This window comes from Aristolochia californica, unplaced genomic scaffold (assembly GCF_029961685.1).
Source record: "Aristolochia californica isolate CCGP_79_NKW_82.1479 unplaced genomic scaffold, dmAriCali1.0.hap1 SCAF_5, whole genome shotgun sequence".
Lineage (NCBI taxonomy): Eukaryota > Viridiplantae > Streptophyta > Magnoliopsida > Piperales > Aristolochiaceae > Aristolochia > Aristolochia californica.
The window spans coordinates 6,439,249-6,511,337 of NW_027182214.1; the positions used below are offsets into that span (position 1 = coordinate 6,439,249).

At 36.1% G+C, this 72,089-nt stretch overlaps 4 protein-coding genes and 1 pseudogene across 5 annotated transcripts; 2 read left to right on the forward strand and 3 right to left on the reverse strand.

Moving 5' to 3' along the window:
- Window positions 1-4,780: 4,780 nt before the first annotated feature.
- LOC137966117 (uncharacterized protein C24B11.05-like) lies at window positions 4,781-7,506 on the reverse strand. 2 transcript variants are annotated; one of them, XM_068812614.1, is made up of 9 exons: window positions 7,442-7,506; window positions 6,332-6,405; window positions 6,178-6,243; window positions 5,963-6,060; window positions 5,832-5,869; window positions 5,659-5,746; window positions 5,270-5,548; window positions 5,091-5,156; window positions 4,781-4,985 (listed from the first exon to the last, which is right to left on the reverse strand). In XM_068812614.1, exons 2-9 carry the CDS (start codon window positions 6,390-6,392, stop codon window positions 4,842-4,844), a joined length of 840 nt encoding a protein of 279 aa, XP_068668715.1. In that variant the 5' UTR covers window positions 6,393-6,405; window positions 7,442-7,506; the 3' UTR covers window positions 4,781-4,841. The 2 variants fall into 2 exon arrangements, with proteins under 2 accessions (XP_068668715.1, XP_068668714.1); XM_068812613.1 differs by lacking the exon at window positions 7,442-7,506 and adding an exon at window positions 7,320-7,371.
- Window positions 7,507-23,418: 15,912 nt separating this feature from the next.
- LOC137966598 (uncharacterized protein At2g29880-like) lies at window positions 23,419-28,109 on the forward strand. Its single transcript, XM_068813273.1, has 3 exons — window positions 23,419-23,516; window positions 26,466-26,834; window positions 26,918-28,109. The coding sequence occupies exons 2-3, from the start codon at window positions 26,466-26,468 to the stop codon at window positions 27,578-27,580; spliced, it is 1,032 nt and encodes a 343-aa protein (XP_068669374.1). The 5' UTR covers window positions 23,419-23,516; the 3' UTR covers window positions 27,581-28,109.
- A 4,634-nt stretch (window positions 28,110-32,743) lies between these two features.
- Window positions 32,744-35,722, reverse strand: LOC137966611 (transcription factor AS1-like; annotated as a pseudogene).
- Window positions 35,723-50,692: 14,970 nt separating this feature from the next.
- LOC137965851 (triosephosphate isomerase, cytosolic-like) lies at window positions 50,693-56,460 on the reverse strand. Its single transcript, XM_068812219.1, has 9 exons — window positions 56,356-56,460; window positions 55,423-55,498; window positions 54,837-54,960; window positions 53,879-53,963; window positions 53,372-53,504; window positions 52,379-52,473; window positions 52,147-52,225; window positions 51,227-51,309; window positions 50,693-51,032 (listed from the first exon to the last, which is right to left on the reverse strand). The coding sequence occupies exons 1-9, from the start codon at window positions 56,392-56,394 to the stop codon at window positions 50,982-50,984; spliced, it is 765 nt and encodes a 254-aa protein (XP_068668320.1). The 5' UTR covers window positions 56,395-56,460; the 3' UTR covers window positions 50,693-50,981.
- Window positions 56,461-68,495: 12,035 nt separating this feature from the next.
- Window positions 68,496-71,880, forward strand: LOC137965184 (amino acid transporter AVT1E-like). Its single transcript, XM_068811557.1, has 14 exons — window positions 68,496-68,702; window positions 68,798-68,909; window positions 68,999-69,169; window positions 69,228-69,246; window positions 69,359-69,514; window positions 69,557-69,876; window positions 69,990-70,204; window positions 70,306-70,329; window positions 70,422-70,602; window positions 70,705-70,924; window positions 71,103-71,238; window positions 71,330-71,495; window positions 71,580-71,623; window positions 71,716-71,880. Exons 1-14 carry the CDS (start codon window positions 68,496-68,498, stop codon window positions 71,878-71,880), a joined length of 2,136 nt encoding a protein of 711 aa, XP_068667658.1.
- The last annotated feature ends 209 nt before the right edge of the window (window positions 71,881-72,089 follow it).

The window sequence follows — 72,089 nt, forward strand, 5'->3', positions numbered from 1 at the left end:
AGTTACTATCCTGTTTAAAACAGGTACTTAAACAGGAATGAAATACTAATCATGTGTAGCTCATGCCAATTAGAGAGGATTACAATCTTCCTCAATTAAGAGTTTCTCTCAAATCAAATCAAATATTTCAAAGAGGGAAATTTGCCTTCTTTGTCAAATGCGCCACCTAAAAAGTGAAAATATCACAATCTTTGCTTCTTCCTTCCTTAAACTAATTAGGAAACAAATACTACTGAATCTTTTAATACTCCAAATCAACCAAAACAGTGGACACTCTCTTTTCTTAAAAGAGCAAACTCTTGGCTGGCTTCAAGAAGGGTTCTTCCTGAATTTCTGGCATGATATGTTTTAGTTGCTGCAAGAGAACCTTGTAGGATCCAAGGTTCATGGACGTGAAATATAGCTAGTATCTCCTGGAAGTCAGCATCTCTATGTAAACTAAACAATTGGCCTTGGCTAGATGCTAGCATATCTATGTGAGATAAACAGCTAGTATTTCCTAGAAGTTGGTGTATCTATGTGAACCATCCCATTGCTTGGTTACCATATCTCGCAAGTTTTCCATCATTCCTGGTATCATGTGTTGGCTCAACCCTAATTCTTTCCCTCTCTTCTCTCTCTACGTGACCACCTCTCTCTCTTTCTCTCTTAGTCATCCTCACTTCTCTCCTCCTCTTCTTCTCTTCTCCTTTCTTTCTTCTTCTCACCAACACTCTAAATTGAATATCTAATAGTATGGAATCTGAAATCAATATGTATGCAAGCATTGCTGAAAAAACCTTTATGGTCTAGGTAAGTGTACCTAGTTGCTAACGATTGTAAATCTCTATGTGGGTAGGTGTTGTTGAAAATCCTTTTGTGGATATAGGAGAGAATGCCTAGTCAGCTACTAAGAAATCCATTTATGGATCTAGCAAGAGTACCCAATTAGCTGCTACAACATCCATTCGTGAGTTTAGACTAAAGAGCCCAATGTGGTGTAAATCAATGTGAGGGTGTGCATTATAAATTGGTTGTTGTGTTGAATTACATGATGTAAGTCCTTATGTGAGCAACATTGTAATTGGCTTTAGTGATAATTTATTGTAGATGCATTTGGCTTGCGAACATAGTGAATTAACTTTGAGTATTAAAGATCTTGATTGAGTATTAGAACAGAGACCCTATTCTCTTAGAAATTTTGTTATGATCTTGATTCCTAGCATAGCTTCAGAGGCAAGGGCCTTGGAAGGAAGTCCTTCACTTCGACTTTGAGTGGGACAATTAAGGTACCTTGAAGAGGGACGTAGTTGGATGAATTGGGATTGAGTGAGAAGATGAGAAGAATGCAACTCAAGTACTAGGGTGGATTGTGCTCGACTAAGGAAGTGGGACTTGTGGTATACTTGGGCTAGTGGGAACTTGTGGACAACTTAAAGAATGACAAGGGACCTCTTTTGACGGGTTTTTTTTTTGTTGCCCACTTAGTGTTCAAATAAAATATTAAAACAAGTATAATGTAAAATATGCACAACACAAAATTGGAACACAAGGTGTTAACTAAAAGTTTGACTCTCATCCATATTTTGATGGTAACAAAACTTAATTAATCTAACAATTGTAATTTCAGTATTTCAGATGAATTTCTTTCAAGAGACACAAAAATCAATGTCTATGCAAAAGAACCAGCTCAAGCATATCAAGACTTCGAGCTTCACCAAATGTATCAAGTCATCTTGAAGAAGCATCAATGAAAGAAAATTGAATAATTGAAGATTAGAGTTTAAGTAATCCCAAAAAAATCTAAAGATCTCTAACTATGTAAAAGAGTAGCCCCAATTCTTCAAACTTGAAGTACAATTGAAGTTTTTGGAGTTATAGGATATTTTGCATCCATAACATGTTTACGATGCATATCTATTTTTTCAAACATGTTAGAATCACTAAGGATAAAAATCCATTATGCTTTGGAGCCACAATTAGTTATTTGGTTTTGGCATGATCAGTCAATGTTTGCCAATGATCGATCATCCAATATTTGCAATGGATTAAAATATAAAACATAATTGATTTATCAGAATGATTGATCGATCATCCCCATATGTGCAATGGATTAAAATATAAAACATAATTGATTTATCAGAATGATTGATCGATCAATCAGATTTGGCCAAGATGTGGTATGAAGCATGATTGATCTTCCGTTGTGGATAGATCAATCAATCATGTCTTGGCATTGAAAAATTATGAAGTATGATCGATCATAGGTTTGTCATTGATTGATCATACATGCGTTATTCAACTAGTAGGAACATTGCATGATCGATCAGTCTAAGTGCATTAATAGATTCAACTTAACCTATCAGTCCCAACAAAAAATATTGATTGATCATCAGTCAAATGTCTGACAAAAATATAGCCATGACACATGATTGATCGATCCATGTGTTGTCTACTTTTCAAAAGCGGTCAAATAACAGCTAATTTAGCTTGGATATCTTATAAATTCCCCATCAAACGTGTCTTAGAACAGGTAATGAGCATTTATTGGTATACCCATTGTTCAAAGCATTTACTCTTAAAAATTCTTTTCTAAGTTCATTTGAGAGAAAAAATGACACTTTCTTAAAAATTCTTCAAATCCTCTCAAAATTCTCTCCTTGTATTCATTTACACAAACTCCAAATCTTTTCAAATTGTGCATTAAGTTGGAGGCTTGGACGATTCAAAGGAGAAGGTTGTCTCTCCGTTGATTAAAGGGTGTAAGCTTTTCTTTTTCTTGTATTTTACATTCCAAATGATAGAACCTTGAATTCTAGATGGAAGAGTTTGCTAGAACTAGATCTAACCAAAATCTCTAGGGAGATTTTTGTAATCATGTATTTGAGTATGTACATGGCTTAAAAGAGAGCCAGAATCTCTTTTATGTAAATTCTAACTAATAAACTAAATTAGTAGAATTTTCCAAGCAAATGTTCTTGGGTGGTAAATAGGGTTCTAATTTTAAAATAGGAATTGTTCGATATTATTTAAATAATTTTTCTATGAATTTTAAAATTAATAAATTTATCTATTTTTAAGTAAATATGTAAAAATTTAATGTATGATTTTAATAAAATAATTAGTTTTAGTAATATATGTATACAAATAATTAGTGGAAGTATAAGTCTTAGCTGATCGTTTTTTAGTCAACTCTCGGCGGTATTTATTAATATCGATGGTTAAATATAATCAACAGATGGTTTCTGATTAGAAATTTAGAACCATTGGTTCCAATCAGGCAATAGAAACAGGCTGGTTCTGTTCATTCCAGCACGATTGAATCTGGAGTATTTCTTGAGTGTATTCATTAGTGTTTCAGATGTTAGTTTTGTCAGCTTGACAAAAGAGAAGGGTTGAGATTGGAGTTCCATTAGGGGAGCTGCTCCAAGGGATATTGCTTCGCGATCAACTTTCTTAGAAGTATTGAAATGCGAAATTCAGACATTCTGAAAGTCTTGGCAAGTAATACCTGTTTAAACTTTTCAGCAATATATTCTGAAGTGAGACCATGATAAACTCTCTTAATTTATTGATCGATGGTTTTAATCATCTTTATTTACTTATTGGCGACAGTAGCAAAATGTCAGCTATATCTTTGTTTCTATTCGTGAATATGAATTTTTTGGGAGCATTAGTGCACTTTATTACCTGAAAAGAAGGGACATCTTCTTGGAAATCCTTCCTTGAGATTGTTTTTCACGGTTTGATTTCCCTCTCAGACAATTAAAAACTCTCTCTTTCTTTCTCTCTCTCTATTACTTGAAAAGTAGGGACATTTCTCAGAAATCCTTCCTTGAGATATTGTTTTTCATGGTTTGATTTCCTATGAGACAAGTCAAAACTCTCTCTCTCTCTCTCTCTATTACTTGAAAGGTGGGACATCTTCTTGGAAATCCTTCCTTGAGATTGTTTTTCATGGTTTGATTCCCTATGAGACAAGTCAAAACTCTCTCTCTCTCTCTCTCTATTACTTGAAAACGGTGGGACATCTTCTTGGAAATCCTTCCTTGAGATTGTTTTTCATGGTTTGATTTCCCTATGAGAAAGTCAAAACTCTCTCTCTCTCTCTCTCTCTCTCTCTCTCTATTACTTGAAAAGAAGTAAGGACATCTTCTTGGAATCCATCCTTGAGATTGCTTTTCATGGTATGATTTCTCTCTAAGACAAGTCAAAACTCTCTCTCTCTCTCTTTCTCTCTCTCTATTACTTGAAAGTAGGGACATTTTCTTGGAAATCCTTCCTTGAGATATTGTTTTTCATGGTTTGATTTCCCTAGGAGACAAGTCAAAACTCTCTCTCTCTCTATTACTTGAAAAATAGGGACATCTTCCTGGTAATTCTTCCTTGAGATTGTTTTTTCATGGTTTGATTTTTCTCTTTCTCTCTCGCTCTCTTTCTCTCTCTCTCTCTATCTATCTATCTCGACCTCTCTTCTTCTCTCCTTGCCTTAGAAGCTTTCTTGCTCTCTCTCTCTCTCGCCCTTGCCTAGAAGCTTTCTTGCTCTCCTTGAGATTGTTTTTCATGGTTTGATTTCCCCCTCTCTCTCTCTCTCTCTCTCTCTCTATCTATCTCGACCTCTCTTCTTCTTCTCTCTCTCTCTTTCTCTCTCTCTCTCTCTCTCTTCCTCTTGGTTTACGACACATGTCGGTCTTATAAAATGTATTCTTGATGCAAATGACACAAAGACACTCTCTGGGCAAAATAACTAATTTATTCACAATGATATGACATAAACTGGACATAAAGCTAATCTTTCACAATGATATGACATAAACTGGACATAAAGCTAATCTAGTTTTTCAATTTCTTATACAAGAAAACTAAGCTGTCACTGACGTCTCCATCGCAGGCCTCACACCTTCACGTTTCTCTTCGTCTTCCCAAAGCTCTGGCAATGCTTGTCGGATGTTGTGAATACTGTCCAATGCAAAATCTGCTCCTTTCAATCTTTGTGAAGTGCCCACCTGTGTATATGAATAGTTAGAACCTGTCTCGTAACAGGGTTCAACAATTTCCTGCTTAAAAATTAAGACGATTAGTCCAGCCAGATATCACCACCACTAACTTACAAGTACAGTGTGGAGACCAACACGTTTCCCGGCCTGGATGTTTCGGAGACTATCATCGAAGAAGATCTGACAAGCGAAACCAAAACGATGAATGAGGTACGCAAAATTGGATTAAATTATTCAGTTAAGATTCCCATGATCATCCATAAAAAACTCTTTTTAACTTCTGAAAATCTTACCGTCCTCTTAGGATCGATGTTTGCAATTTTGAGGGCTTCTTCTATGGCGGCCTCAGATGGCTTGCAGAGAATTGGGGTCTTCGGAAGGTCCTCACTGGAAGCATTTAGTTTTGAAAAATAATCAATAATTTCAAAGATATCAGTTTTAAGGGGTTCTTGAGGAGGAGGGTCTTGGCGGGGATTAAGAGTCTCGAAGCATATAATCCCTTCAAAGCAGTCTGCTAGTCCAAGTCTGCCGAGAACTTTAGCAGCATGGATCTTATCTCCGTTTGTGAATATCTGATTTTAAATTGACAAACCCAGTTTGTAAGGGATTCGGAAGAGGTCGACAACAGATTATTTATCCACAATATTAATGGATATTCTTCCTTTCATGACAAGAAACTTACAACTTTGCGAAGAGGCAAGCTCAACAAAAGATTCTTGAGAACAAGATCCGGCTTTAGGTATTCATAAGGCAGCCTCCCATGAACATAACTGCAAAAACATGACAGCTGATTATCAAATCTCTTTCTAACCAAATAGCAACATTGAGGGAAGAGATCAGAGAAGGGAAAAGCACCTGTGGTAATCGTCATGGTCGAAGTCATAACCAATTGCCTGCAAGACGACGCATCCCCATGAAAATACCTTAGCCACTGAGGAGGAACGAAAAAGAGATTTACAAAGGAGAAGGAAAAATCTGTACAATACCCTGAGTCCGGCCATTGTTGTCCCATAATACTTGTACAGAAGATTACACATCATAGGAATCTTGCTTTCATCTATGCCGAGCTTTTCAACCATATAACCTGGGTGGCAACGCACAGAAACTTTAAGCACAAAATCAAGGAGAATGTGTTTGACCATCTATGAAATAGAAAATGATATTAGAAAATAATTTATTATCCAAATTTGGCAATTCTTACCTTCAATATTATTTCGACATGCTGCTGCCAAGCCAGAGCTCAAAGGATACAGTGTATCATCAAGATCTGGAAAAAGATACTCTCATTAACATTACTTATTTCTCCAGTTATTCAACCGAAAGAGAAAAAGGAAAAGAGATTTGTTAAAACTTACCAAACAGAAGGCAATCGTGTTTAGGTGACTGAGCCTGACGATATCGATTCTGAAACTCCATTTTGACTAAGATCCTGAAGAGAGAATGAACATGATTTGGTTTCAATAAAAATATAATTTAATTACCAGTGCTTTCCTCTGATATTAGTTCTTTCAATTCTCCGCAAAAAGAAAGGTAACAAAGAAAACTTTTCAGTTAAATTGATAATAGGCCAAAAGCATGGTTTCCCCCTTAAAAAAGGCAGAATGCATTCGAAAGATAAAACAAAAGAGGGAATAATGGAACAGATTGAAGTATCTGAAGAATCCTTAGATTTCTAGAAGAAAAGAGATTGGCAAAACAACAAAATCACTATTAACTAGTAATACTGAAACCAAAACACATGAAAAGACAAAAAAAAAAAAAATATAAAACAAAAGAGAAAAAAAATTGGTTGAGGATAAGACTTACTCGCATACATTAAGGAACTCTAACAAGAAAATCTAATAATTCGTAGAAAAATTTTAAGTCTAAAAAGAGGAAAACAAGAAACTTGACCGAAAACCTAAAATTTCAAGAAATGCATGCTTCAAAAGACACAATAATTTTTAAAAAAAATGCATAAAAATTCCCTTTATGATGAGCACTGCAGATGAAGTCTCAAAAAGGCAGAATGGTGTCTGAAACTAGAATGCCTAAAAATTACGTATGAATCATTCAAACATCACAAAACTTTAACACTTTACAGCTACAGATACAACACCAGGCCTCTCCTTTAGAACCTCAGACATCAAAAAACAGGTATCCTCCGCAAGCAGAGCACACACATTACAAACCAAAAGCACATAATACACCAAGAACATCAGCTCCAAGTTCTAAAACTTGTAATCTTGGAAACAGAAAATTGCAACAAAATAAGTTGAAAACAGAAACCCTTGGAGGCGGAACTTGCACGTTTAAAACCCAAAAAAAAAAAAAAAAAAAAGTCATCAACATTAGGAAATCTACATTTACAGACACGAAGAACTACGGAATGAACACGAAGCTCTGCAAGTCCGTCCAAAAGAGATAAAAGCGCGGACAGCATTTCAGAATCAGATAAGTAAAGAAGAGGAAATAAGAAAAGGTACCGAGAATCAGAAGGGGAAGCTAAATGATGGAATGGAAAGGCGTATCTTAGAGGAAGAAGGAAGGGGGGGGGGGAGGAAGGAACAGAGGAGAAGAGGTGTTTAAATAGGAAACGGTTGCGGCTGCTAAGCGAAAATGAGTCGACAGAGAGACTCAAAAATCAAAATCGAGGAGCGGTGAAACTCATATTCGCAGTGTCCGAAAGACTCCTTTTACATTTCAGTCTCGGACCATTTAATTCCGAAATTAGCCCTTTCTAGAATAGCTTGCGCAGAACGGCCGGTTCTCGCGGCCCGTGTGAAAATGCGCTTTCATTGACCCGTTAAAAAATGAAACATGTTTTTTTTATGTTCAATTTATTAGGTGAGAAAAATCCACCTGGTGATTAGACTTGATTTCTTACTCTTTGTAAATAATAATAATAATATTATTATTATTATTATAAGCTGTCACTCTGACAACGAGAGGGACACGTGTCGTTGTTCAAAATGTGAAGCATGAGACGAGTTCGTTTGTCCTACACGAGTAATCAATGGGGAAAAAATAATTTAATTAAAGCGTTTCTGTCTCATCCATTACTTTTTGCAATAATTAAAAGTAACAAAAGGTGGAGGAGGGCTTAACCTACCACTTTCCAGTGAAGCTCCAGGCAAGGCGCGCGTGGTCTTCTCTCTTGTTCGCCGAGTTTCCATGGTGTGTCATGTCCTTGCCTCTCACATGAGACCAGATATTCTATCCCTTTCCATCTGCTCCTAGATTCCCACAATATTTGTCTTTATCCTTCATCTCTGTTACTCGTGATTTTGAGGGCATTTCTCTAAACGCCGTGGAGAGTGGATGTCCAAATAATTATCAAACATAGAGGCCACCGGCCACCGGCCACCGACCAGCGAGAAGTGATAGGGGTCGTATCAAATCCAGCCCAAGTCAAACCTTCGTAAGTTGATTTGGTGTGACCTTAAGACCATGTTATATGCCTAAACCCATTAATGCCCAGCGTAAGTGTCGGGGGCAAAATAAAATACTGTATTTCACTTACCCCTGTTTTAAGTATAATGGGAAAGAAAGTGAATTCAGATGGGTCGAGCTCTGAATTCATTTTTCTCTCCCTCAATTACATCGGGTTCGGGCTATCGGGAAGAAAGGTATGTCGAACGACATTTTTGGAGAAAAAAAAAATTATCTCGCTCGCATCTGACCTTTGGCGATTTTAATCGCCCTCTGTGTGACCTGTCTCCGATGCTTGACTCCCTTCCTCTTGTCGTCCCCAGCACCGACGACCTTCGACGACATCTCTCCCCTCTCTGCAACCTCTTTGGTTCCTCCTTCGCTCGCGACCGTCGGCGATGTCAATCGCCCCCCTTTGTGACCTCTCCTCGGTGTTTGACTCTCTTCCTCTAGCCGTCCCCAGTACCGACGACCTTCGGCACATCTCTCCCCTATCTGCAACCTCTCCGGTTCGATTCGGAAGACAATAGGTGTAAAAATTGCTTCCTGTAAATCGATGGCTATTTTTTTAATTGTTTCTGAGTTTCATGTATTGAATTCCCTTTTTTATTTTCCGTTGTGGTCCTTATCAGTTTAGTTCATGTTCTTGTTGATTTTGATTTGTTACTGGTAGTGATTTTGATCTACTGGACTCGTCAATTTGGGTTTCTAAGGGTTGTTGTTTTAGTTTTTCTTCCCCATTTATGTGGATTTTAGATTTATGTGTTTTAACTGTTAAATTTTAGTTTTTCTTCCCTGACCTCCCCCTCCCTCCACTCTATCCACGAACCCTACAAGGTAATTTCTTTGCATTCGAACCAAGAAATTGGCATATATGCGCTGGTTTTTTCAAATCTCTTTCTTATCTTGAGTCAATCCTTTCACCCTGTTCTATGTCTCTTTCTGCTACTATTTGCTGCCACTGGCAATTTTGGTAGTTATCTTCTAACTTGTTGGGGTTTAGATATGGGTAGCAGGTTCGGATTTAGCTATTTTCTGTGTATTCATCATTATGGGTTTTGTTCGTGGGAACGTGTGTTTTCTGTGGTTGCTAAAGTAGGGGTTTGTTTTTAGGGTTTTAACACTGACCTGTTATTTTTTTTCTCTCTTGATTGCTACTCCTTTGAGGGTTGTTGGGTTCTTGGAAAAGGTCACTTGAAGTGTAAAATTCCAGAGAATCCATTTTTTTTTTCAGAACTTCTCTCCAGTTTCATGTGTCCTTAATACCCAGTTTCATAGTAGATGGCATTGTCCTTAATACCCTATTAGTTGTTTGATATGTGTTATTTTGATTGTTCATCGGCCTCTTGTCTATTTATTTGATGTTTTTCAAGTGTTTTAAGTATCAGGGCATCGGCATGGGTCTTGTAAAAATTTGTGCAATGTCTATGGATCATATTAGAGGGTCCTTATTATTTATTTAGCATGAAAAACCAACATTTGAGTCATTCCTTCACTCATTTTCAGGTTATAGTTAGTTTCTTGAGATGAAATTGGTATCTCCTCCTTTATTTTCTCTTTAAGAAACATGAAAGATCTTTAGAGATATACTGATGTCTATCCCACAAGACTTCAAAAATCTTTCTAACTTTACTTATGAAATAGTGTATATGGTAAGGTAAGGAGGGTAAAAGGGGTGGGTGGGGGGGGGGGGGGGGGGGGGAGTGGATTTCCCCTTCGTTTTTTTCTTTTCCCCCTCTCATTGTTTTTTTAAGAACAACTTATTTTTTATTCATTGTCTACTTGTTATGAGTTTTAGATGGCTAGAAGGAGAAAAAGGTAAAGACAATATGGATGACACTACAAAGAGATCATACGACACATGGACGTGCGACAAAGACAGTAAAATGTTTGATTTGCTCATTGAGCAAGTCAATTTGGGTAACAAATTACCCAATGGAGTTTGGAAACATGAAGTTTTGTTCCCCAGAGTTGCTCGACACCAAAGATAAGAAGGATATGTTTATCAAGATGAAACAAAAAGATTAGTATGATTGGTTGATGGCTAAATTCAATGCAATGTAATAGACTTATACATGTTGACATTTTTAACTTATATTTACGAGACACATTTGATATTGTATGAATGACGTTGATTATTGAGTATTTATGGTAAACAGTGAATGTGTATTATTGTTTGTGTTCAATACGTAAATGTTGAGAATGCTTTAATGGTGCAAGTTGTGTTAACATATTCAGACATAAATAATTGAATGTGTTTTAACAATGTTTTTATTATTGAATGTCTAGTATTGCAGGTACCCATGGATAATCTACCAGATAGGGAAAAAATATGTATTTGTATTACAACTTACATAGTTGTATTTGTTTTTGTCAATTCATACTTAACTGATTATAATAGGCAAGTACAACGTTCTTATCATATGGGTGGTCCACGATATTTAAATAAAACATTAGAAAGACCGCCTATTAAATTTTGAAAAGTGTATAGGATAAATCAAACTATTTTTCTCAGGTTGACTGAAATCTTGAAAAGTAGAGGACTTTTATTTGATACAAAGACAATATCTGTGGAAGAACAACTTGCATATTTTTGTATCATTGTTGGTCAACAACAATCTTACAGTGTCACCTCAAAGATGTTTGAAAGGTCAAATTAGATAATTAGTAAGTATTTGAATAAGGTATTAAATGCTATTATCAAACTACAATCTGATTACATCAAGCGACCTTCAAGACGAACTCATTCAAAGATCTTGAACAGTGATATCTATTATCCATGTTTTAAGGTATATATAAAGTCGTTTGATGAATAATTTTCAATTACTATAAAAATATATATTTGTATTAATGATTTTTATTGATTACGATGTTTGTGTTGTACGCTATGTAGTACTATATTTGTATAATTATTTCATATTTAGATATTACAAAATTAAAATTTGATTACAATTTTAATAACATAAAAGTAAGCATTTGTTTAATTATTATATTTAATATATTTTATTTATTAACTAATATTAATTTAATTTTCTGAAAGTCAGATATATCAAAATATTTTATTTAATAAATAATCTATCTGCACTTTACACCACACTTTCCATTGTGTACACTAACACAAACAAGTACTTTACAATGTACTTTACATTGTGCACACTAACACAAACAAGTATTTTACATTGCACTTTCCATTGCGCACACTAACACAAACAAGTACTTTACATTCCTTCTCACTTTCCCTATGGAGAGTACTTCACTTTTCATTCCACTTTACCCCTGCACTTACATTGTGCACTAACCCCCCCCCCCCCAAGACTTCTAGTTGGAATTTGAGCTTAAATTGAACTTTAAAATTGTAAATGAGTTTAAACTTGAACTCAACCAGGTTCAAGCTCAACATATATTTAAAACATGGTGATAAGTTTAGTACCATTGAATTACACACCATAGTAAAGAAATATAATACTTTACAATGTATCGTACTATAGTATAATAGCCAACTTAATAAAACTAATAGGAAGAACAAACTTCTATGTCAATGGTGTTTATTCTATTGGCAAATAGGAACAATGGATGTTGAAGAAGACAACCTTCATCGAAAAAAAATTCCTTTTGTATTATCTCATTTGTTACACTTTACAATGATTTCCTCCTCATCTATATACAGAGAAGTTTATCTATGGATATACATAAAATTACAGGATTTTCTAACTTTGATGGATTTCCTCCTCTGATTTATCGAAAGACAACTCATGCCAACAATCCCCCTCAAGTTGGTGCGCATAAATATCTGATGCCCAATTTGCCAAGTGAGTTGTAGAGGTTCTTTCTGCATACCGCTTTTGTAAGTATGTATACCAATTAGTCTTCAGATTTAACAAACATAAATTGAATTATCTTGATTTCAAGGTTTTGTTTGATGAAGTGTCGATCTACTTTCATATGTTTAGTCCTATCATGTTGAACCGAATCATGCAAAATATCAATAACAGCATTGTTCACAAAATAAATCCATCTCACAACTTAGGGAAAAACCAATTTTGGTTAATAATCTCCGAAGGTAGAGAAGCTCACAAAAGCCCTTAGGCATCCCACGAAACTCGACTTCAGCACTTGATAATGCTACCACTTTTTGCTTCTTACTTTTCCATGTAACTAGGTTTCCTCTAACAAACGTAAAATAACCTGAGGTGGATCTTCTATCTGAAATATTTCAAGCCTAATCAACATCTGTATAACCTTCAACCCTTAGGTGGTTGTTTCTTGAGAACATGAGTCCTTTCCCAGGGGAGGACTTTAGGTATCAAAGAATTCAACTCATAGCATTCATATGATCTTCACTTGGACAATGCATGAATTGACTTACTACACTTACTGCATAGGCGATATCAGGTCATGTATTGGAGAGATAAATTAGTTTCCCAATCAACCTTTGGTACCTTCCTTTGTCTATTGGCATTTAGTTTCGGTATTCTCCAAGTTTGTGATTTTGGATTATTGAGGTAGTTGCAGGCTTACACTCCAATAGTCAAACTTTTGATAATAAATCTTGGATATATATATATATATATATATATATTGGAAAAGGAATACCTTGCAACCTCAATTCCTATAAAATATTTAAGTCCTTCCAAATTTTTTATCTCAAATTCTATTGCCAATTGCTCTCGAAGTCTTTTTATTTCTTCTCAATCATCTCCTATAATGATCATATCGTCTACATAAATTATTAAAGTTGTTAATTTACTCTGTTAATGCTTTAAGAATATCATATGATCTGAGTTACTTTGTTGAAAACCATATTTCTTCATTGCCAAGTTCAATCACCCAAACCACACTTTAGGAGATTGCTTCAAGCCATATAGAGTTCGTTGTAGTTTGCACATCGTCCTAGCGTCAGAATTTGCCATATATCCTGGAGGAACATCCATGTAAATATCTTCTTCAAGATCTCCATGGAGAAAATATTTTTAACGTCAAACTAGTGCAATGGCCAATCAAGGTTAGTTGCAAGAGATAGCAAAACCCTAAGTGTTCAATTTGGCCACCGGAGAGAATGTCTTTTGTTAATCTATGCCTTATGTCTGTGTATATCCTTTTGCTACTAGCATTGCCTTGTACCGTTCAACTAGTCCACTAGATTTGTACTTGATGGAGAATACCCATTTACACCCATTGTTCTGTTACCTTCAGGTAAAGGAACAAGACTCTAGGTTTCATTTTTCATTAATGCCTCCATTCTTCCTTCATAGCTTGAACACAAAAATGATCTTTTAGAGCTTCATCAACATTTGTGGGAATATGGTGTGAGGAGAGTTCATTTGCAAAGTTCTTAAGGGCTTCAGACAATTCTTTTGTAGACACATAATTGGCAATCGGATATTTTGATATTTTTTCTCTTTGTTCCTTCACTTAAGGAGAATATTTGTTTGATGATTTGCCTCGATTGTGATTGACAGGTAATTCATAGCCAACAGGAGTATCCTTATCATTAGAATTTTGAGGTATGACAGGAGTATTTACCTCAATGATATTCTTCGAAGATGGGTCACTTGATACTGAGGACATGAGGGGGTACTGCTACATCAACTCCTAAAGATGTCGTCTCTGGATTCGGTTCCACAATGGTCACTTGAGCATTAGTCGTTGTATCAATGTCCTTGAATCAGTCAAATGTCAACCAATTCAGCTCTTCTTCTCTTGTCACCCCCCTGAAGAGAAAAATTGGAAGCAACAGAAGAGTACAAATTATTAGATTCAAGGAGCGTGACATCCATAGTCACATATGTACGCCGAGTAGTTGGATTGTAGCATCGGTACCCATTTTTATGTACCCCATATCCAAAAACAAACCTCGAATGGCACAAGGATCAAGCTTCGAGCGCTAGTTTTTGTAGAGATTAACAAATACAACACAGCCAAAAATTCGAGATGGGAGCATCAACACCATGAGTAATGAAACATAGTTTGACATGGCCTATAGCGGACTCTTAAACTCAAGAATTTTGGAAGGCATGCAATTAATGAGATGGTCGGTCATAGCAACAGCATCAGTCCAATGATGGCTAGGCACATGAGCCCCATGTAAAAGAGCTCAAACCGTTTCAAGAATGTGATGATTTATTCACTCCACAATACCATTTTTTTGAGGAATATGAGGGCATGAGGTTACATGAATCAGTCCATGATGTTGGAAATAATCAATGAATTGTCGATTCACATATCCTCCACCATTATTAGATCAAAAAATTTGAAACTTAGCAAAGAACTGAGTTTAAATCAGCTTATGAAAGGATTGAAATTTATGAAAGACCTCATCTTTATGTTTCAACAAATAAATCTATTGATTTTAAGGATTCCATAGGTTATGAGATTAAGCAATGGAGAGAAGGAAGAAAAGAGAAGAAGAAGAGAGGGTAAGAGTATGATACACATCCAACAGAGAAAAGAGAGAAGAATACGTGAGGGAAAAAAAGACAAAAATTAGGATCTTGGACTTAATCCAAACCCTCCCCCATAAGGTATATTTATAGGTATCAAAACTACCAATATTATTAGTATACCCTTCACCCTAACAAGAGTGAAGAAGAGACAAGAAATTTAAACTAATTACATTAGTGTCACCCTAATTACATCATGTCTTCCAACACTCCCCCTTAAGCTGGAAGGTAATGGCAGTGATCCTAGTTTGAACCAAATAACATAGATGTAGTAATAAGCTCCTCCATCACAGTGTCCCAACCCACGCACAAACTCTCAAAAGGTAAAAAATGGTTATAAAAGTGGGTAATGCCTATCATTCACAAGACGTCAAATAAAAGACCCATGGGTACAGATAAAAAGTCTCAATGGACTTAAAAACATCTATATATATACATACATATATATACATACATACATACATACATATATATATATATATATATATATATATATATATAAGTAAACCAACCGAAGTAACACACAAGAGGTTGGCCCAAAGTGGTATGTGAGAGTCAAATAAAGGATGGTAGGAGAAAGGCTGCCAAATAACCAATGGGTAATGGGTAAAAAGGAAGATAAGATGTTGAGGACACCATGTGCTTTATTTTTCTAAAAAATTCAAATTTCACATCAGACGAACCAATGCTGACAACAATCAGCAAATAATGAACCCAAGGCAAACAAACGAGGAGTTCTTCTTCAGAAATAATGTCTCAATCAAAGAGACATAATAGCAGTAGTGGAAATGGGCCAATGCCCAAATAACACGTACCAAATTTGGAGTAGTATAATAGTAGATAACCGGTAAATAATGAAAGTCCTTAAGAGTAATAAGGACACATGAAATAATCTGTTGCGAGTCCATAAGTAAATAAGGAAGTTGCACAAAATAGTAGGTTGGAACCGAGTAATAATCCAAGATAATAATTAAGTCGGAGGTAGAGAACCGAGTCGAACCGAGTCAAATAGTAAACTAATATAACCGAGTCGCAGAAGAAATATGTATAGAACTCGGAACCCGAACACGTATAACTGAGGAAGAAAATAAGTGGGCCGAGTCAAGTTGACCCAACCGAGTTGACTCGGTCATGAACAGAACCAGTACGTAGCCTCAGGTTGCTAGGTTGACTCGGCCCGGTCCGGGTTGCTCGGTAGGCACTCAACCCGGCGTTCCATTAAATCAAGTTTCCTAACTTAGGAAACTTGATATTTAGCAACAGTGTCATCTTCCCCGCACATCAGAGATGCTAGTTCGCCATCAAGAAATGGCAACACAGTAGGATCAATCAGCCAGCACCTTCGTCCTCCCAAAAAAGCAACCAAGATCAATTCTAAATTAACAGAAGATTACGGGAGTTTTCGAAGATAGCAGAATTACATAGCAACAACAGAGACAACAACGAAAACAGAAACTTCCTAGTTAAAGTAGAGAACCGACGACTTAAGAGAATATCTCATAGAGGGATTTTTCGGCTGAGTTTCCTTGGCCGATCGGAACCTCGGCATAACGTAAAGGCAGCACCTCAGTTGGCAATTTAATTTTTAAAAATCATCGTCTTCCTCCCCGTCGCCGAACAGAGCGGTACAATAGCTTCCAGAAAAGGCAACCACAGCAGAGACAACTCTGTGACTTCCAAAAAAATAACTGCAACGATAGGAATACGATCTTATCCAGCAAGTCCAGCAGAGTAATCAGCAAGAAAATGACCAGAGGAGACCATAGGAATTTTCGGAAATCAATCGTCAATAGCAACAAAGAAAAAATCTAACGATGCTTGTAATACGACAAATCATGCTTAAAATTAGCAACACAATGACGGAATGAAATCCCGTCAATTCAACAACTGGCCAAGATAGTTTCAGCTTGCCAGCGGAGAACCAATTCCAGCCAATAACATTTGACTTAGATAAGTGTCGTAGAGGTAAGCATGATAGAGTTTACCATGGAGTTCGCCATGTTGGTCAAAATAATAAGGAAGATACCATAGTTCAACTACTGCAAATATTCTCAAAACAGAGAAGAGAGCAAGATATGGAATCGAGAGTCTTGTTTCTTATCTTAGCATCAAACTGAAACATCCACTAACTCAATCAACAAGACTTTTCAGAATAATATCTAGAATAATAGTAGCATGTTTTCCTGATTTACAGCAAAGGAAAATATTGCTAGCTCTACTTGATCTTCCGTGATTGAGAAGGAATTTTCCAAACAGAAAAGAAATCACCTTTCAATACAACAATAGCTTGACGATAACTCTTCTCAATTAATGGAAGTCTTTATCCTGAGATCTTAGCTATTTTTTTGTGCACGACTTCATCAAGCCGTGAGTTTCAAACAGAAGCGTAAGATAACAATGGTATACTAGTTTGCAACAATTTTTCCTAATAGAAGAGTTCATGAAGGGATGACAGTGAAACAGGTGGAGGTGCTTAGGAAATAACAAAGAGGAATCAGAATCAAGGTTGACACAGCAATACTGTAGTAGCAGTCGAGGAAGCCACCAACAAACCCATTCTCTTCGTCGAAAAAATTCCTAGACAGAGTCAAAATTTCTTCTGTCGTGACTCAGAACATTACCAGACCCAACAAACTAATGGAAGTTGTTCCGACTACTGTTACTCAGAATTCTGAACCTCTGCTGTTCAAGAACAATGGTTATCATGTAGCAGTAGTCTTTAACAGAAAACCATTGTTTTACGGCAATGACCACCTCTCATATTGCTTCTTTTACAATAGTAACAATCCTCCAATATGAATTCTAGAACAAGGGAACAAAAGTTCTGGAATGAAGAGAAAAAAAAAAAAACTTACCTTCCGAATAGAATGATGATGGTTGAGTTTAGTGATTGACTTCTTTCCTCCATGGAGAGTACCTTCGATTTCTTTGAAAAAAAAAAACTTCATGAGCAGTGTAATGAGGCACTCATCAGAAAGCCTTTTATACTGATATGGGTTCTCCTCTTAAAACAAAGAAAAGAGCATCGACCAATCGATCAACCACCAAGCACCATCTGAAATTCTTTCAGAGAGAATAACTCATTCACCAAGCAACATCTAACAAAAACTGGGTAGAGACAAACCAACTGGAATCTTGAACAATCAATCACCGCTTTGATACCATGTTGATTTTCAGGATTCCATAGGTAATGAGATTAAGCAATGGAGAGAAAGAAGAAGGGAGAAGAAGAAGAGAGGATAGAGTATGATACACGTCCAATAGAGAAAAGAGAGAATAATACATGAGGGAAAAAAGAGGCAAAAATTAGGGTATTGGACTTAATCCAAACCCTCCCCCATAAGGTATATTTATAGGTATCAAAACTACCAATATTATAAGTATACCCTTCACCCTAATAAGAGTGAAGAAAAGACAAGAAATTTAAACTAATTGCACTAGTGCCCCGCCCCCTTCCCTCTCTTAGTACCACACCTAATGATCTCCTTGGTGAGAATATCCTGAATAAGACAAAACGTAGGATAAATAAGAACATTCATGTCTTTGGTAACTTGACTCACTGATACTAACTTGTGAGAAAGAGAATGCACAAGTAATGGTAGGGTAGGTGACAACATCACTTTTCCAGCCCCTGTTACCAAAGAAATAACTCCATTAGCATAGGCAATTCTAGTCCATCGAGGAGTAGAGTGTTAAGAAAAATCATTTGCATAAAATGTCATATGGTCTGTTGCTCAAGAGTCAAGTATCCACGTAGTACAATTAGCCTCTCTAGTAAATCCGAGGAGAGCATTACTTAGAGTAGATTTTGAATTATCGACTGGAATGAGGGAAAGATGCAACTCTCCTGCAACCACCACAGCCTTGCCTTTGTCTTCATTATTCTCAACTACATCATGGCGCTTTTTATCTTGGAGCTTGTGCCACCACTTAGGTTACATGTGTAGCTTGAAGCGGGCCTCATGGGTATGTTTTGCATTCCCACAGTGCGAGCATCGAGTTCCATCAAAAGTGGTGCATGATTTGGAGTTGGAACTTGATTTTCCACCATGCAAAGAGATAGATCCAAAGTGTGTTGGAGAATGTGAATTGTGTTTGAAGCTCTTGGATGCTAGAACTGCTCCTGGTGTATCTTCGGAGCTACCGACCGTCATCACTACTTGACGAATAACTTCTTTGTGGACATGAGAATAGACTTGCTCCATGGTTGGGAAAGGTTGTCTAGAGAACATCATTTTGGATATGGTATAGGCGATCATCGAGATCATCCAAGAACACATATACCCACTCTTCTTGAACTAAGGCATTATACCGTTGAATATCGGTTGGGCACTCCATCGGGTTTGGTTGGCAAAAATCTATTTCACTCTAGAGGCCTTGGATATTATTGTAGAATTTTTCAAGAGAGCCACTAGATTGTTTGAGACTTGTCACACGTCGTCAGAGATCATACACCTAGGAGGTGTCACTACCATCAAAATATGTAGTGGCAATGGCATCCCAGACCGTCTTGGCTGTTGAGAATCAAATGAAGTTGTTGATGATGGAAGAGTCCATGGAATTACTCAATTAACATTTGACAATAGCGTTGTCCACGCGCCATTGTCGAAAGGTAGGATTTGTCTGAGGAGGTTGAGGGAAATCGCCATTCAAATACCCCAACTTGTCTTTTCCCAAGATGTACATCTCGACAACCTAGGTCTAGAGTACTTAGTTGGTGTCATCCAACTTGATTCCATAATGTGCAACAATATCGGTGGTTTGGGTTAGGGTTGAAGCTTTGTTCAAAACTTCAATCATTCTCGTGGTCAATTCAATCAAGACAGAGGAAGGCGGATATTCACTGGACCGAAAGTTTGTATCAGCCATGGATGAAGACACAAGGGGTCATAGACTCGTGAATAGCAGAGAACCCATGATGAGAGCTAGAAATTACAATTCCAAGTTTTTCGGACATAAATTACAATTCCTCTCAATATCGTCGACTTGATTTAGACATCAATGGCAATGCATTCCCTTCACTCGTCCGTACACCGTTCAATGATCATATTCCACCAATGCACTAGTCTGATTGACTCCAATCTGCACGGTCTGAATCACATCGAACAACCTAGCCTAGTTCTGCTCTCCCATTTTCTCATTCCTCCTCCCTCGACGTTGTGGGATCGGTTTTAGGCTGAGGGAGTGAAAAGAGAGCTCTAGATACTACCTGAGGAAACTGAAGCCCAATGAAAGGCTATTGCAATACGTTGGAGGAATGACATGCCGTATGTCAAAGGCTCGGCTGGAGTCATTGTACAAGCAACGATCTTGGTCTTTGATCAAGGCTTGGCTTTGGCGGAAGATGAAGGACTCTAGTTTTCCTGCTTTCGGAGATGACTACTTCTCATGGCAAGGAATACTAGCCACCGCTGAGTTTATATGGTGCAACCTCCTAAGTTTGTTGCTTAGGAGTTAGGTATGGTCAGCGGTTATATAAGATGATTTATGCATTAAAAAAAGTTCACAAGCAAGGTTTTATAAAATCAGCCGAGTGGTTGTGGAGTTTAGATTTGTAAAGAGTGGCTTTCAGACCTCTTTACTAAAGCCTTACAAGGAGTTTGTTCTACCAAGCTATGTTCCAAACTAGGTTGTGTGTTGTTTATTCCCCAAACTTGAGGGGGAATGTTGAAAGTTAGTAGAAGAGACACTAGTTTAGCTTGCTTATATGCTGTAATTTTGTGTCAATTTTCCCTTTTTATTCAACCTTAGTCTCTCTTTGTAGCCTTAAGGGCATAATTATCATTTGATGTGAGAACACTATAAATACTATGAAAAAGTTGAAATGAGCATGGAGCCTGAATTCTAGGTCTGCTCCTTTGTATGCTACTCTTCTCCTCTTCTTGTTCTTCTTTTGTTCTTCTTCTCAATCTTCTTTTTTGTTCTCTAACATTTCCTTCCTTCAATTCATTTTCTCATTGAAAAAAATTAAACTACATTAAAACCCTATCAAATTTAAAATAATAAAACTAATTGTGAAATTTAAATGGAAAAATTGGCAGAAAAATCAAAAAATAAATTTTGGAAAAATATCCATTCTACTCGCCAAAATGTATTAGAATGGCCTTTGAAAAAGGTCCCAAGCACCGAATTGTCTAGTTGTAGTCATTCAATCAACATGAGAAAGAAAACTCTCAAGAGCAAACATCATGGTCAGTGTTTGAATTGCCAAATGAACACCCAATGTAGAAAGAAATGCAAAGATCATTTGCCTGAATGGCATGAAGCCAAATTTTAGAGTAGTTAGGAGAGAGAATACCCATAAGGTGACATTGGTTCAACTAAGCATTCAAACAACTAGTAAAAATAGATTGAATGAAAGAAAGGAGACAAAGGCTCAATCATGATGATCATTCGACCAAATCAAGATCATTTGAACATATAGGAGAGAGAAGAGGCTCTATAAGCAGCCATCCAGACCTCCAGATAGATTGATGAACTAAAAAGAGAAGAAGCTCTATAAGTTTTTATCCAACCATTCAGGTTTGTGAAGATTGTTCAAATGGATCACATGCACTTAAATGACTTGTTCCAGAAAGTTGCGGGTGAATTTTCAGAAATTTGGTTCAACCAATATAGGTCTCCAAAAATTTCAAGTGAGGTACCAATGTATTATCATCTTAAACCAATAACAATAAACATTTTTTTAGATTTTTTTCATTTGATTTGGTTGTGTTTTTCTAAAGAAAATAGAGTTGTTCTATGAGAAAATAACTAATTTTTTATTGGTCAATTGAGTTTTATTTAATCAACTCCACATCCCATATTGTTTACAAGCATTGTACAAAATCAAAGACATTTCAAGCCCTCCCAAGCCTTCCAAATAATATGTGATTTTTTATTAAAATAAAAAGAGGCAAAAAAAAAAAGTTTTAAAAATATTAAGTACATGTGCCTTTGATTTATTGTTTTTGCTTAGGATTTTTCATGTTAAACTTAGGAACTCTTACTTTGGAATATTCTATTTATACAGTTTGGTAAGATGATGTAATGAAAAAACATCATTAAGACATTCTTGTAGTGGTACTATCGATAATGTTTGTCAATACTACTTCAGTTATCGATATATATATATATTATACATAACAATTCACAAAAAAATAGACTTCCACAAGTCGCCATTTAAATGTTTATTTACAATGCTCTTTTATGGTGATTTTAAGTCTTTTGGGTGTACCCTCAAGTTCGCATTGATCTAAATTTTCACAACAAGCTCTATCCAAAGTCATTGCGATACATTTTTGTGGATTTAAGTTTATTAAAATATTTAGATGCTCTTGTGTTAGATCCCGATGTCTCTATATTTTTCAGTAAGTTACTATTGACGAAAACTTTTACTAGTTTTTCAACAACCATAAGTTACTTCATTTGATTAACTATGGCATCCTTTTAGCATTGTTCTCATAGTTGAAAGATCCATGTTACATTTCTTTAGTCATGTGGGCATGTGGAACTACCACAATCACAATCACAATTGATTTTCCCAAATGAATCAAATCAATTTTCAAAGTCCTCTCCTTGTCGAGTCCTAACCACAAGTTTGTAAACTCATAGCGGCATGATAGGTAAGTCTAGTTATGACATGGAAATGATTGAGGTTTTGTATTGACCAAGAAGTATCCTCCACAAGAATGAGTGACACAAAATAAGCTTTAGGGCTTTAATAAGTAAAACCCTTTTTAACAATATTTTGTGTAATGATCAAAGAACCTTTCAATTACCATGAGGAAACACAAAATAGTAAGTGGATATATAGATGTAGAGTCTAAAGAGATTGAAGTGATGATGGTGACAAAACTGGAGATAAGTGTATATACCCAAAAAAATGTTGTGGGATGTAAATGGGTCTGTAAAACTAAGTACAAATCAAACGGTAAAAAATATATTTTGGATTACGATAAAGCATTCAATCAATGGTCGAGTTAGTAACAATCAAGATCATCCTTGCACTAGTAGTGATTCACAGGGTGGATGTTAGACCATTTGGATGTTGACAATGTTTTCTTACATGGAGAAATCAAATTGTATATAAAACAACCACAGAGTTTGCGAAAAAGAGTGCAAGGATACATTGTAGGCTCTTGTCTGAATTCGCAATAGTACTCCATTCTAATTTCTTTTTTGTTTTTTATATTTAAATATGAAATTAAATTAATGTCCCAAAATTTATGATAAAATTGAGCGGTCCTTGTATGAAATTTAGAGATTTTGGTGTTAGTGCATTCAGAATTCCTATTCAGAAATACAGTGTAAGAAGATAATCCAAAAAGTTATGGCCTTGGAATTGAGAAAGGAATAGAATTGAAATGAAAATCAATTACTAAGTAAATATGCTAATCGACGGTTAGGGAGCAGAGACAAAAGTCTCGAGGGAGTGATCTGCCGTCGATCTGATTCTCGTTGTTTACGATTTGCTTGGATATTGTTTACTTTCGGTGAAAATGTTCAGCTTTGGGAAAGTGGTTTCTTGGAGAAAGAGAAACGAAGAGTTCAAGACAAGTAGGAAATTACTTTCTTGCTTGACACTCTCATTGGAAAATGAAACCCTAGACGCCGCCGGCGCCACCGCTGCCACCCCCGTCGTTAAACAGATCTCCGGTAATCATAGTTTTGCCTTTCGCCGCAGCAAGATTCGGTTCCTGTAAAAGAGGTGGATTTCTAATCCCTTGACTTTTTCCTTTCCAAATGAAAATTTCGTGGTTTTCTCATTTGGTTGTTTTTTTTTTTTTTTCACTTTGCGGAAAAAAAATCCTTTTTTTTTTATTTTCCTGCGTGTTCTGCTTCTCAGATATATAGACTCTCTTTAAGTGATTCTCTGATTATTCTTGTCAGAAATTTCAGAGGAATCATTGGTACGTAGAGATAGAAATCTAGAAAATTAGCTATTCTCTGTTCTGTACTCTCTTCGTTTTTGTTTGCTCAAGTCCCATAATCTCACGACCTTGAATACGCTAAACTTAGATTTATGTTGAGCGTTTTATTGACCCATTATCTTATTCAATTGCGGGTTATGGTCTGTTCGGTATATGTTCTCAGATTTCTGCTGTGAAGCAGTTTTTCACATTTTCACTAGAAGCATTTTAATTTGAATTATCTGGTTTGTTTTTTATTCATATAGCATGTGCTTGCCTGATTAGTCCATTTATTGGCTTATTCTTCAATAGTTCTATTCGCACAGGACTTTTGTATTTGGTTTGGCTGACTTGTTTTTGCTATGTAATGCTTGACTGTCCTCACTTTCTTGATTTATTGATATGCGTTTGTCTTCTTTTTAAACCATTTAACATACTCAACTTGTTGCTGCTCCAACAAGAATATTATACCCTCATTCTAGGTAGAGAGCATTTTTGGTTTTCTTGTTGGTGATCTTAGTGCATAAAGAGATAAAGAGAGGATGTTAGATAAAAAGCAGGCTTAATTCAGGAGAGAGTAGTTTGAGTTGTTCGATCTGAACATTTATTGATTGAAGTGACTGATAATGGTTTGCTTAGGATTTCCAACTTAATTTTTGGAGTCTGATCTGGTAGCCAAAAAAACTAACTGAGAAAGATGCAAAATAAATGAAATAAGAAGGTAGAAGGGAGAAAGATGAAGAGAGGAAGAGAAAATAAGAAACAACAGCAGGGGAGGCTCGTATATCAGTCTTGAAAATCGAGACTAATCCTTCTTTAATACGCACTTAAGTGAATTTAGGTAAAAGGACAAAAACGCCCTTAAGTACAAAATACCATATAACTTTCTCTATACAACTCAGATTCTAATACAAATTAAAAAGTAAAAAATACCCTATAACTTTCTCAAAACAACTCAGATTCTAATAATTGAAATATAGGCATATGAAATTTAAAGTATCCTGCTGGAACAGTATGACACTATGTGACCAGGACAAAAAAACAAAATACCCATGCCTATGTAATTTAAAACTCCCCCTCAAGTTGGAGAGTAGATATCAATAGTCTCACCTTGTTGCAAAATCTTGTATTCTTTCCTTCCAAGAGGACTTCAAATACAGAGTGACCACTCTTCCTTTCATGACAGCATCTTTAGTAAAATGACAATGGACCTCTATGTGTTTCAGTCTTTCATGGAACACTGGGTTACTTGCTATGAAAATAGACACTTCATAGTCATAGGTTATGGAACTGAAATTCCAAATTCAATCAGAATAGACTTAACCCACATAAGTTTGCTGACTGTGTGAGTCATTGCCTTGTATTCAGCCTCTGCGCGAGGTCTGGCCACTATAGCTTGTTTCTTGCTCTTCCAACTCACTAAGTTGGCTCCAACGAAACAACAATAACAAGTAGTAGACCTTCTATCCATTTTGCACCCAACATAATCTGCATCAGAGTAACCCAATATGTCAATTTTATTATTATGAGTACATAGTAGGTTTTTTCTAGGAGTTCCTTTCAAATATTTCAAGATTCAGTGAGCCTCTTCTAAATATACCAACCTCGGGTTCTCCATAAACTGATTCACCACTCCCATTGTAGAGGATATATTGGGCCTAGTGACTGTAGAATAGATTAACTTCCCTACTAGACATTTGTATTGGGTCTTATCCTTGACTATGGGATTATGAGAATCATGAAGATCAGCTTTCATTTCCATGAGGGTCTCCACTGGCTTAGTACCTAATATACCATATTCGCTCAACATGTCAATAACATATTTTTGTTGAGAAAGAACAATTCCTTTTTTACTCCCTACGACTTCAATGCCAAGGAGATACTTAAGTTGTCCCAGATCTTTGATTTGAAATTGTGTGGCTAAATATTGTTTTACTTCTTCAATCTCTTGTAAGTCACTTTCAACAAGATAATGTCATCAACATACACAATTAAAATAATAATCCTTTTCTTCCTCTTTAGTACAAAAACCGAATCATCATAGTGACTTCTATAAAATCCAAACCTTCACAACATTACTAATCTTCTCAAACCATACTCTCGGACTTTGTTTAAGCCTATAAATAGTTTTCTTCAATCATCATACTTTAGCTTTCTCCCCCCTGAGTGACGTACCCTAGAGGTTGCTCCATATACACCTCTTCCTTCACCTTAACACTAACTTAAGGAACACTTTTGCTTTTTAACCATGTTCTGTTTCTGTTTTCATACTTAGTTAAAGACCTGAGAATCTGTTAGTGGTTACTGTCACATAAGGAGGACGAATTTTCAAGGGTTTATATACTTGCAATAATCATAAAACCTATTGGTTTTCTCCCTTCCGCAAATATTTAAACATTTTCTATAAAACTGCTGAAAGTATCAGGAGTAGCTGATTTACTAAAAATTTTTTCAGATATTATTTCAGCTTTCAATTTCTAATTATGAGGTTAAGTCATTTTCTTTAGCTTGACTAGAGAGTGATTCAGGCTTTTAAGTTTGTTCCTGTGGTTGGTATTGGTTTTTCTCCCGAGTGATCACCTCCATCATCTTGTAATTTTGGTTTCGGTTTCTTTCCTTGTTCGCAGTACTGTATTTGTCATATCTTGTTAGTAGTGATGCTAATTAGGGGCTATATGCGGGTTTGGTGCCATATATTTTAGTGTCCTTTTGCTAATTTTGTTTCAACATTGATTTGCATTTACAAGATGGCTGGAGGAAACAAGGGGAAAGAATCTGCACGAGAGAGCCAAAGTTCTGAGCGACACAAAAAAAAAAACTTTGTTTGGAGTCCATCAGATGATGAGGTTATGTTGGAGATGTTGGTGGAGCATGTTCAGCGGGGAAGCAAAACTCCTGATGGTAAATGGCGGGAGGATGTCTGGGAGGATGTGATTCCCAGGTTTAATGCATTGAAAGGGACCAAAATCACTGTGGATAATGTGATTGCTCGAATGAAAACATGGCGGAAGTCCTATGCTGCTGTGACCACTTTGCGCAACCAGAGAGGTTTTGTATGGGATGACAGTAGGAAACTAGTGACAGCTGATGCCGCAGTTTGGGATGCTTACATCAAGGTCAGTAACTAGCATCCGGAAACACTCTCTAGCTTATACAATTTATGTTAGTGATATTTAGATGGTCAAGGTGATTATTGTAGGAAAATGAGGCTGCAAGACCATACAGGAACAAGGCATGTCCGAACTATGATCAGCTTGCAATTGTCATAGGTAGCTCAATTGGCTCTTGGAGTCCTCGTCAGACAGCACGCAATCACACTGCTGATGACATGCAGCTGTTAGAATGTAATGAAGCTGCTGCAATTGATGTGGACATGGACCATATTGCAGAGTCTTCAGCTGGTTGCGGAAGCCCACAAGAAAAACCTGGTAAAAATAAATGGCGATGCATGACCTCTTCACCAAGTCGACCTCGCCAGAGGCCTAGGCTTCATGCTCAAACAGCTGATGCATTGGCTGCTGTCATGAGCAAGCTCTCCGAGGCAATTGAATCAATGAACAAGCTTACGGAAGCAATTGAATCAATGACCAAGCGGCAAGAAAGGATTGAAAACATGAGGGAGGAAAGAGAGAAAAAAGTGGAGAGAAAGGAATACAATCATTCAACACATGGTTGGTATGAAGCATTACTTGAGATCCCCGGACTGGACAGTCAGCTCAAATTTGAAGGGATGGAGCTTCTAGGAAAAAAAGAGAGGCGGGAAACCTTCTTGAAGCTAGATCCTAAGGAGCGACGAGAATGGTTAGAATGGTTGCTCAGTAATAGTAGGCAATTGTATGCTTGGGCAGCCAAGGATGAATGAATATAAATAAAAAGTAAAGGGTCCATTCAGAAAAGGGCAGGCTTGTACAGAGTTGAACTGTTCCCTGAATCAGGGGTGCCCAGTCTTTATCATATTTGATTTCCACTGGGAGGTCTGCACTGAGTAATGCCGATTGTATCACCGGATTTGGATTTTGGTGAAGATGATGTCTATCAGGGAAATAATGCTTTATTTCTGGAACCAGAAATTCCAGTATATCATGCAAAGGTATGGAATCAGAACCCCATGTTCACGGGTGAGAGCAAAGAGTAGAATGGTCCTGGAAGTTTTTCTTGCTAAACAAAATCCCTTATACTCATGATGATGACCAGGAGGCTTGTGTTCCCGTGGTCCTGGAAGTTTTTCTTGCTGAACAAAATGCATTATACGCATGATGACCAGATTTCTTGTGTTCCCAGGCTTTTGGAACACCCTTTAAATGGAAGTTGTAGCAAAAGCAAGAACTGATCCAACACTGGAGCTTAGTTAAGAGGCAAATTTTGACCTTACTTAGAAACTTGATTATTAGTGGGTGTATTAGAAAACCAATAGGTGTCAAGCAGTTCACCTAGATATGATGGATAATCATTTATCCCACATTTCATCCTATTGTAAATGACACAAAAAAACATAATATATTACTTAAAAGTTGAAAATGCATAATTACAAAAATTAAAACCATAAAAATACATAACCACATATCTATCATGATTTGCAAACATTTTACTCTTACTACAAATTACAAGTACAAAGTAATATAAGTGAACTATAAAAAAAAAAAAAAATAACAATTGTTGTGGAGATCAAATGTGAAATTGGACAAAATTGGTAATTCCACCTTGAGCAGACTAGGACTAGTGTACTTATCTGTTCCCCTGAATCCATAAAGAGGGTTATTGTTTGGATTGTAAATGTAGTTGAGGTTAATCAGATTCCAATACTCTTCATAATTTTGTATTTTATTTTTTATTTTTCATTTTTATTTAAGTACTATTTTTTTATGAATTCAATTTTGTTCATAGCAAAATTGAGATAATGTAGATATTTTATTTGAAAATGTTTAATAATTCATTTTAATTGTTAGGAATATTAGTATATTTTAATATTAATATAATAAAATTTATAATAATTTTTACTAAAAATATAATGATAGTATTAATATTTATTAACCTATAATAAATATTTAATAGTTTTAGTATTTATTAGCATATAATAAACATTAATCTCCTCAGGCACACCTTCAAAGATCATACAAGCATAATACAAATAATCTACAAATCATGTATTTGTGTTTTACTACTTTGTATACAGATTAACCTCTAGTATTTCTTTAATTTATCATGTTTTCGTTTTATCATTTCTAAGCAATTTTTGTAGACGTACTACCTTCAAAGAACAAAAAGTGTGCTCAACATCTTACATATGTCAAGTTTTTTTACACTCAAGTGGTGAGTTTTTTTTTTTTTTTATCTACCTTAAAATAGTGAGTAGTCTCTTTTTTAATGCCCTAAGATTGTACTTTTAGTCCTTAGAATTTCAAAGGAAAAAAATATTCAAACTTTTATTGCTTTTTGACCAATATATGCAATTTTGTTGTTTACTTAGGAATGATATTTGCTTCTCTCATATTTATTTTGTCCAAGCCGGATCTTTGTGTGTTTTTATCCCAAGCTTGAGGGAGAGAAGTAGAATAAGAAGTACTTAGGAAGAGGCATTGAGCAACCTATAATAAAGAATATTGTTATTTCTAGGATTCCATAGTGTTAATGTCTTCAACGTGAGGAAATGAAGGACGGTAGGAAGAGAGAAGAGAAGAGAAGAAGGGAAGAGAGGTGACTGAGTTAGGAAAAGAGAGAAAGAGAGAACATGTTGGGAAGAGAAGGGAGGATTAGGTTTGTGAGCTTTATTGCCTAATCTATTGACCGTAGGTTGACTCCCACATTACTTTTGATGATAACAAAACTTAATTGAGCTAATAACTTATAAATCTATTATTTCAGATAATTAACCTTCAAGAGCATCTCAAGGTCTAAAGCTTCAAAGCCAAAACGAAGACCTCAAACACTATTGAAGAACATCTCTCGAAGAAGCACCCACAAGGAAGAAGACAACGAGAAGACTTGAGTTCAAGCATAAAAAACATAAATTTAAACTCAGTCAAATTTTTTAAAAGAGTCTTCTAACTCTTATTCTTTAAGTACTTGTGAGATCGAAGCTTAGGATATAATTTGCATATAGACATGTTTAGAATTATCATATACGTCACCTAGAAACATGTTAAATCACTTACAAAGAAATTTTCATGCCTTATAAATATATACATCTTTAACTGGCAATAGAATGATCGATCAGTCGCTGACTGTGATCGATCATCCAGAACTATACAGTTTAAAAATATAAAACATGATCAATCAACCATAATTGATTGATCGATCATCCAGGACAGACATTTCATGCTATAACGCATGATCGATCATCTCTAACAGATTGATTGATCAAAGTTATCTAGGCAAGCAAAGTTAACATGGAATGATCGATCATCCCTTTAGATTGATCAATCAATCAGAAGTTTACCAATAAAGGACTCCAAGCATGATTAATCAAATGAAAATACATTGATCGATCTATCCATCTATCAATAAGTCACTGTTGACAAAAAAGTAGTTGTTATAATCGATTAATTGATCAATTACTTACTAGTGATCTATCAATCAATGGTCTGATTTTTGCCAACCGGCAAATAACAACTAGTTTGAGTTGGGGAAGCTATAAATACCCCATCAAAGTGTGAGTAAAGAAGACAATGAGAATTTATTGGTATATCTTCAAACCTTAAATTTTTATCTTGCTAATTCTCTTCAAAAGTGTTTTAGGGAGAAAAAGAGAGAACTTTACCTTTGAAAACCTTATCTCTTTCAATTATCCTTCCATGCATCATAGTACAAACTCCTTGATCATTCCACAATGTACTACAAAGGAAGAGGCAACTTGAATCTCTCAAAACAAAGCATTTCTCCAAGTATAGGTGTAATTTTTTCTTTTCTTTTGTGTATTTGTGAAAGGTTCATCTAGAACCTGTTAATCTAGATATAAATGTCTAACTAGAGCTAGAATCTAGGAGCAATCTTTAGGGGAGATTGACTTGTGTAAAAATTGTGTATTGAGCTACACGTGGCCAAAGAGAGATAAATTCTCTTTATAATTTTTCAAATATTACAATGTAATAGTGGAAATTTTCCCAAGCAAGGGTTCTTGGTGGTGACTACTACTAGGGGAACATCGAGAACAAAAAATCTTTTTGTGCCTATGGTGTGTGCATATTATCACTCAATTGCCCCCCTCTTGAGAAGCCACACAAGCCAACAATTGGTATTAGAGCAGGCCAATAACTTAATTGAACTTAAAAATCTCCTTGATTTCGAAAATGATAAATGGCATCTCAAGATAAATTACTCATTCTCAAAGGACAATCTGCCAACCGTCCACCTTATTTAATGGTATAAATTATGGATATTGGAAAGTAAGAATAAAGTTTTTCCTTCAATCCATGGATTGAGACATTTGGCATGTAACCAAGAATGACCCCATTGAAGACAGAGAGCAACTCAAAACAAACTCCAAGGCTATAAACCTCTTGTGATGTACCGTAGGATCAAACAAGTTCAATAGGGCCTCTACATGTAAAACCGCTAAGGAAATTTGGGAAAAAACTTGAGGTCACACATGAAGGAACCACTAGAGTAAAATACTCTAGAATCAATCTTTTGATAGCCCAATATGATGAATTAGAAATGAAATTGGGTGAATCAATTGCTAAGATGAACTCAAGGTTCACTCATATAATAAATGAGTTGAATATCTTAGGAGAAGAAATTTTCTTATATAGGCAAAATGATAAGATTCCCAATGCACTTCCAAAGTCATGGGATATGAGGAAGACTAGCATAAATGAGAATGCTAATTTTAGAACCATAAGCTCAAAAGAGCTACTTGGAATTCTTTTCACATATGAGATGAAACCTAAAGAGAGGAAGAGTAACCTAAGAAGAACACTGTTCTTTAAGGCCAAAACATGTACTGAAATTAGTTCTAGAGAAGAGAGCTCATATGAGATAAGTTTTATCACTAGACATCTTCAAAGAGTCTATAGGAAGAAGGAAAAAATTCAGAAAAGGCCAATCCAGAGTTCAAAATGACAGAAAATTAAGATTTAAAAAAAAAATCAAATTAGTTGTTTCATTCTATCATCAAGTTTTTTTAAAATCTCTTACCCATATAAATCTAGTGGTAGTATTGTCATAGAGAAGCGAATGAATTGAGATAAGGGGATTAACACATCAAACTTGGGAGACAGTTTTACTTCCCTTAAAAGATGGTACTATTGAAGTGGAAAACATTACAAACTCTCCTACTCAAGATGCAACAATTCTTAGAACCTTTACTTCGTTTGAAACTAGTAAGGTAAAGCGTAAAAAATGATGAACATTTAATGTTCTAGATGAAAATTTGAAATTCATCAAGGAGAGTCGTGATGGACTTGCAGCTACTATTTTGTTAGGTAATATACAAAACTCACAGCATATGTGAGTTTATATAATAAAGTAATGAAGACTCCAAAGCTTGATAAGCTTGTTAAGATAAAAGTGTATGACTTTCTTGTTGAGAGTTCTACTAGAGTTGTTGCTTTTATTGGTTGACCTCCTCAAGATCAACAATGTGACAAATGATAAAAATGGATAACTAATTGACTTCAATAGAATTTCGAGAACATTAGAAAATGGCATGCTTTATGATGAAATGATTTCTTATGAAAAAACAACTGACAATGAGGATGGATTTTAGATGAGATGCTTGGAAGAGGAAACCCACCTTATTTTTTTGTTACCATTGTTGTGTATTATATGAATAAATTATATTTATTTTAAATTTAGTAGATTTTTAATATATTTAATAAAATGTTAACTAATTGTATATAATGCTATTAAAAATAATTAAAAAATGACAAATCACATATACTTAAGAGTCAAATGGAATAATAATAAACATAAAATCTTATAATTTTTTATAATTTTTAATTTATTTTACTATTTTTTTGTTTATATATGAACTACACAATGAAACTTTTACAAGTGAAAAGAGAAATTGGGCTTGGTAACATGGAAAACCATGGAAAAAAAAATATCCATATGTAGATCTTGCCAAATTATGTTTTACGAGTCCGGATTCACCTTTTCATTCGTCTCACAAGAGACATGATCTTATGGGTACAGTATACATGAGAATCGACCCTCACTCACCTCAAAGAAACGCAGACTTGACTTCATCTCACCTGCTCTGGGGCTCTGCAGCTGCCGTCCTGCACCCCATCTGCTCGAGAAACTTGGCTACCTTGAGGTGTTTGGCGGTCCACTGTTCCACCAATTTCTGCTCCTTTGCTTCTGCATCCCTCCTCAAACCCAGGATTTGTTCTTTGTACTCAGCTTCAATTCTCTCTAACGTCACCTTCTGTTCATCCTTTAGTGCTTTTACTCTCGATTCAATCTCCTCCATTTTTTGCCTCCTTTTGGTTGCCTTTTCTGACTCTAATTGCAGCTCCACCCTTCTCAGCCTCCACGCTGTTTCCTTCTTATGCGCCATCCATGCACGGTGTCCGTCTTCCAACTCTAGGAAGCATTCAGCTAGCTCTGATGCCATCAACCCATCAACCGATGATATCTGATGAATAAGAGGACCCAATACCAAGTTGCTGTTGTTGTTATCAGACGACGATCTTTCTGGCTGTGGCAGCCATGGCAAAGTTGCTGCTGTTGGAATGCTAGATGGTGAAAGAGTAAGGGTAACAGAAGGAGAGGTGGGTCTGACCGGGTTGGCAGGGCCATTTGACGAACTGGAAAGCCAGGGAGGAAGCAATGCAGGTGAATCTGAAGGAAGGAAACCATTCGAAGTGACCATGAGAGGTGAGTTTGACCGCTGCTTGACTAGCTTCTCAGCAAATGTCTTCAGGATCTGGTCGTACTTGCGTTGTTCAGTTGGATCAAGGAAGGCTTTGTTCTCTTTGAGTTCTTCCCACAGCGGCCTTTCTTTATAGACTTCTCACCACTTACCAAGCGCCTCTTGGGAGTTCGATCAGGGACTTCCACGGCAATTCTATTCCACTTGTTGCCGTGCTAGTGGCTTGAAGGCGTATTACGAAGCTCTTTACCTCATCACTGACAGACCCTTTCTTGATGCCAGGTTTCAGGTAGTTCTTCCACTTCGAGGGAAACGTTCATTCACCTGGGAGACTAGTAGCCACACCCGTGGTCCATACTCATTATTAACTTGGGCACATAAAACAGCATTCCTCTTCAGGTCTCCATCGCTGCCTTTCGTTCATTTCCAGAAAGAAAAACCCAACACCGGGCCCTTCGTATTTTTACCTGGAGGCAACAAATAACTGGAATTCATAACTCGTTCAGAATCTATCAAAGCACATCATCCATTCAAAGAACAAATATAAGTTATTGATTTGGATCATCAGTTATCCTGGAAAACATTTCACTATTATCCAAGTGACTCTGTTTTCAAGCCAACATGGCTGACTCGTGAAAAGAAATACTTACTTAGTGATTGAATGTCCTCAAGAATCAATACCCAAATGCTAACACGGTCTGAATCTTTTGGTTTTTTTAGTTCATAATGAACAAATTTTGAGACCATTATTTATGCATTTGAGTAGAGAACAGAACAGATTCTCAATTAAATGTGCCAGGCCAGGACAAATCACTCAAGAAGCTCTCTCCTAAGGTAAGTTGCTTAAACCAGTATCATCCAACCTAAGCCTGCAATTTTAATATCTGCTTTCAGCAAGGAGTAATCAGCATGAGCAAAAGCTTCTCCCTATGATTGGATCCAATTGCACAACTTATAGAACTATTGTGTACCCAATCAAGCACAAGTAAACAAAAATAGGAATGTAAGGATCTCTTTCCCAGAACACAGAAGACAGTTTGACAGGATAGATGCTCCTCATGAACATTCATGCAGAGGATAAAAAACCCTCTTAGCTGAGCATTTGTGATCTTTCGATCATTACTACCTTTGAAAAATGTTCTTCAATTGCCATATCTTTCGGACTGATTTTCTTACAACTACAGAATTAGACAAACGCTTCTAGGAGATAATTTAGACGGAAATTTTAATAAGTCAAATTTAAATGAATAAATCATATCAGCTTAAAGCTCATTGTCCATGACAATCACATATCAGTAATTTGCCCTCGACTAGTTATTTCGTTCCAACATTTACTGTACTCACCAATTGAGAAATAAGGCATAAATGAACTATTCGGAAGAGACACAAGACAAACAACACTTGTGTGGACATCAAGAAACAATTGCCTTAAGACTAACGAAGAAAAGGAAAAAATAAACAAACATTGAAAATTGCTCTATATGGTAAAGGGAGATAGGGAATCAACACTAGCAATGCCTATTATGATTGTTTACAAAGAAATTTAAAACTCTTAACATCAAACAGAATGGGTAAAACTTGACAGGTCAGTAGGAGAACATTCACTGGCTGGCTTGTAAACGACTGAAGTTCTACTGGATAGCCATCAATCAACAGAAAATAGGTTACCAACAAATGATGGAGCCACTAATTTGATACAGGAAAAGAAACAGATCGGATAACATGCAACCTAAGACCTTCAAAAGGTTAAGATTTAGGAAAACTAACAAATGAAATACAGGGGTATACTTAGATGAAACAGTTTTATGGGAGGACAACTTCAGACAGCAGAATCGGCACCTGTTCTTGATGAGAATAAAAATTACAGGTCGTCAAACCGCAGCAGCAGAAGCAGCAATTGTAGACTCTTACACGTAAAAAAAAAAAGTATAAACCCAAAGTATGTGACTTCCAAGTAAACTAGCATCTGCCTCGGAAAGTGCAATCAATCATTTCTGAGGCACAATCAATCATCATAACTTTTACTTCGCAACAACATAAAGGAATGGGGAAATTTTAAGTTACTGAACAAACAAGTTAAAACAAGAAAAGAACTCATAACGACATTCATTCCCCAACCTTGACTCCACCTCTCCGTCATGAGGCTATTCTACCAAACACCCCTATATAAGAAGAAAATCTAGTACATGTAAACATGCATCTTACAATCAACTAAGCCTTTCGTGAAGGAGTCACTTCTGGGACGGTGCATCTCGAACTTGAAGTCATCAGAGAAGAGTCGAAAGACGGACCAGAGGGTAAGAACGAGGACGGAGAAGAAGAACGCTTCGAGACTTGGAGAAACGGAAGAGGTCGGTCATTTATAGGAGACGATGAGAGAAGACATCTGACAGCGGCGGAAAAGAAGGGCACGCCACGGGGGCGTCGAAATGTCAAGGCCGTGTATGATGACGTCCAAGTGAAATTTGCTAACGTAAGCCTGGAGGAGACGAAACTAAAGTTGCCGAGACAGCATTGATGGGTGAGAGAAAAGAATGGTACAGAGGGTGCGTATGCTCGATTTCAGCGCTTAAAATGCGCACCCTCCCTCTCTCAATCCGTCCTCTGTCTTTTGTCGCCGTTTATGTTATCCCGGCGGACGTTTCAAGCTTTTCCCCATTTCATGAGAGCCGGAGGATATCTCTTGGTTCCTTTAACGGCCTTTTGCATATTTAAGCAGGAATCGGAACGAGAACCGGAAGGGAAGAATGGTCTCAAATCAGAAGAAGAGGACGACTTAGCAGTAAAAAGTGTTGACACGCGGAGAAAGATGATTTTTTACCTTGAACAGGCTAGAAAGGATCGTCCGTACGTACAGTCTTGATTCTCATTTTGTCAACGCTTGGCTGCAGGGATTAACGGCGGCGAGTGGCGCCTGACGGACATGAGCGGCGGAGTAGAAAGTTGAAGGGTTCTCACCCGAAGCAGGGAACAGAGGGAACCATTTCTGTGGCCTCTTTACATGTTTTTTCCGATAAGACTCGAGTCTGCAGTGAGTGACTTCTCCTTACCAAACAGAAAAAAAGAAAGATCGCAGTGACACCTCATATGTCACCACACAGTGTGCATCATTGGCGGCGCGTCTTCTGAGGCGAGGGATCGCAGAAGTGGACCCAGTGAAAGGACAATAGTCCGCGTTTCACGGCGCAAAGAGACGAGTCGATGCGGACAACACATTCCAGATGTCAGCGAGGCGTAACGTCGCTTTCGGGAGTCAGGCCAACCCCATCACCTCCCCTAACGTACATAAAAGCCCACTAGAAGACACGGACACTTTTGCCCATCTGAGCATGGGGATACAGCCGGCATTATGGTGGAATCTGGGTGGTATTAGAGGAAAAGAACCAGGACATGACGTATCTATATGAAATTGAGGAAAGGGGTTGACTCTCAATCCAGATGACTCGACTCGCATTCCGAAGGGCTGAGTCGAGACCCACCCTTCTATACTGGAATCTGTGGAGAGGAACCACTTGCCCTAACTTTAACCCCTAAGTTTAGCCAATGCAATATGATAATTAAAAAGTTATTACTTATTACATATTAACTAATTAACTATGAAAAATTATAGATTATATTATAATCAATTATAAAGAAAGGATTAATCGATATTGTGGACCAATAATTGTGGATAATAATAATTAATAATAATAACAATAAAAATAATTAGAATAAATCTAATATTTTTTAATTAATACTTAATATAATTAATATGTAATAAATATTAATCTAATCATTATTAAGTATTAATAGTTTAATAACAATTATTAAGTATGACAATTATTTCTACTAAATATTAGTAATACACATTTCAAAAGATAGTTATCGAATATTATTGATAATAGTTACAATATATCTATAACTAATAAAAATATAAATTAATAAGTAATTAAGTAATAATTACTAACATAGTAAAATAACGATGAAGTATATCAATTATTACTAAAATAGATCTAAAAGTAATTACTAATTATTAATTTATTTATAATCTATAATTTGGAGAGATAATGATGATAATAATAGTTAATAATAAGCAAATAATTAAGAATTTAATATCACTTAGTAAGTAATGTAATGAATTTAAAAATTATTAAATAAGTTATTAAATTATATTATAGGACTGATTATTTGTTAAGTTATAAATTATTTGAAATTTTTTGATACATAATGGAGTAGATAGGAGCATGACTAATATGAATACAAGGAGTTGGAAATGGGAATAGGATGGAAGAGATATGCAAAATAAGCTCTCTTTATCAAAATAGAACTTTGGAAAAATATTCAAGAGAATGCTAATGAATTGCACTAGATATGCAAATAAAAACTCATTAACTAAGTTCCTCTACTCGAACTAGCCATTTTTTGCCAATTTTCGAGAAGTTGATTCCACACTGATTGATCAATGTAAAGTGATTGATCGATCAATCATGTTTAATGGTTATATTTCTCTAAGAATATGACTTATTGACGCCGGACAGGATGGCGATTATCCTGCAGGCCGATCAAATTGAGAATCACGGGAGGAGTCACGAAAGCTGCCCTGAAATCGTAGAAAAATTCTCTAACTCCGATTCAAAATATCATTCATTTCCCTTCAAAGAAACCTAAACAACCTTTTAACCAAATCCAACGCCCCCGACAAGCCCGGGCTGCAGCTCGGAAAAACACGAACCCGACCCTAATAATTCTGGTCCAACCCGGGTTCAATACAAAAGATCCGAATAAGGATCCGATAAAGATCCGACTAAATATCCGAATATGGATCCGACTCCGACTAAAGATCCGATTAAGGATCTAACTATTTACATCGATCCGATTAAGGATCCAACTAATTACTCCGGATCCGAACATATACCCTCATCAGATTCTCGCCTGCATCAGTCTCATCGGGTTGGAAACAACTCGCCCTCGAGTGCATAAGAACTTCAGCAGAACCCAAAAACGAAGGACACAATGGTGCAACATGAAAAACATCGGCAGTCCACAAAGGACAAGCGGGAAAGGCCAGCATCCCCTGCTCAGGCGGCAGGCCAGGAGGAGGATCCGCCGCGACGTCGCCAGGCGCAACCTCTACGAACAACATGGCGAACGGAGGAGAAGGGAGGCTTGCCGGACGAGAGCGAACAGTCGCGTCAGACATAACAATCGCGCAAATACTACTGTCAATGGTCATATTGCAGACTGGCTCAACAACGGGGCAAGGCGAGGGGAAAAGAGTGCCCTGCAGCCAAGCAGCCCCTGAAGCCCCCGCGGGAGGCACCAGACTCAGACGAACAATGAGAGGCGCATGGCCATCACCACACAACATATCATCATCAGCAACATCATACACAGGTTCACCAAGCCCCACAGTGTCACCAACTATGTCTTCCTCACCATCTGCATCATCATAGATAGGGTCACCAAACGTGTCAATCTCCTTGACCACGCCGTCCTCTACATCCGTATTATCAAACACAGGGTCACCAAGCTCTTCACTCACATCGACCACGTCTGCAACAACATCAGCAGCATCAAACACAGGGTCCTCAACATCATCATCATACACAGGATCACCAAACGCCTCATTGTCAGGTAACCAGGCGGGGACTCCGTCGGTCTGTAACATCCCAGAAATCTCAGGTAGCGGTACGCTGAAACCAAGGTCTAAAGGTCGATCTCCCTGACCGCGGTGCTCCTGGAATCCTAAACTCTGGTTGTCGCACCTGGGATCGTAATGGTGAGTTTCCATCTCACGAGACCCGAACTCCTGCGTCGTGAGACGCTGGGTTAACTCTGCGACTTGTCTCTGCAAATCTGAAATTTTCACTAACTTTGCGACTTGCCTCTGCAAATCGTCAAGTTGTACTAACTGTGCGACTTGTCTTTGCAAATCGTCAATTATCACTGCTTGAACATTACGGCTACGACCACGACCACCAGCCATGGAAGACAATATTTGTCCACTTTTTTTTTTATACGAATAAAATAATAATAGAATTTCCCCCAAATCGAAAATACCTCGACGTCCCGACGCCGATGGAAAGTTCCTCCCAAAATCCGGATTTCGGAGCCCCTTGTTTTCGCAATCAAGACCTCTCCGGCGGCCCTCTCCGGCCGTCGTCTCCAGCAGCTCGTTGCCGCCTGCGACGCTGGCTCGTTCCGGCAACGAGGGTCTCCAGTCTCGGAACCCCCTTTCTCGGCACCACGAAACTCTGTTTCGGTGCTCGATTTTCCGTCAATCCCAAACCTTATCTGTTCGTCGAGCTTCGTCGACGGCAGATCCGACTACGGCGACGGCAACGGCAACGTCGCACGGCAGTTCCGACGGTGACGACGTCGATGTCGACCCCTTTTCCTGCCGAATCCCTCTTTTCCGGCAAAGCCAGAGCCTCTGCTCTATTTCTTTAACTTGCTCGGTCGAATCCCGAGTGTTTCCGGCAGCAACGTTGAGCGGTAGCTCAACGGCGACGACAGCAGTGTTGAGCGGTAGCTCAACGGTGACGGCGATGGCGATGGCGACGGCGTCGTCTTCGTCGACCCTTCTGCTCGCTGCAGCGTCTGGCTAGATCAGCTTCGTCCCGAGCCTGCAGCTCTGATACCAACTGACGCCGGACAGGATAGCGATTATCCTGCAGGTAGATCAAATTGAGAATCACGGGAGGAGTCACGAAAGCTGCCCTGAAATCGTAGAGAAATTCTCTAACTCCGATTCAAAATATCATTCATCTCCCTTCAAAGAAACCTAAGCAACCTTTTAACCAAATCCAACGCCCCCGACAAGCCTGGGCTGCAGCTCGGAAAAACACGAACCCGACCCTAATAATTCTGGTCCAACCCGGGTTCAATACAAAAGATCCGAATAAGGATCCGACTAAATATCCGAATATGGATCCGACTCCGACTAAAGATCCGATTAAGGATCTAACTATTTACGTCGATCCGATTAAGGATCCAACTAATTACTCTAGATCCGAACATATACCCTCATCAGATTCTCGCCTGCATCACTTATTGATCGATTGGTATGATCGATCAATATTTTCCCCTTGGATCTGAGATTTTAAGTTGATCGATCGATGTACATGGTATGATCGATCAATAGGATTTCCTATTGGCTATGCATAACAAGTATGGTCGATCAATGATTTTTCTATGATTGATCATGCTTTTGTCCCTGGTTGGCAAAGTTCTATATGATTGATCACTCTCAAGAGGTTGATCGATCAATTAATATGAATTCACATTGGTTAGACAATATTGATTGATTAGTCCACTTGGGTTGATCAACCATGCTTTATAGACAATGTGGCCATGTTATGGATTATCAATCAATTGACCTTGGTTGAATGATCATGTTTTATATTTTTGGCGTACGCACTTATAGTTGATCGATCATTGGCAGAAGTTGATCATCACTCTAGTGTCAGTTCACTACGTAAATTTCTAAAGCATGGAATTTTGTGACCCTAAGTGATTCTAACATGTGTAAAATATATGTATGCTTTAGTAAAAACATGTTTGAATACAAATATGTCCTAAACCTCCAAAATTTATTTTGTACCTCAAGTTTTGGAAGAGATGGGCTACTCTCTTACATAGCTTGAGTTTTGACATTCTTTTAATACTTCCTAAACTCTAGTCTTAGATTCTTTGCTTCTTCAAGAACATTTTTACATTCTATAGAGTTTGAGGTCTTTGAGAAACTTGTACCAATTCATTGCTTAGACTTTTGAGTTTTGTGTCTCTTGAAGGAAATACATATAAAATGTTTGAATTGTAATTGTTAGCTCAATTAAGTTTTGTTATCATCAACATCAAGAAGGGAGTTAACCCTTGGTCAACAATCTCCATTTTTTTGGTGATGACAAAACCTATTGTCAAAAAAATAAAAAGTATATCATCCCTAAGATCGAAGCTAAGTACATGTAACTTTTCTTTTTTATAGAAGTAGCTCCTCTTTAATCTATTTGCATTTTTATTTTATACTTTTAGTACCTTGTATGATTTCTCCCCCCTTTTTGTCATACTCAAAAGAATTTGCAATGAATAGTAATATAAAAAGTTTGCTTAAAGGCCTTTCATATATATGGCCAGATGTTTAATAAAAGTGTTGTAAATACAATTACTAATGCAAAATACTATCAAAACAAGTAAATGAAAATGCAAAAAGGGAGTTGAGCTTGGTCAAAATGAAGGCAAGAGGGGCAACTACCAAGAGAGTGGTGGTGGTGGAGTTGAGTGAATAATGAGGATCTCCAACATAGTCTCAATGCTCCTCTAACTCTCTTGAAGCTCATCTTGACCCATTTTTTAGCCATTCTTGGGTGGCAACAATAGCTACATAGGTCACGCGCACATCATCCAGTACATCTTCAAGTTCCTTCAGCCAATCCAAGGATGAGGATGTCTCTTCAGCCCTCTTTCTCTTGGTGAAGGCAAACTTGTTGACCTTTGTCTCATCGGTCGACATCTTCTTCATCATATGTATGTCCTTCTCGTTAGTGAGATCAACTCCAAAATAGCAAAAGATAATTGTGATTTGCTGAGTAAATGGAAGTCCATTGGCTCGAGAGTTAGATGTTATATCCATCATCCAACTCACCATGAAATAGCCAAAATCAAAGTCTAACATTTTGTGTGATAGTCCACATCCAAAAGATATTGATTGTGGTGAGGTAGGAGAAGGTATCCTTCCTCGAATTGAGGATATGACTAACAATTTCCATGAAGACTCTGCTCTAAATTAAGATCCTTGACCTTCACCTCGTAGGAGCAACCCATGGTATAGACGAAGGTGAGAAGAATAGTGTCTCGTATATTTTGGGGGCAGTCACTATGGAGGTCCATATGCCAATTCTCTTTGACATACTTCACAAACCCCAAAGATGTCGTGCTGAATATTGTATTGTGGTCACTTGTCTCCAAGGAGATAGTAGTCTTCTTAACATAAGAGGTGGGCATCAAATGTACACGGGGTTTCTTTTTCCACCTTAAGGTATATGTAGAAGACCATTAACAAGAGTGGCTAAATGGCCTCCTCTCTAACCAAAACATCCATGTAAGGCCTCAACTTCCTTTCAAATTCATTGATTCCTCTCTTAAAAAAATCAATGTCAAGTTTGCTAGGCTCTACAATACTTTTTTAAATAAAGCTCTTGAAGTACTTACTCATTTTGATTCTTGTTCAGAAATGCTCCCTCCAGTTGGGCACTTCTTCACAAATCTCCGGTTCCTTTGTAGGAGTAGGCATCTTGGTCATAAACTTTGTTCTCAACATTTTGGAATATTTAGATTTGGAGTTGGAAGACCCTTGGATGAAGAAAAGTGAACCCTTTTTTCATATTTAGAGGTGGGAAACCTCTAAAATCCGTTTGAAATAAAAGGGAAACGACTCTAGGAGGTCAAGCGATTAGGGCTTGAGGTTGGAAGAGTTTGGTATAAAAAAAATGAAATGAAACTTCATTTAAAATTGTTTAACTTCTCATTTGGTGTTGTAATCTATTGATTGATCAATCCCTCAAGTTGATCAATCAACCATTATGCATTATTCAATCAATGCCCTTTGCAAAGTGACAAAAATGTAATCTTTTGGTTTTCGTTTCACTCTAATGGCACTAATTTTGTGGGACAAGTCATTTAAATTCAATATTACCGGTTAGGAATTAGACGCCCTAATTTCAAACTAACGAGAACAATAATAATAATCGCTGAAGAAAGAAAAAAGCAAGCATGAAAAACAACAAGATTTATATAAGTTCAGCTCAAGGTGAGACTACGTCCTATCTTCTGCCGCTGCAATAATCCACTATAAAGATGAAATAGTTTACAAGAGAAATCGCACACACTTACAGGTGTTTTCTCTAACCTCTGTCAGGCTACAACTCTAACTCCTTCTCGGTGATGATAAAACCTTAATAGCAGCGCCCCTCAATGATTGTTCATGCCTATTTCTCAGCGTAGGGAGTTGATGTAACATTACCAAGCTAGGTGGATGTAGGTGGGTTGTTCATGCCTATTTCTCCTCAATGCTTAGATAATCGAACAAATTTTAATGGTTTTGTGACAATGTCTACTAGTTGATTTTTAATGGGAACAAATTCAAATATAGTTACTTTGGTTTGAACCAACTCTCTGTTGGCCTACATGGCTTCTCAAAAGGGGGGTAATTGAGAATTACAAGTTTAAAAACTTAAGGCGTGGAATAAAAATCATCCAAACATGCAAATTAAAGTGTAGAAAATTCACACATCACAAGATTTGACACCAATTTTTTATTATTGATGTTCTCCTATTGGTATTCACCTCCCAATAACCCATGTTTGGGAAATTACACTAATATGCTCAAATACATGATTTACACCACAGTTTATCCAAGAGATTGGCTAGATTCTAACTCCAGCAAGACCCTTTCTATCTAGATTCAATAAGGTACTAGATGAATCTATCTCAAAACAAAAATACAAAAGAAAGGTAAAAACTTATACACTTTTCAATTGGAGAGAATCCTTTCTCCTAAGAGATCCAAGCCTCGAGCCTTTGTAACACAATGAAAGATGTTGGAGCTTGTCTAAGATATATGCAATGGAGATGGTATGAGAAAAGAGAAAGTAGTTTTCCAAAGTTTTAGCTCACTCTTTCTTAAAAATGCACTTTAGCAAGATTTTCAAAGAATTGAGAGTAAATTTTATGGATATACCAATAAATGCTCATTAAATTCTCAATGGGAGGTTTGGTGGGGTATTTATAAGTTCTCCAAGCTAAACTAGCCATTTTTTGCCCATCTGCAAAAAGTTGAGTTTATATTGATCGATTAGTGTAAAGTGAATGATAAATCAATCGTATGTAACGACTATTTTTCTATCAGAATATGATTTATTGATTGATGGTATAATTGATCAATAACTTCCCATTGGGTCTGATATTTTAAGCGAGTTGATCAATGTACATGGTATGATCAATCTATCAGAATTCTCTCTGGTAGTGCATTTCAAGTATGATTGATTAATGACTTTGCTATGATCAATCATGTTTTATGTCCCTAATTGGTAAAGTTCTATATGATCGATCAATCCATAAGAATCTACTTTGCCTAGATAGTATTGATCGATCAGTCCAAATGGGTTGATCGATCATTCTTTATAGTACAAATTAGCCTGTGCATTTCTAGTTGATTGATCATTGGCAGATGTTGATCGATCATTTTAGTGTCAATTCATCTTATAGACTTTTAAAACATGGGTATTAATGATCCTAAGTGATCTAACATATATAAAATGTATGTATGCATTTGTGGAAACTTGTTTGAGTGTAACATATGTTCTAAAGCTCTAAGTTTGCATTGTACCTTAAACTTTGGAAGGAGTAGACAACTCTCTTACATAGATTGAGTTTTTGATATTTCTCAATGATTACTAAAACTAGTATTCAATTTTTCTTCATCTTCTAAGGGTGTTTGGTGTTTTTCAATAGTTCTTGACTTTCCATGAAGCTTGTATTAATTCAATGCTTTAGACGTTGACATTGATGTCTCTTGAAGAAAAACTATCTAAAATAATAAATTTATAATTGTTAGCTTTATGAAATTTTGTTATCATCAAAACCAAGAAGGCAGGCAACACTTACTGATGTCAAAGTCCTAGGCAAGAATATTTCCCAAGAGGTCACCCATCCTAGAATTACTCTCGCCTAGGCTCGTTTAACTACAAAGTTCTGAGTCAGATACCTAGCCCATACAACCCGAAAAGACTAGCCGTTTTAAGGTGCGGAAAGCCAAGTACCTAACTCAAACACAAACTCTAACAAGAGTGGACGGAACCACTCTGACACCCACCCCGCCCATTCTGAAGCTGCTTCTCACGGGATACGAACGCGGGCCGTGGCGTGCTTAGCTCTGATACCATGTCAAAGTCCTAGGCAAGAGTACTTCCCAGGAGGTCACCCATCCTAGAATTACTCTTGCCCAGGCTCGTTTAACTAAGAAAGTTCTAAGTCAGATACCTAGCCAATACAACCCGAAAAGACTAGCCGTTTTAAGGTGCAGAAAACCAAGTACCTAACTCAGACCATAAACTCTAACAAGAGTGGACGAAACCACTCTGACAACTGAAAAATCTGCCCCTTTTTATGATGACAAACTTAATGTTGAAAAATTAAAAATTACAACATCCCGAAGGTTGGAGCTAAGTCAAATGTGCAAATTTGAGAAACAACTCCTCTTAATCTATGCATATCTCATTTTACATTTTAAGTTTCAATTTGTAATTTTTAGTGTTTCGAATGGGTGTAATTCATTTTCTTCCCCTTTTTGTCATACTCAAAAAGATATAAAGAAAACAAGCATGAGTAGCAAAAAGTGGCCCAAAGGCCTTCTTTTAAAATTTACAAGAAGTGCATACAAATGCTCAAATGTAAATACAAGTGTAGTATAAGCATAAGTAAATACAAAAGGGAGTCAACTAAGATAAGATAATGGTTGAAGGGTAACTAGGATGGCGTTGTGGAACGACTAAGGAAAGTCTTGAGCATACTCTCAAGCCTTTGTATACTAGCTTGAATCACGATCTGGCTGGGCTTCAACTGTTCTTGTGTAGCAAGAATGGCTGCCTAGGTAGCCCGAACATCCTCCTCCATGTCCTCCAAAGTTCTCAGTTGGTCCATGGAGGAGGAATTTTCTTTAGTGGTCCATCTCCTCTTCACAATCTCGTACTGGTTGGCTTGAGGTACCAGGGATCATTTCACCCCCGGAACCGATGACTTGTGGTGCCTCCTTGTTTATCATCTCCTTTTGCACTCATTGACCTCACCATTTGGCGAAGCCAAATTTTCCAACATTGGTCTCGCTGATTGACATATTCCTCGTCGTATCAGTGCTCTCTTCATCAGTGAGGTCAACCCCACAATGGCGTAGGATGGCCACCATCTCCTAAGCAAACGAGAGGTTGTCTACTCATGAGTTGGTACCCAAATTCAATCTGACCTTCTGATTGATGACCCACATCCAAAAGATGTCAATCGTAGTCAAATGGGAAAAAATCCATTTTATCGGGTTGAGGACATGTGTGACTATCTCCATGATGACTCATTGGCTTAGAATAAAAAATGGTTTGTTGCTTAATAAATTAGACTCAAAAATATTTAAAGTTATGTCTAATTTGACATAAAAAGATTCGTTTTTTAATCTTTGATAACCTCTTGATTTTCTTTGTTTTGTTGCATGACCTTTCCAACTCCAATGTGAATATCTCCTTAAATATAGATCAGATTAACATAACCTTATGAAACTATACTTCTATAAATTTAATCAAAGTATAACTTTTCTTCATAAAATATACTTATTTTGAGAGAAAGAATCTGATTGATTTCAAACTCTGTAATTTGGTCGAAATGAGTACTCTTTCTTCTTTGGCCACCATAGCCATTGACCCTTATGAAATTGATACTTCCTTATAAAAAACTTAGATTGAAAATTGGTTTGATAAAGTAGAAAATATACTTATAGATATTTCTTTTGACATGTATTTCTCCATATAAAGTCTCATTCTTGATGGCTTAAGTGGCTAAAAAAGTGAAGCTTTTTCTACAACTGTTTAAAGCTCTCTTGCAATCTGACCTTTCATCTTCAAATATCAATTTCTCGTTGTAGAAAACTCAAATTTCCAAAATTATTTTTTATTTGAAATTAGACTTGATAATCTTTCTGTAAATAATAATTTACAATATGAAAAGTTCTATAGGGAGGTGTGAACGCCATGAAACTAACATGTATCGGGACAAATTGGAAGAAAAATGATATAATACAAACCTAAACTATTAGAGATGATAGATCAGAAAATGATCACATTATCTCTATGGGTTGACCGAGTCAACTCATAGAACCCACTCTGATACTATATTGAATTTCTAGAAAAGAAAAATATTTCACTAACTTGATGTGATTTGAGTACAATGAGCCTCTATTTATAATAGAGAAAACTAGTAAAATCCAATTACAATTAAATTACCCTTATCCAAGTTATACCCAAAGTTAAACAGTAAAAGATGTCCTATAACAATTGAATAACTAAATATAAATAGAAAACTAACACAACTAAAACACCTTTAACTAACACTCTTATGTGAGACCTCCTCCTGTGAGACTCCTATAAGACTCCACCATATTAATCCTGACTCTATGTGACTTCTTATTGTGAGAGTAATTTAAGACTTTTTTCATACCTGTTCTTCAACATGTTTCATTCAAAAATTTTGAGCACAATAACTTCCACAATCTATGTATTCCGCCTCGGTGGTAGATTAGGCAATTGAATATTGTTTCTTGGAAAACCAAGAGACAAACATATATCTAATTAATTGGCAACTACCACTCGTACTCAGTTTACTCCCTTAATGCCACAAAATAGACCGTTGGTCGTCCTTCAAATGCCAACTTCACTTGATTTTTCATTGCTCAATGTCATAATGTGTTTAGTTATGGAGATATACCTCAACTTATTATTCGGTTCTAACTTATTACTCGATGCACAACTTCCTTATTCATTGATAGATTTGCTGCAGATTAATTCATGTGTCCTTATTATTCTGAAGGACTTTCATTATTTACCGATTATCTGTTGTTATATAATAGCATATTTGATATATGCTATTTGGGCATTGGCTTATTACAACAACTGCTATTGTGTTTCTTTGATTGAGACATTGTTATTGAAGAAGAAATCCTCGGTTGCTTGCCTTGGGTTCACTATTTGCTAATTGTTGTCATTATTGGTTCATAATTTCATATGATGAAGAATTTGAATTACTTCAAAAAATAAAGCACATGATAGCTCCGACTGCTTCGTCTTATCTTCATTTGATTCTCCATTACTCTTTTATTTGGCAACCTTTAGTCATCTTTTTGGTGTGTTGCTTTGGTTGGTCCTATTTATTGGTACCCATGAGTTTTCACCGTCATCTTGTGAGTGATAGGCATTACCCACTTTAGTGGTTTTGTATCTCTAATTTGTTCAAAGTCCTTGAGGTTGGTTACAACTTATGTTTTGTCACCCATTTTTTTCTTTTTGAGACTTTGTTTGGTTTCGTATTTAGGACACCTTGATGGAGGAGATCATTACTACATCTATTTTATTTGTTTCAAGTTGGGATCATTGTCATTACCTCCCAGGTTGAGGGAGAGTGTTGAGTGTTGGAATATATAAATAAGTTGGGGTATCAATGATGTAATTAGCTTATGATTTTTCTCTTATTCACTCTACTAGGGTGAATGGTATACTTATAATATTGGTACTTTGGGAATCTATAAAAAAAAACTTAAGGGGGAGAAGACTTAGGACACAAGTCCACAACCCTATTCTTCCTCCTCGTTTATTTCCCTCACGTGTTCTCCTCTCTTAGATGTATCCTTCTTCCCTTTCTCCTCCTCTTCTTCTTCTTCTTCTTCTCCTCCTCCTTCTCCTTCCTTTCTTCTTCCTTCTTCCTCTTCCTTCTCTTCTTCATCAAAATCATAACGTATGGAAGCCTAAAAGTCAACATCATTATTCTCTATCACGTAAAATTCTTTTGAAAGTGTTTAGAGTGAAAGAGAGGGGCTTCACACCTTAAAAAATCTCATTTCTCTTTCGTCAATACATGATTTTCTGAGAGATTGTTGTTAGATTCTATCTCTAACTATGCTTTTCAATTTAGATTAACAGGTTCTAGATGAACCTTTCAAAAAGACATCAAAGAGGAAGGAAAAAATTACACACTTACTTAGAGAGATGTTTCTCCTTGAGATATTCAAGCTACCTCCTCTATTGCAAATGGACCTTGATCGAAACTAACAGGGGCTAGCCAATACAACCCAACAAACCGATCTGTTAAGTACGAAAAGCTACCACCTACCAGAGTGGATGGAACCACTCTGACAGAGACTTCATCCCTCCTTGTTTATCAAATGGTTGGCTCTAGATGGCTTTGGCTTACTATGTTAACCATCATTTTGATCATTCAAACAGTTATCTTTTCTAGAATTTTCTCTCTTATCTAGTCAAAAGGGTATTGCTAGGCTATTTAGATGATGCTCTTCCTAACTTACTTGTACCCTTTTCCAATGGGCCATTTGAATGTTTCCTTCCTGATTGTGTGGCTGTGATGATAGAACTCTCTTCGAGGCTTTTTGTGTTGTCAAAATTTAGTTAATATACATCATTACTTAATTAAGTATATATCATCATCAAAGCTAATTTTATGAAGATCTTGAGACCAACAAAATCTGCCCACTATGTGCAAAAAGATTTAAACGAGTTCTCAAGAGAAGCCAAACAAAGCCATTAATCCTAAAGAATGTACTCCCTGTTTTCTCTTGAAAACAACAATAGAGAAAAACTTAAAACGAAACAACTATTAAACTCAGTAACTCCATAGCTCTATAACTGATAACATTTTTGTAAAAAGATCAATGGTAAGCTTATGGCTGGACGAGCAGAAGCCTCACTTTAGCTGGGAGGATTTCATTAATCAAATGAATATTGGCCTCCATTCCCCTTCTCGTTATTAGTTGTTTCAATTTTCCAAAAAACCATAACCACAGAATAGAGAAACTGATTTGAGACCTCTGGCCCTAAAAACGAGGAAGTGAAAATTGACCTTGTTCAATGGAAAAACCTATGCAAGACAGAAAAAGGATAAAGGTGTAGGACTCAGAAACTTGGAATCTCTGAATCGAGTCATCAAAACAGATCTTGTATGGAGAATGTTTACAAACGAACACCCCCTTTGGACCTCCATTATAAGAGAAAACAGTGACTTTTCATGGAAGAAGAGAGAACAGGATTGCTCTCAGATGGGTTAGATATTCGAATTAAAAGTCATGAGCCTTCATGGCCACTACGAGATGATGGAGCATAAATTTTTTACTTACAACCTTCCAGCTAAAACCACACCTATGGCTTTGTTAGTCCATGTCACCATTATGTGAAGTGAAATTCCCAGAAATGCTTTGAAGTTTAAACACATCTTAATGCTGTGGAATGTAATGAAGAACATTTGATAGATAAATTTTCACTGTGCCATTTTGCAGCAACCTTACCAGGAAAAATTCCTCAGCTCTTACAGCGTTAACCAGTCAACTGTAGCTTTTGTGAAGTCTTTGCCAAAAAAAAGTAAAATAAAAATTTAGTCATACCACTCATGAAAGAAAGAAATCAGGAAAAAACTATTCATGCTTATGGAGCAGGTACGACTGAACACGATTACGCATGACCAAAATGCAAATACATGCCATGGGCTATGTAGCTAAACGTTGCAAAATTTCAGTATTTGGACAATTTATTTAAGCTCTAGGAAATAGCAGTAGATCAGATCTCCGCAAGTACAAAGGATTCATCAGAAGTTTAAACGCAATCAATTCTGAGTATGCAAGCAGCTCACACAACTCCTACCTCCCTTCCATTTATGCAGCTTTCTTCACTGTGGCAGACTTTATGATATCCACAAATTCAGGCTGAAAAGAAAAGACATCAGTATCACTTTAAAACACTAACCACAGACTGAGAACAACAAAATACGGCCACTTCACACTCAAAATAGCAATAAGGTCTAATGAACCATATGGACAGACCAGATTTGATCTAAAAAACATTGCAAGTTCAGGTACAGACTGATACGGACCATTGGATCCAGATGTACCTAACATACCTTAAGAGAAGCTCCGCCAACCAGGAACCCATCAACATCAAGCTGTCCTGCTAGTTCCTCACTGTTTGCTCCATTAACAGAACCTACCAAATTTTTAATGCAAGTTTTTACAATCTGATCATAGAGAACCACAAAATTTGCCTATAAAAATAATAGTGATGTAACCAATTAAGTGTTTAATTGCTTTCAAAATAACGTGCACCATTATCCATTAATTCTACCTTTCTTTAACATTTGTGGTAATGAGAAGATGACGGTTAACCCATGTGCAAATATGTGTTAAATCCGACTTTTGTTTTAAATGATGATAAGACTGACGAAAAAGCAATTAAAGTTTATTAGAAAAGGGACCACAAAAGGGGTCCTTTCAAACAAAACACAAACGACATTCCGGCTTAGAGATTTTTTTTTTCTCTCAACTGTAGGAGAAAAGAAAAAAAACACTTCCTAAGAATTTATTTCTCCTTTTAGCGACGTCCTCTACAAAAATAAAAATCTGTTAATAGGAATAATCCCTCATGGATTAATACCAAGAATAATTGGCTAGCATTTTAAAATGAACCAGAACCCAACTTTAACATGGTATTAGAGTGGGATGTTTGTTTTATTGAGCCTAGTTTACACCCCATTTAGTTTATACTCTGTTTGTGTTGTTCACATCTCAACTTTATTGTCCTCGACATTATGGGGAGTGTTAGAAGGAATAATCCCACATGGGTTGAGACGAAGAAAAGTCATATCGTTATTAGTTGGGAAAAGATTTCTTAACTTCGGCTAGTTATTTTGAGATGGACATAGAACCAACTTCAACAAAAGTTAATGCAATAAATCCAAATAACAAGAACATGATTCAGTACGATAGGCAGACATAATTTCAAGTAACACTTGAAGTTCTCACTCCAGTAAGAAAGAAAATGTACCTCCATAAATAATCCTAGTTGTTGCTGCTACATCCGGACTAACATTTTCATGAAGCCATTTCCTTAATTCATAATGCACCTGATGGAAGAAATTAAATGAGACAAGATACGACAAGATTGACAAGCATAAGCACTTCGATGCAACAATCAAACCTTAAAAATTCACAAAAGCACTTTGAATCAAAAGGCACATGCAGATAAATATAAGAAGCTTAAGTATCAGGGTACTCACTTCCTGAGCTTGAGCAGGAGTGGCAACCTTGCCAGTTCCAATCGCCCAAACAGGCTCATAAGCTATAACAACATTAGTCCAGTCCTTCACACGATCTGGACATTTAAAAAAAAAATGAAAGGGGAAAAAGAAGTAAGATGGGCAGTTATTACCAGAGAAATAATAGGAGTTACGAAACACAGAAAGACAACCAGGCTTCCTCTACCCTTCGAACATAAAGAACCTACTCTAACATAGCTCCTAATTTACACTCCTGAAAAACCTATCATGTGATGGCATAAACCTTCCTACTCTGCTGCAAATGAATCACCAATATCCAGGTAAGAATTGCAGAAAGAAGAGGATGACATAACAGATTTGCCCATAATGTTGTAACTCTCAAGCAATATATAATCACTAATAAATTTAAAATAATATACATGCTTAATTTTATCTCAGGCTGGTTTTTTGTGGCTTTCATTTTGCACAACCAACCGTACCCTGACCTAGGATTATTTCTTGACCTCATCCCAGATTAATACAGAAAGGGTGATTGGGAAACCAGTGCACTTCCTATCTGCCATCACTATATGGTTATAATCCTTGCCTAGACATAGCTTATATTTTAGTATGCTACTTTTTTTAATCATATATGTAACAAAAGAACGACTTCACAATAGACTTATAGTTCAAAAAGTGAGTGCTTCAAGATACTAGGAGCAATGCAAACAGTCACTAAAGCTACAAAGTTTTAGATTATACTGGTCGACTCCATGCAAGAGACTTCCCTTGCAGCTTTCCAGATACAAGGAACAATGCAAATAGTCAGTAAAGCTGCAAAGTTTTAGATTATACCGGCTGGCTCCATGCAAGAGACTTCCCTTGCAGCTTTCTCTAAGTTATAGTTTTTTATTTTTTTTTAACACATGATTTATTGATAAGAAGAGAAATATTAAGAAAGCAAAAAAAAGAACAGAGAGTACAAAGGAGATTTTAAAATAAACAATTAACCACCTGCAATGGCCTTTGTTTGTGCAGCTACCACCTCCATGGTGCGTCCTGATTCTCGCTGCTCAAGTGTCTCACCAACACAAGCAATCACCTTTAAACCTTGAGAAAGGGCATAAACAATCTTGTCTCCAACAAACTGCCATTACATGTATAAAAATGAAAGGAAATTTTTCAGTACTCATATAATTATTCTGCAAAAGCATCCAACTAAGAAATAATTTTTTTACAAACAACATTTATTTAATTGGGTTTAAGCCAGTATGATCAGGAGGTCAGTATATAAAGTCAGGCTATGACTGATGAAACGTCAGTGGGACCTTCAATCCAGTAGAACATATGAGGGTCCTCACTTAAAATTAAATGGTTTAAGCAGTCAAGATGCATGGTACCAATCACAGAAAAATTAGCTTGCCCAGAAGAACATGACTTATAAGAAGGAAATAAGTCATATGCAAGAAACTAATGTTTGCACTATACAAGATCCCTTTAAAGCAACTCAAAATGACTTACTTCATTGGATTCATTCAGTAGACTTCTTCTCTCTGAATGGCCAATAATAACCCATGGAATTCCCAAATTGACAAGCATCTCAGCACTGCATTTGAAACAGATGACTAATGTTACCAAATGAATGAATATGTAAGTATTTGCATAAAAGATGAATTCGAAAAATGTATATATGTCATCAACATCATCATCAAAGTCTTGTCCCAACTATGTCAAACTTGCTCCATAATCCTTTTGCTCAGCTCCATAATTTTTTTTATTATGAACACAGGGCATGGCCGATCTAGAAAGCCTCTGCTCCATCATTTATTAATATCACTATATAGTAGTCTTTTTTTCAAATCCTCCAGCGCCAATTACTTCTGTATGTAGATACATATATCTTCCTGATATTTTTCTAGCTTTTCACCAATCAACATTTCCCTTTGTTTCTGTAATTTATGGTTTTGCTAATTGGACATTTTTTTCAGCTGAAAGCTTTTCATAGTGTAAACATGTCAATGTGAGTCAGGATTTATACTACACCATTGAGAATACAAATACAACCCATGAAGATTTTAATTTGCCTCAGTAGTGCCTTACGGTTATAATCACATCCTTGCCCTCACTAGTGCCATCACTACCTCATCATTGAAAAGAAAGAAAGAAAGAAAGAAAACACAGTGGCAGCTACATGAATCTTTCTCTTAAACTCTTCTTTCTTTGTCTCTCTGTTTTTTAGTGGATACTCCTCTCATTTTTTAATGCAAAGACTAGTAGGACTTCTATCAAAATTTATCTTACACATCTATCCATATCATGTTTGCCATTTCTCTCAAGTTTCCAGATAAACAATCAACTAATACCCAGAAGCATTTTTTACATCTTTTTTATGTTTCACATTAGCAAGTATATGAAACAAATTCCTTTTACATCTACAAGCACATTGTGCACCAGAGTTAGGATAGGCTTTGGATCATACCTAACTTCTCCTGTGAATGCACCTCCTTTCCTCACCCAACAGTTTTGTGCAGCAACATGAAAATCAGAACGCAGTAGACTTTTTACAAGGGTAAGGAACACAAACGGAGGGCTTACCAGCACCTCTACAAAAAATGAAGAAAATATTCAGTATCATGCAAAAACAGCTATCAAATTAGTCAGTTTGTGTTATTGAATGTATTTTAGAGAATTTGAAAAAAATCATCAAGTTCCAGCCAAACCAGGAAAGAAGGAAAGGGAAACAAAGTTTAACAAAGGGAACGATATGTTAAAACAATAACTAACCATGAAATACTTCCAATATGCTGCAAAATTATGGGCACTAGAAAGCGGACAATAAGAAAACTTTCTGATTGACAACACACGGCTTTATGGTATTAGTAGAATAGAGAAAATCAAGCAACTTGCTTTTAAGTATGAATAATAAATATTCCAACTCAGAGACAGCTAAATCAGCACATGAACAAAGCAACCATTGCTAATCATGGAAATCTGAAGAAGGTAATCTCGAACAAGTAAAATATTTTGAATATGAAGAAATGCACAGGCTATAAAACTCAACGCACCCACAACATCTTTCGAAGGAACTTGAGCCTCATTCAGAGTAGTGACAATCTTCTTCACGTCCTCTGTAGTCCCATTCTGCACAAAGAATATCAATCCAGCGGAGACAGTTACTAGCTAAATCAATAGTTATACCATTAGTCGAACTAATTCAAATATGTTATTGAGAAAAGGAATCATGTACTACAATTAAAAGGAAAGGGTCTTCTAAGTTGTAAAGGCCGATTTTTTTATGATTGTTATTTAAAAAATCCTCTCACATAAAGGCAGTACAGTGCTCAAATCATTAGTAGCTGGTCAAAATTGTAGATTGAAAACCTCTATCGTTTCCTTATCAAGGGCAAATGAAAAACATAAAACCAACAAGTAGCATCTTTCCTTGCCCTGCATCCAAGAGCTATAAAACCTAATCAAACCGGAGATCCAGAAGAACCTTTGCAGAAGCAACAACCGTCACAGGTAAAGGGACAACAAAAAAGAATAAACACAATCACAATAGCAGATGTTGTCATCCAGTACACTGGAAAGGTAGGGATGAAAGATAATTGGAAAGATAATAAAGAGGGTTCGTCGTCTAGCAAGAGTAGATGAGCACTGGGGTGAGAGCTGGGACCTTCAGATCCTTCAGGAGAAAAAAAAAAAAAAAAAACAGACTCAGGTCGGCCACCATCAATTGCCTATTTTCTTTCGGATCGACTACCACTAAGTACAGTTCGAAGTATCGGAGAAAAAAGCAGACTCAAACCAAAGAGTACAATGGGAATCCATCTGATAATTAGGATATTAACATCTAGGGACCCGATTCGCTTATAAGATAGAGATAGGTAAAACAGAGACGGATCACCAAAACAACTCCAGTAAATCGAATTCCGACAAAACATCGAGAAACACTACGAAACAACAGATCGCAAAAACAACTTAAGATCTAAACTTACGCATTTCCAGTTGCCGCCGACGAAGAATGTCCTGACCATTTTGTCTCGGCAACACCAAAACAACCACGAGTAGAGCTATCTGGCTGTTGGAGAAGGTGAAGAGGTTCAGCTTTATAACAAGATGAAAGACCGAGGCCAACAAAATTACCAAAGTTGCAGGCCGCATGGACATATTCACGAACGCACCCACCACCCCCAATGGTTATACTTATTACGTGCTGACAACAGCGAATATTTCGGTCCTTAGGAGGAAAAAAATCGGATTTATACATTAATAATAAATAAATTAATATAGATTTGGATAAATAATTTTTTCCTTGTAAAAGCTTTTATCATTTGGCAAAGAAGACAAATTGCTGCCCCCGGTGACGTCTCGTCCACAGGTTTACACCATCTGCCCCAGCTTTAATCCTTGAAAAGTCCTCAAAATCATCGCACGCATGCATGAGCCATGGCCCGGTTGGATATCACCCCTAACCTTCAATCATAATGGGGGCAGGTAAAAGTGGTTGTTTCGTCCACATCGGAGTCGAGGATTCACGGAAAGAACAGCGTGGTGTTCCCGCAATACAGGTGAGGACGGGAGTCGATTAACGGAAGTGAAACAGTAGAACAATGGGTGGCAGAGTCGATTGCCTAATCTGGTTCTTCTTGAGGCGTCACACTTCTCCCTCGTCATCTCTCTGTTATGCTCTTCTTCTTATCCTCGCCTCACTGCTCGCAGGAGGGGTCCAGTGAACGAGAGGAAGGGCTGAAAGTAAAAACAGGAATTATTTTTTTGTGTTAGTGTACGTAATGAAAAATAGTGAAAAATATAGTGGAAAATATATAAGAAATTTATTAACGAAATACTCTATTAGATTTAACTTTTATGAGATATTTTTATTTACTTTTTTCTATTAATAACTTAGGAAAGATTTTAACATGTCTGAATTAATAAATAATTTAAAAAAATATCTATTTTATTTATTTAATTAAATATTTAAAAATAAAATACTTAACCAATATTTACTTTTATAATACCCAAATTCTTAATCAAAATGTTACTTTCTAATATTTAAATTCTCACACTTCAAATATTAAATAAATATAATATAAAAAATCATAAATTTAAGTAAATAAAAAAAGGGATTTTTATTAAAAATTTACCTTTAAATATTTAATTTTATAATATATTTTTATTCAACTAAATTAAAATACATTTTAACTTTTTAAATTAACAAATAACTAAAAATATATTATATTATTTAATTAATTAAATATATAAAAATAAAATGATTAAAAAATCCATACTTTTATAATACCCAAATTGTAATCAATTTTTTACTTTACAACATTTAATTCTCACCCTTAAAATAGTCATTAAATATAATATTAAAAAATAGAGAATTTATAAAAATAAAAAGGGTATTTTATTATATAAAATTACGTTAATAAATTTAAAATTTATTTTAGATAGTTTTATTTGACTAAACTAAAATATTTTTTTATCATGTTTTAAATTAATAAATAATTAACTTATTTTTAATTAAAAATTTTAAAAATATTATTATTTAATTAAATATATAAAAATAAAATGATCAAACACATACTTACTTTTATATTATCTAAATAATTATTCAAATTGTTACTTTAATATCAAAATTCTCACTATTAAATTAGAAATCAAATATAATATTAAAATCATGAATTTATATAAATAAAAAATAAATTATTTTATATAAAATTACTCTGATAGATTTAATTTTTATTTGAATATTTTTTTAATAAACTAGGATAAATTTCAACTTGTTTAAATTAAATAATTATTTAAAAAAATTAAGATTTTTTAAAAAGTATTAACCTAAATACCCTCTATCAAAGTCTTTTTATTTTTTATTTGTTATAATTAATCAAACTAATAATTTCATTTTACTTATTAATTATATTATTAATTTATACTACACTAAAATTTATCTTATGTTATTAATAAATACCATATTTATTTATTTATTATATTCATTACTGTTAATACTATATTAAATTACTAATTTAAGAATGATAATTAAGATATTGTTAAATTAAGAATTTGATGAAGTATCTAGACATTATAAAATAATATTTTTTTTTGAGTATGTTATATTTATAATTAATTAAATTAATAATTTATTTTTAACCTATAATTATTGTACTAATTTAGACAAACTACAATCTATCTTAATTTATTAATAAAATACCCTACTTAATTATTTATTATGTTAATACATTTTAATATTACATTAAATTATTTATTATAAAAGTAACCATGTTTATTTAGGTTTATTATTTGTTTAGGTATATTATAAAAATCAAGTCATTATCTTGTTTCCACTATATTTTCCATTTTGGGCACTAACAAATTATGCATGTACCACACATGAGGGCCTCCACCCAAATTATCCATGTGCCTACACATGAGGGGGAGTGTTAAGGAATAGTCCCACATGGCTTAGTGAGATAAAAGATCTTGAGTTTATTAGTTGGCAGAATGGGTTTCCTAAGTGGCTAATCATTTTGGGATGGGCCTTGAACCCAATTTAACATAGTATTAGAGCATCAAATTTAGGATCCTCGTGTCAAAAGAATGCTCTAAGAAGTTATGATCAAAACTACTCATAGAAGACTCTTTGTGAAGTAAGATTAAAACTTGTGGTATAACTTTTCATTCTTGTTATTATTACTTCATGCTCTTGGTTTTCGGATATTTAGAAGATGGTTCAAAGGTGATTTTATTGTTGTCTTCATCTTATGAAATTATTGAGATTTATGCATTTCGGATTAGAAGAAGTTTACCAAGATAGTTTTGTCGGTTTGCAAATTCTTGGCTAAAAATCGATTTATGTTGAGATTTTCTGCATAAAAATTTATAATTTTGTGGGAACAGGATTTTGCTGATGAAGAAAATTTTCCTTGAGCCTATTATGAGTGGTTTTTTATCCATTGGATTTCAGAAATCTAATTACTTAGCTTCTATGCTAAGCTTCTCTATTAACCGAGTTGTTTGAAGAACTTTACTCGATTTTGTGATTTTTTGGAGAATTTTTTAGAGACACGAGGTGACTGATTGTTCTTGGAAAATCAAGCATCGAATATTATGTTTTACATAAAAGGAATCAAGCACAAAATAAGAAAGGAAGTGGCTAGTTGACGCCAATCCATTTGAAGAAAGATTGTTATTTTTTAAGATCTTACAATATCTTCTTGATTATGCCTAATTTTGTTTGATTCTCGATCAATTATATCTAGCCTAATTCATGAGGAATTAAATATATAATAGTTCATCCCAATTTGGAATCAAATATATTTTTGGAATGATCTTAGAAAGATCTAATTTGGAATTGCTACCTTACCTTACTTGATCTCATGCTATTGATTGATTTTTTTCTATTCTTTACAAGGAAGCCTAGAGAATTAATTATATAATTTTTTTGGAGGCAAGTTGACTGGCCTAAGAGGGTTCCCTCCTTGCCTACAGACTTGATAAGCTCTAGTTCTTCTCCCATATACACGAGCTAGCCTTGGCTGATCTTGAATCTCCAAGTAGCTTACATAGGCTACTTCAAATTTGAGTACATTATTACCCTTGAATTGCCTCTTATAGCTAAAGAATACATGGGTAACAAGAATGATATTCTCAAGTTTACTACCATACCCTTGCGAGGGATATCAAATTTCTTGAGCTGGTCCACATCAGTTCGACGGTTCCTTATAACAAGGGATCTACTCGGTCACCTCACCAAACTTGGGCTACCCATTGATGAAGAAGATATTGTTTATGCTAAGTGGTTAAAAAATGACACTTTGGTAATTAGTTGGCTCATCAACAGCATGGAAGAACCTATCTCCAACAATATTATTCATCTCGACTCCACCCAAATTATCCATGTGCACGTGAGGAGGAGTGTAAAGGAATAGTCCCACATGGATTAGTGAGATAAAAGATCTTGAGTTTATTAGTTGGCAGAAGAGGTTTACTAAGTGGTTAGTTATTTTAGGATAACGCCTTGGACCCAATTTAACATACACGACAAAAATTTTGCTTGTTTATAAAGTAATCAGTTGATCTACTACGTTATTTCTTAAGAACGAAATTTAGAGTGAAAATAGAGAAAGAAAAGCCATGGGAAAGAGGAAACTAGAGATGAAGAAGATTGAGAATCGACAAGCTCTCCAACTTCTATCAAGAAGTAACTTCCGTTTTGGAATTTATGGTCCACTTCTATCAGGAGTTATAACTCCTTCCCATCGGCAGTTACAAGAAGCCGATAAGCTTGATGAAAACTTGGCTGGTATAAAAAAGGTTTGGTCTCCAATCTTATTTACTGATTCTCCTTCAATAATACACCACCGTATGAGAGTGATCAGAGAGAGGAAGTGCCAAACACAAGCAGAGAACAGGATACTGGTTATTGATACACAAAATCTGATCGGATGGAGGGAAGTTTGATTCTGGGCTTCCGTTTACATTTTATAGTATGATTCTGGGCTTCCGTTTACATTTTATAGTATGAATTTCATGTAGTTAGAAATTTATATTAATCTTACAGCTAATATACTGGAGCTCGCGGACAAATTGAATGCGACCAATGCGGCTTCTTAGCAGCAGTTGACGTTCACGGTTGGAATAGGGTACCCGACTTTGGAGGCTGCACCTGCTACTGTAATTGACGGAGTGGAGGTTACACAATTGCATGATGATTTTGAGATATTTCTCATGGAGACCGAAGAAGAAGGACATATTTCTTTTGCTGAAGCAAGGCCCATGACACCTTATTATTGCAGCTTTTTGGAAAGGCTGCCAGTCCATTTAACAAACACCATGAACATGGTATAGCTTGTAATTACCGGTCATCTACTACCTTCGCCCTTCACATCGCCATTATTTATAAAAGAGACCCACTGTGTATATTAGTGCGGAAAATGATTGAGTAGTCAGAAACGGTGACAATTTGCTTTTCCAGATGTTGAGAGGACGAGTAGTTGGTAATGGAGCACACATGGCGATAATACAAGGAGCAAGGCTGAAAGCAATGTTGATTATTCGACTTCCTTCACGTGCATGTATTACGTATCATTTTGACGTATTGCTTGATCGTCTATTAACGAGTCAGAGACCCTATGTTATATAGTTTTACTCAAAAATAAGATTTCAATTTTTTTATTGTATTGCTATTAACAGCAAGGTTAAGTCTCCCAGCAATATCCGGTCTCCAGCTCCACGCCAACCTAGCACTACTCAGGTGTCCACCTCAGCAAAAGACACAGGCGCCTCCTCCAGAAGAATCCAGAATGGATCATCACAACATGTATTCCAAAAGTATCCAGAATACTGATACATAGACATGTATTCCAGAAGCATCTAAAGCACACTGTAATATGTATAAATATTACCTCTTGTACACAGATAGATTGAGGAGAAATGAATTACAGCTTCTACATTTTTGTTGTCTCTGTTTATTTCTCTAACATGGTATCCAGAGCCTTGTAAGGACCTATGTCCGCTTCCCTTCCTTCCCCTCACGACCATATCTCTTCTCTTCCTTCCCTTCATGGCTGAATCAAACCTCTCCAAATTCTCCCTCCCATTTCATCACCGTAAAATTAACCCACGATAACTATCTGTTGTGGAAAGTTCAACTCATGCCTTACCTCCACAGTCAGAATGTATGTCTTTATTCATTTAAAAGAGCAATCTTTCAATATGCAAAATTAAGAATTGCATTGAAGCAATTGATGGGTTACCAGATTGCAATGATGAAGGGGTTGAGGAAGATGAAAATGATTTATAGAAGCTAATTAACAATCTACAATTTCAATATTAGGGAGAAGAAGGAGAAATGAACAAACTAAACTAGCTAATCATTTTCGTAACAATATAGCAGCTCATATGTAGGACAATTATGTAGAGTACAATTGTTGATTTAACATGACCAATTTGTTTTTAAATAAAAAAAATTTTAATTTTGTATTTGACATTTTTTTACTGAAAAATTTATTTGATAAATATGATAATGTGTGAGATTATTTATTAACTTTCATTTATTTTCCTGGAAAAGGCACTAACATATCTATTTAATTTTCCTTGAATTTTTTTAAATTTCCATTTTATTTCCTAGTAAGGCACTAAATAGGTTTTTATTTGAAGTTTTTATGGAAATTTATATCCTAGGAAAAGCTACGCAAAAACATTTCTAGTTTTTCTTACGATATAAATTTCCAACCAGGGGCACTAATAGGGCCTAATAAGATTTCATACTAAAGGTTTCTAGGAAATGTATATCCTGGGAAAAAAACATTTTTGGCTTTTTTAGGATATAAAATGTCGAGATATAAAATGCTTAAGTGCTAGAAGTTCAGCTCAGAAGCATCAAAATCATATCTTGAATATACAAAGAAAAGTTAGATAAGAAAACTAGCGAACAACAATTAAGAAAGATCTCATTTTCCCTATTATCCAATCCAGAAAGAATTCCAAAAAAATATAGGTGGAATAAAGGCTAGTAAGGCAAGCAAAAGGAGCTTTCTTCATAGTTGATTTAACATGACCAATTTATTTTTAGATAAAAAAAGTTTTTAAATTTGTATTTGACATTTTATTTTATTAAAAATTTATTGGATAAGTATGGTAATGTGTGATAAATTATTCACTTTCATTTATTTCCCTTGAAAAGGCACTAACACATCTATATAATTTTCCTTAAAAAAATTAAAATTTTCCATTTTATTTCCAAGTAAGGCACTAACAGGTTTTTATCTGAAGGTTTATTGGAAATGTGTATCCAATTAAAAATATTTCTAGCTTTTCCTGCGATATAAATTTCCAACAAGGGGAATTAACAGGGCATAATAAGATTTCATATTAAAGGTTTCTAGAAAATGTATATCCTAGGAAAAACATTTCTATCTTTTTTAGGATATAGATGTCCAACCAAGAGTACTAATGGGGCCTACATAGATATGTGTTTCCAAGAAACATTAAGACAATGGTCCCTCCAAACGTATTTCTACCTTGAAATATTTTTTAATTTTCTCATCACCTAAAGTGGTGATGAGAAAATAGATGCAAAAATCGATAAAACTAATGTTAAAAAAATTGATGTAGTGAAGTAAGTAGCTCCAGTTCAACCCGGGTGAACTGGATTTGACCACCATTGACCTAGTATGATATCATCCAAATGTTAAAATAAAATAGAATTAAAATTAAAAATCAATTAGGGAAGCTCTCTTCCTATTATCTAGTTTTAAGGAGTAGGGAGGCAGGGGTGGCATCAAACCAAGCCAAGCTCGAACCTGCATATGTTCGAGCTTGGCTTGATATGAATACTTTGAACTCGAGCTCAACCTCGAGCCTAAAATTAGAATTAACCTCCAACCAACATTAAAAACTAAAAAAATATAAAAATATAAAAATAAGTAAAGAAAATATTGTGATGAACTTTGTACCATTGAATTGCAAACTATTGCAGAGGAGTTCAAGAGTTTCCAATAGAGCATACTAATGTATAGTAACCAACTTAATAGAACTAAAAGAAAGAGTAAATGCCTCCATCGATAATGTTTATTCCATTGGTAGACAACAACATTAGATGTTGAGGGATCAAAAAAGGTTGAACGATCGATCATATTTGAGGTAAATAAGAGCAACTATCAACTAACTAATGAGGGAATTGACGAGAGCAATTAGAGTAAAGGGTATTTTTATAAAAAAAAATTATGATAACAAGTTGGCCCGTGAACTAACAAGCTGAGCTTGAAAAATCTCGAGTTTGGCTTATTATACTTAACGAGCCTTATTTCTAGTTTGAGCTCGAGACGAGCTAAAGAAAAATTGAACTGAGCCGAGATTTTTTTGAGCTAAGGTTGAATAGTTTGCGAATCGGTTTAGCTTGGTGCCACCCCTAGGTTTCTTTGAGTATCAACAAATAAATAATCAAAACCACCTTATTAATCTGAAAGTTTTTAAAATGGGGAGATAAAAAATGCTTATGTGCTAGAAAGTGAATTACTTTTTGTGTTAGTGTGCGCAATGAAAAGTATAATGGAAAGTAATTTAATTTGTTAGTGGATAGTAAAAAGTATAGTGGAAAGTATATACGAAATTTATTAATAAAATATTCTAATAGATTTAAGTTTTATAAGATATTTTTTATTTAATTTTCCTATTAATAAGTTAAAATATATTTTAAATTTTCTGAATTAATAAATAATTAAAAATAATAATTAAATTTATTTATTTAAGTAAATATATAAAAATAAAATACTTAAACCAATTTTTACTTTTATAATGCCCAAATGCTTAATCAAATTGTTACTTTTTAATATCTAAATTCTCTCTTAAAATATTAATTAAATATAATATTAAAATAAAAAAATTATTTAAATAAAAAGAAGGTATGCATGTCCAAAGGTGAATGAGGATTTTTATAGTAGAACGCTCTATGGAGGGGCAAATGAAGATAAACATATCTCACGACATCAGTAATCCTCAATCCCCCTTAATTCTAGTAGCATATGCCAAATCGTTTGTTGGATTATTACTTGGTTCTAACATATTATTTGGTGCAACTTCCTTATTTTGTGATAGACTATTTGAGGATTATTTTATGGTTTCCTTTTAAAAAAAATTATTATTTGGCCGAGATATTATTACGTTAGCATTGTTTATTTTGATGAAGAAGAAATCACATGGCCGCCCCATATTATTATCTTCCGGGTAATTAACCATTACCGCGCCCCCCCCCCCCCCCCCCCCCCCCCCCCTTAATTGGTATTTATTATTCCTACCATTTGAGTGTCGATGTCCTGTGGGGAGACAGTGTGATGGAGAAGGAGAAGTTTTATTACACTTTTGAGCACTACGTATAAACCCACTACCTACAGAAGATAGGAGTGTGCCCTACATCCAGTATGAGTTATGAATGGAGTATGGAGCGATGTTATACGACTTCGAGTGATTTTACTCTCACTTATCTTATGCCAGTTGGGCCTCATGGGCGAATTATATCACTTTTTATGGGACAAATTTTATTGTTGTGGATGAACACAGTAACAGTGTTCCTAGTCATTTTTCCAACAGTAACAGTCCATCTCATAACTTTGTGTTTAATTTTTTGGATGATATGTATGTTGCTCGGCCACTGTTAGTAAAAAAATTTCAATCAGACATGAATTCTGGAAATGAGAGGGTCGCCAAAGTGGGAAATAATGGTGGAAGTAGAGAAGAGATTGGCAGAATTTGGTCTTGTTATGGATATACCCATCTGCAATGTACAATAATTGATGGGTGTCTTAAACTAGGAAGTATTAGTGAGGCACTTGAGATATTTGATGAGTACAAAAAGACTTTTTGGGGATCTTTGGCGTGCTTTGTAGAGAAGGTATGGTGGAAATGGCAACTGCCCTATTTTTTGAACTAAAAAAAAAAAAAATGAGTTGCCACTGCATGATTTTATTTATATGAAATTGATGGATGCCAAGTTTAATGAAGATGGTGAAGTGGTATCTTCGAACCTGAATGAGGCTCAGTTCAGTTCGCGAGCTCGCAAACCGGCTTGTTTATTTAAACCCAGGGTGAAGATACGTGATGGGACCAAAAGAGGAAACGTCTCCAGTCAGGAAGGTGAACGCTCCTCCCCCTTCTCCAGCTCGTGAACACCAAAACAAGGGTCGAGAGGCCAGAGCCAGTGGGACAATCATGCGTGCCTTCTCCGGTTATCGGTACTTTCCCCCCTCCTCCCTTGTTGTGTCTCTTTTTCTTTCTTCCTATAATCGTCTACTGGGGCATAGTCTTTTATTTTTTAAATGATTTATGAAGTTCTACTTGGGAGCTTGTTCCGGCTGCATCAAACCAAATCCGAGACGGTAAGGAGGAAACCCTGCATTAGCTTTTGTTCTTGTTTTTCCATCCCAAGAAAGCATATTTGCTTTTGTTCCCATTTTTCCACCCCGAGAAAGCGTCACTAACTAACCTACTTTTTTCTGATCTCTTCTTTGCCCTTGAGCTACAACCTTCTCTCAGATTACTTTGATTTTCATCTTGTTTTTCTAGTGGCGAATATCTTGTTCCCTTTTATGGAAATAAAAATCTTGTTCCCTTTTACATTCTCTCAGATTTTCTGTTCATTTTTTTATTAGGCTCTGTTATTTCTGTAAGTTATGATTTACACTAATTTTTTCTCAAATAAATGAGCAATCCTTGTTGATTGCATCACGATATATGTATCTGTTATAGTGCTGACCACTTGTTTGATAATATGTGCTTGTGAAAACCGTCAGGCTAGAATATCATAATTTCTTTAACTGTGATACAAATGTCTTGTTCACTGCATGAGTGTATTGTTCCAAACCTGACCAAGGAGATACAAAGAAAAAGTGTAATGCTGAGCTTTAGACATTTGTTGACAAGACAGTCTTCTTGTCCTCTTCTACTTCCTCATTTGAGAAATCTTTCTGCCATTCCGATCAGTACCATAAACGATGATCTAAAAAATCAAGTCAATTACTAAAATGCCAACCTTTTCAGTGTTCTTAATTGACCATCAGCAAGACGCTATGTCTCTTGATTGTATTTTCCTCATTTAAGGTGTTAGTCGAAGGTAAAGCTCTCACTACTGTTATGACAAGTCTTTTTTTGCATACTTTTATCTCTTCTTCCTATTTTCATTTCTTATGTTCTTTTTTGTTTCATCATATTGGGAATTGATTATTTGGGGAAATGATTTAGGGTGGTCGGTTGAAGAAGCTATAAGCATCATGGGAAGAAAATCCTGACATTGGTTTTATTATGATGAAGGCACCTCTCTCTAAATATTGCAATTGAGTATGACAAACATGCATAGTCAAAATTTAAGTCATATAGGAAAATAAGACTCTACGGGTTTTTCAAGCCAGCTGTAAACTAGCTTTACCTCACCCTAATGTAAGAAGGTGTTTAAGACATAGATGTATACTGAATTTATATTTTTTTGTTTAGGTGATTATAAATTTGATATAGATATTACATTTAAATTTTTGTGTTTGATTATTGAATAAAGTTTATGCCTACTATTATATTGTATTTATGAAAAAATTTATGCAAAGTATATAGATAATTTTATATAGGATTTATTTATAAGAGGCCATGCCCAATTTTAGTAGGTTGGAGCTCGAACCCGACTCAAGCTTGAGCTCGAACTCGGTTAAAATTCTCGAGCTCGAGTTCGATTACAATTTTAGGCTCGAGGTTGGGTTCGGCTCAAGCTCGAGTTCTAAATATTTAAATCAAGCCTAACTCGAACATATACAGGTTCGAGCTCGGCTCGTCTCGATGCCACCCCTAACTCTTATCTACTGATTGGAGTCATTTATTCCACACACTTTAGCAACAAATCAATGTGGATTATTAGCTAACCAGGCCTACCTCTTCCCTAGCACATGGCCAATTTTATGTAGGAATTATTTACATAGGTCATGCCCAATTTTATGTAAAATGTATGCATAAATTTATATACAGTTTATTTGACATGTATTTTTTGTGAAGTTTTAAATGTATGTTGGAGTTCGAACTCGAACTCGGTTAAAATTATTGGACTCGAGTTCGATAACAATTTTAAGCTCGAGGCTGGGTTCAACTCGAGTTCAAGTTTGAAATATTTAAATCAAACTCGATTGGAGCCCTAAGTGTTAGGTATCGGAAGCACATGGTTCATTTGTTATGAACTTAGGATCGGTTTAGTCAATTAATTTAGGTTTTGGGTTATAGTATGAATTTATGTTAGGTGTAATTGGACCTTTTGTTATCTATCCGAGATGGCACATTCCTCGGACCACTACGACAAGAAGCCGAGAGTTTATTATTTTATTTATAAATTGAAAGGGGTCAGCAAACACGTCCCTTCAAAGATACAAATAATTTTAGCTGGTAGGCCTCTCCTTCCAGATCCAGTATTTTCCATTAAACCAAAAACCAGTGAAAATAATCTAAGGCATGCTTTTCTTGAATCTTGACGTTGCCTTGCTGGGCTATATCTATGAAGAAGAGAATTTGGGAAGCCTCACTCGGTATATATTTAGGAGACTGATTTAGCGGTACTCCGGTGGGATTTTGTTTACTACTGATCGGAAAAAGAAAAAAGAAAAAGGAGATGACGTTGGTGGACGAGGGAGTGTTCTTGATGAACGATGAGGAACACCAGTCTCAAAAGGAGCTGCTGCTGGACGACAACAACCTCAAGGATGATGATGAACGTGGAGAAGACGCTTCACAGTATCAGAAGATTAATTCCTGGCCCCAAACATTCGGGTTCTTTCTTCTCTATTTTAATCTCTCAAACTGTAATGCTTCCTCTTCTGTGACATTCTCTCCTGCATGCCTCTTCTGTTTGTTCTGATATTCTCGCTCGGAGGGCATGGGACTGGCTTCTGCCATCCTCTCGATAAATTGCAGACAAGGGGTACATACCACTCTTTGCTAAGTCCTCTGATCAGCCAGTTGAAGATAAATGAGGATCGGATGGCTTCTGGGGAACTTTTGAAATCTGTCCCCATGTTGTTCAGTTGTCCGATTCGTTCATTAATGTTTAAGAGTATACATGGATGAGAACAAGATGAAGTTTCCCAAGTCTAGGCCAATAATTTGACAAATCAGCTTCTCAGCTTTATGGCAGTAGGCGAATGTTCCCACAGTTGAATATGCAAACCATACATCATCTACAATTAAGAAATGATTTTTCCGAAGCGAAAGATCTCGCTCCTAGCTGTTTTGGTTTTCCTGTCTTGAGATTTTTGGGCCTTGGAAACTATCTAAGCATTTACTGCAGTAATTTCTGGTCTCTTAAAGTTAAGAGATTGCAACTAATCACGATTCAAATAACCAGGAGCCGGACATGAACGCCGGTGAGCTTTGACTGCCGTCGTCAATTGGCCGTAGGACCATCGATACATAACGCCAGACACAATTTTCTTTCAACTGAAGATATGAAATATATTAATTGACTACTGAAATCAGCTACATTCTTGGAGCTGTCGATCGACTTAAAAAACATTATGAAATCTGGGATTTTGATATCTGTGGTGGCTTCGTGCCGTCTCCAATTTTATGGCCTGGATCTTTAATTTCAGTTGCTGTGTTCCATGAAAGTAGTATAAACGTTACAGCACTTGTGTAAGATCCTAGTTAACAAAATTATGGATTTGGTGAGTGCAGAAATTCCATGGAAAATTACGGCAGTGTGCCACACTCCAGCGTCGTCTTAGAAGCGGGATCAAGAAGTTTGAGCAGAAGCTTAACAAGATTGAACAACTCATTCCTGTCTCTTTCTCCAACAAAAAGAGCCACTTCTTATCATCTGGAGTCCACTCTCACCGCCTCCCTCTTACATCCGGATAAAGAAACTGCCGATAAGCCCTCACTAGCCCCTCGTTCTGCATCCTGGCTTTCCTTTACCAGCTCCGCAGCACAGCTATCTTTTCACGAACCAATTAAGGGATCCCCAAAGTGCTCTTACGCTCAGTCTGTCTTTAATGGTGATCATCAATCCCTAACCTTTTTCATTTATTTCCACGAACACTCACTTTTTCATCTACCCAAGTAGAAATATATGATCATTTGCCCAAAATTTGTTTTTTTTTTTTTACAGGAATCAATGTTATGTGCGGGGTGGGACTCCTGAGTACTCCTTATGCAATCAAACAAGGAGGGTGGTTGGGCCTCTTGATCCTCTTTGCTTTCAGTTTAATCGCATGTTATACCGGAGTTCTGTTGAAAAGATGCTTAGAGAGCAACCCTGCGCTCCACACCTTCCCCGATATCGCACAAGCTGCATTTGGTACTCCTGGTCGCTTAGTTATATCTGTAAGCTACTCAACAACAATCCATACCATTTTATATATAGATGTAGATAAAGCAACCAAAGCAAGACTAACGCAAGTACTTTTTTTTTGTTTTCAATGCAGATACTTCTTTATGCGGAGCTCTATGTAAGTTTTTATATATAAAAGAACCCCTGTTTTCCATTTTCATTTCCTTTGCTGTGTCTAAAGGTGAAGAAGATCTCTTATTTTGTGTGCAGGCAGCCTGCGTGGAATTCATTATTCTCATGGGCGATAACCTGTCATCGGTTTTCCCAGATGTTCATGTAAATCTAGTCGGAGTTTTTTTAAATTCTCATCAATTATTTTCCATATTGGCAACCGTTGCTGTTCTCCCAACTGCTTGGCTTCGAAATCTTAGTTTTATGTCATACCTTTCAGGTAATCTCAACCCAATCGTGCTCACTAATGCTTCTACTTTCTTGCGGAATGTACCTATAAGGAGCTTTAATCGATAATTCTTAAATGGGTTTTGTAATTCAGCTGGAGGTGTCATTGCTTCGGTCCTTGTGGTGTTGTGCTTGTTGTGGGTAGGAGTAATCGATGGGGTTGGATTCCATCCAAGTGGAACTGCTCTGGATATTGCAAATCTTCCCGTTGCACTTGGATTATATGGCTTTTGCTATGCCGGACACCCTCTCTTCCCAAACATCTACCTGTCTATGCAAAACCCAGCAGATTTTCCTTCAGTTCTGTTGCTCAGGTGCGCTACCACGTTACACAACTTCATAACTTTTAATGGTAAAACGACTTTTATTGAAACATGGAAGGAAAAAAAACCTTGGGCGAACCAAGAAGACAAGAACGGAGCATGAGACAACAAGAAATCGAATCTCAATCGAGGCAAAGCATGTTTAAACTCGTTGCTTTTTCGAATGCAGTTTCATAATCTGTACAGTTCTCTACTCTGGGGTTGCTATCACTGGATTCCTCATGTTCGGAGGAGCCATAGAATCACAGTTTACTCTCAATATGCCTACAACATTCGTCGCTTCCAAAATTGCAGTTTGGACAACGGTAGGCAATTATGACAGAGAAACATAATTAATGGTTTCCACAAGTAAAAACTGTCTGCTACTTGATGATTTGGAGTGTTACCATGTTCCAGGTGGTGAATCCACTTACCAAATATGCGCTAACAATTACTCCAGTCGCATTGAGTCTAGAAGAGCTCTTGCCTTTGGCATGGTTTAAGTCTCATCTTGTCTCAATTTTAATCAGAACAACCTTAGTGCTATCAACCTTGCTGGTGGCAATTACTTTCCCATTCTTCGGTGAGAACTGTTTCTTTTTCTTACTACCATTATATCATAATCGTTAATTGAGCTGAAGGATCTGATGGATATCCATTGCTGCAGGTTTTATCATGGCTTTGATTGGATCTTTCATTACTATGATTATAGTAAGCTTCTTCCCCCACATTATTTTCCATTTATATGAGGTTTCTTGTCTCAAAAACTAGTTTAAACTTTGCTATATATAATCTTAATGCAGGCTTTGATCTTCCCTTGTGCGAGCTATTTGAAGTTAATGAGAGGAAAACTCAGTAGGATACAAGTATTACCCATTTCTCTGTTCTGTGTAACAACGGATGCTCCTCTGCTAATGTTAAAATTGTCCATTTTCCTTAACAGATTGCTGTATGTTGTTCGATTATGACCGTGGGAATTTTTTGTTCTATGGCTGGAACATACTCATCAGTCATGAAAATTGCTAACACCATGCAGTCATAGAGTCAGAAGTTTTAAATCAAATTTGGAAGAATGAATTGCCATCGATTTCTGAACACTTTTTTTTTTGTTTTGGAAAGAAATTCATTTAGTCATTGTTTGAAAATTTATTTATTCTCATTGTTTGCTGTCTATTTT

Excerpts from the sequence above, each read along its gene's own strand:
- LOC137966117 (XM_068812613.1), bottom strand. Across the intron at positions 5,747-5,831 it reads GACCATGACGATTACCACAG|TTATGTTCATGGGAGGCTGC; the intron begins GTGCTTTTCCCT and ends ATGTTTTTGCAG. Across the intron at positions 5,157-5,269 it reads ACATCGATCCTAAGAGGACG|ATCTTCTTCGATGATAGTCT; the intron begins GTAAGATTTTCA and ends TTCGCTTGTCAG.
- LOC137966598 (XM_068813273.1), top strand. The coding sequence starts at position 26,466 with ATGGCTGGAGGAAACAAGGGGAAAGAATCTGCACGAGAGAGCCAAAGT. Across the intron at positions 26,835-26,917 it reads TTTGGGATGCTTACATCAAG|GAAAATGAGGCTGCAAGACC; the intron begins GTCAGTAACTAG and ends TGATTATTGTAG.
- LOC137965851 (XM_068812219.1), bottom strand. The coding sequence starts at position 56,394 with ATGGTCAGGACATTCTTCGTCGGCGGCAACTGGAAATGC. Across the intron at positions 52,226-52,378 it reads CTCCTGCTCAAGCTCAGGAA|GTGCATTATGAATTAAGGAA; the intron begins GTGAGTACCCTG and ends TTCTTCCATCAG. Across the intron at positions 51,033-51,226 it reads TTGGCGGAGCTTCTCTTAAG|CCTGAATTTGTGGATATCAT; the intron begins GTATGTTAGGTA and ends TTTTCTTTTCAG.
- LOC137965184 (XM_068811557.1), top strand. The coding sequence starts at position 68,496 with ATGACGTTGGTGGACGAGGGAGTGTTCTTGATGAACGATGAGGAACAC. Across the intron at positions 68,703-68,797 it reads ACTGTAATGCTTCCTCTTCT|ACAAGGGGTACATACCACTC; the intron begins GTGACATTCTCT and ends GATAAATTGCAG. Across the intron at positions 70,925-71,102 it reads CCTTCAGTTCTGTTGCTCAG|TTTCATAATCTGTACAGTTC; the intron begins GTGCGCTACCAC and ends TTTCGAATGCAG.